The following is a 72089-nucleotide window of genomic DNA, read 5'->3' as shown; positions in this document are numbered from 1 at the left end:
TTGCAATAACCTGCTGGTTGGTCTGCCTACCACAACTCTCTGCTCCACTTCCTCTTCCGTTCAAACACCAAAATTATTTTCCTAAAGTACAGATCCAATCATATCATTCCATTACTAAATAAACTCACTAAACTTTGTAGTGACTTCCTGTCTTCTCCAGGATTAAATATAAAATCCTCTGTTTGACATTTAAAGTCCTTCAAAATCCAGTCCCCTTCTTTCTAGTTTTTCTTATATCCTTTCCAGTTTTCTTGTGTTACTCTTCAATTCACCAATACTGGTCTTCTTTAATGTTCTTTGAACAAGACTCTGGGCATTTTTTCTAACTGTCCCCATGAATAGAATATTTTCCCTCCCCATCTCTGCCTCCTAGCATCTTTGACTTCCTTCAAATCCTAATTAAAATCTTACTTTCTACAGCTAAGGTGGGGAACCTTTTTTCTGCCAATGGCCATTTAGATATTTATAACATCATTCAGGGGCCATCCAAAATTATCAACTTATAGAATTCAAGCAGTGAGAATTTGTTCTACCCAGCTTTCAGCTCATCATCACCTACAGTTGATTATGCAAATGATTTCACTGGCCTTAAAGAGCTCACACACTGGAGGCTCCCCACCCTAGTTCTACTGGAAGCTTTTCCTAATTCTTCTTAATTCTAGTGCTTTCCTTCTATTGAATATTTTCAGTTTCTAATATATATTCAAATATATACACAAAGGAGTTATAGATATATAACTCTGTATATTGTTGCCTTCTCCATTAGATTGCAAGCTACTCAAGTACTTGGACTGCTTTTTGCTTTTCTTTGTATGCATAGTGATTGGCACATAGTTAGTGCTCAATAGTTGAGCTTATTGACTGATTGAGGTCTATCTCATCTTATATATTAAGCTTTTCCTATAAGCCTTTCCTGATTATCTCAGTTATTAATGTGATTTTTCCAAAAATTAATTTGCATTATATGTATCTGTGAATGTATTATATACCACACACACCACTAATAATATGTAAACTTCTTGAAGACAGGTAACATTTTTTTTTTAATTCTAGCCCTAAACACAGCGCCTTGCATATAGTAGATACTTAAGAAAATTTTGTTGAGTTAATAGAATGAAAGTAATTTGAAATATAAAGAATTTAGAATGTTATCCATTAGCTGTGTGACCATGTCACTAAACCTTTCTGAATCAGTTCCCTGAGTCATCGAAGTGATAGAACAGTAGATAGAGCACTGAGCCTGAAATAGAGAGGACCTGCATTTAAATCCAGCTTCAGATATTTCCTAGCTGTGTGACTCTGGACAAGTCATATAACCGCTATCTACCTAAATTTCCTCAGTTGTAGAAGTGGGATAATAATAGTTCCTACCTCCCAAGGTTATGAGAATCAAATGAGATAATTTTTGTAAAGAGTTTAGAGCAGCTCAGAGTAAATAGTAGATATTTAATAAATACTTATTTTCTTCCATAAAATAAGGGAAATTTTACCTCTAATTTTTATAGGGTTGTTTTGCGGTCCAAATTAGATGAAATTTGAAAAACATATGCAAATTTCAAACGGCTGAATTAATATCAATTATTATTCTATTAAGGGAAATCTTCAACTGATTCCTTCTTGCAAATCACATATCCAATTCAGTCATCTCTCAGTGGTAATGTTAGCAATGGATGAAGAAACATGACCTCTCTAGGGCTGTGGAGCAAGTAGCATAATACACATATTGTGTCACTTAAATGTTTTCCCCACAAGTCTTTAGACATTCCTTATCCATGTTAATTTAATTCAATAGATATTTATTGAATACTTTCTATGCAAAGGACTGAGGTAATGGAATGCAATTATAAAATTGTTCTCAGTTATTTCCCTCAAGAAGCCTTTCAAAATCCCAACTATGATACATTGTGTGATCTAAGGAAATTTACTTACTTTCTCAGGATCTCAGGTTCCTTATTTGTAAACTTATGGAGATACACATTAGCTCTATAATTTCTTTGATCTCTAAATATATGTTCTTACCATCTTCCTCCCAACTACTGCAACACAAATCATAAATCAACAGTGATCTTGAGCATAGTTAAATTTTATTACTAGCCCCCAAAAAAATCAATCGGAAGAATCAATCAAAAATCAATCAACAGTCCTGTATAATATATATCAGGCACTAAGGACAGAAAAACAAAAATGGAATAATCCCTCTCTTTAAGAATCTTACAGTCTATCAAGAAAGACAACATATACATTAAAAACATATAAAAAACATATTTTTAAAATACAAGGTTAATTTTAGTTAGTGAGAGCATTAGCAGTCAGGAGGATCAGGAAAAGTTCCTTCTAGTAAATGAAAAGGATTTATTTAAAAATAATAATAATAAAGATAAGAAGACATTTCATGAAATTACAAACCAAATCTATTTTTTCTCAGGTAAGTTTAGCTATTGTAAACCAATTGCTACAATACCAAAAGAATTTAGATAGCAAACATGTATTGTCCTTCCCAAAGGAAGAAACTTGGAAACCCAGGTTAATACTGATTTAGCCTTAAAGAAAAATTAAAAGACATTAAAGAGAAAGAGCCTAGAAAATTATGAACAGTATCACCGTGTAATATAGCTAAAATTCCCTAGAAGGGGAAAATGTATAATGGGGATAATAATAGTATGTAACTTACAGCGTTATTGTGAGACCAAGGGAATTCCTATGTGAAGCTTTATAAACTTTAAAGTGATGTATATTTTTTCAGTTTTCAGTTGTATCTGACCTTATTTGAGATTTTCTTCACAAAGATACAGGAGTAGTTTGCCATTCCTTTCTCCAGCTCACTTTATAGATGAGGAAACTGAGGTAAACAGGGTTAAGTGACTTCCCTAGAGTCACACAGCTAGTAAGTGTCTGAGATCAAATATGAACTAAGGAAAAAGAGTATTCCTGAGTCCAGGCATGGCAGTCTATCCATTGAGATAATTTTTAGCTCTTATTGTCATTCAATAGAAATATTATAATTAATATACTAATTCTTTTTTTTTTCCCTTTCATTCTTGATCAAACATCTCAAAATAAACAATTAGATGAAAAATCTTATATCCACCTTCAAAACCCACCTGAAGAAACTAAGTTTCACAAAGTTGGTTGAGGGTATATAAGATTCTACCTGATTTAAGATTGGATGGTGAATGGAAAGATACTGAACAATTCACATACTTTACTCATCTTTTCAATCATGTAGCACTTTGAATGCTCACTATCCAGATGCTTCTTTTTTAGCTTTAAGAAAGATGAATGTTTTTCTGTCTTAAATCTGAAGAGTGGCCATCCTCTCCCAACTGTGGTGTATATAATTCTTTATGAGGGTCATAATAAATAAATCAAAGTCAAAGGAGCAACTCAGCCACAGCAAACTTGGTATTGCCTTGTAAATCACCACATAGAGTTAAAGATGTGAAGAGAAGATCTTCCTGAAGAGCTAACTGTTGGTGCTCATACCAGCAATTGTGCTTCAAAGCCCTGTTATATGAATCAATTCCTGGAAACTCAGGTACAAAAAGATCTAGGCTTATAAATCAAATCTTTTTATATGGGATTTATTGGCATGATTTGTTAATATGATCTTAGAACTTGTAAAACTATTTTAGGATTTGTACCCCCATTTAAGGATATGGAAATTTGCTTTCTAACTTAAGAAATAAGAAGGTGGTGTGTCTATAACTGCCATTTTGAAAGAATGATTTATAAGTCAAAACTTGGCTGCTGAGGTTTGCTGGCATGTTCCATAAATTAAACCCCAGGTAGACTACCTTGGATAAACAGATATGTATAAATCTGACTTGTGAGTCATCAAAAAAAAAAAAAAAGTACATGAATTTGACTCTAATATGAAGTACTGTTGTTCCATTGGGTCATGACTCCTTTGGGATTTCCTTGGCAAAGCCACTGGAATGATTTGCCATTTTCCTTTCCAGTTTTTTTTTTTTTTTGATGAAGAAACTAAAGCAAATAGGGTTAATTGATTTGCCCAGGGTCACACAGCTAGTAAGTGACTGAGGCCAGATTTGAACTCATGAAGATGAGTCTTTCTGACTTCAAGCCTAGCACCCCAGTCATCATGCCCCAGTAGCTTAGCTTCCCCAATCAGGAGGATTACAAGTTAATAGCATTAACTGCACATAAAATCTTACACATAATCTTAAAACCATTTTATATATTTATATATATATATATAGATATAGATATAGATATATATAGATAGATAGATATATATATATATCCAAACATTGAGAAAATGGTTTAGAGTTAATCTATTCAGATTAGAACTTTTTTTCTTTATAGAAAACAAGAAAACATTCTGGGTTTTCCTTCTGGACAGCACCATCTACCATAGAAGACAAGCAGAATAAAGATTTTGCTTCTAGTGAAAATCCTACATATGCCCTGATGCTACATTTCAGTTATGAAAACATAGTCTACAGGTGTGCAATGTCAGTTATAGTAGAACAAGCCAGTCTGCTGCCACCTGTAATAGCAGGTGTGATTTATCAAACTGAATAGGGAGGCCTGGAAGCTCAAAAAAGTTATTCAGTCAGCCAGAAGAGTAAAAATGAAACATTGTGCCCAAAACTGCCAAACTGAGTAAACCCTTCCCTTTGATCCTGTTCAGCATATGTTATTAATCTTGTGACTTTGCATCTAATCTTAATTTTGCCTAAGTCTTCAACTCACACTGTTGCTCAGTTATGTCCAACTCTTTGTGTCCCAATTTGTAGTTTTCTTGGCAAAACTATTAGAGTGGTTGGTCATTTCCTTCTCCAGCTCATTTTACAGGTGAGGAAATTGAGGTAAACACTTGCCCCTTTTTTTTCTCTCTATATTAAGTGTCATGGCACATTTGAACACAGGTCTTATTGATTCCAGGTTCAGTGGTCTCTCCACTGAACAATCCAACTGCCCTATCATCTCACATATGTTTTGCCTACTGGGTGAACTTTTTATTGGTCAAATGAAAAAACACTCTTTGGCCTAGTAGGAGCATTAGTGGGTCTCTGGAAATTTTTATCTGTGGCTCTATCTTGCCAAGTCTGAATTAACTCTCTGCACAAAATTGCTAACATTCACTACCTATAATCCATGAAGACCAAATGAGTTCCATATCTAAGAGGTTCCGTACAAGCCTTCCTTTTGAATCCATAGAGATTTAATTGAAAGAAATGGTATATTTAGGCTGGATTAAATGTGAGAATACAGAGGATGTGATAATTGTCTTCAAATGTTTATAGGGCTATCTTGTGGGAAAAGGATGATAACTGTTCTACATAGTCCCAGAGAGTAAAATTAATAACTTATACAGTGTTCCAAATTTCTCAGTGCAGTTTAAAATTTTAATAGCTTAGCATTATACTAAGACTTTTGGGATACTCTGTATATGAAGATTGCAGACACATTCTTAAGTTTAACTTAAGAAATAACTTCTTAATTATGAAAGCTCCCTGAAAGTGTTATGGGAATTGTGGGGTTTTATCTTACCAGAAGTCTTCAAGAATAATTGTGGGAGATATTCACTAGAAAAGTTTTTTATTCAAATGCTGATTGGATCCAAAAGGATTTCCAACTCTAAGATTCCAACTCTAAGGATTAAGGGGCTCTGATTTAACTCCATTTCATTCATCAAATATTTAAGTGATCTCGGTGTTCCAGGCAGCATGTTAGGTGTTTTGTGGGATGAAAGATATCAAGAACTAGTGTCTCTTATTTAACTTGATACTTAGAACCAAGTACAGGTGGTGTAGTACATAATGTGTTGGGCCCAGAGTCAAGAAAATCTGATTTCAAATCTTGGGTTGGAGATTTACTGGCTATATGAGTCTCAGGAAGTCACTTAATTTCTATTTGCCTCATCATTGGTAAAAGGGGACATAATAATAGGACCCATTTCCCAGAACTATTTTAAAAATCAAATAAGATTGTAGTGATTCATTAGGAAAGAGCCTGGTGTTGGGAAAGATTGAAGATAAAAGGAAATGGAATAGCAGAGGATAAGATGGCTAGATAATGTCATGGAAACAACAAACATGAATTTGAACAAACTCTGAGAGACAGTGGAGGATAGAAGAACCTAGCATGCTATGGTCCATGAAGTTACAAGGGGTTAGACACAATAAAACGATTGAACAACAATAATAAAAATTTTGCAAACCTTATAAATGCTAGCAACAATTTTTCCTTACTGAATGAATAAATGCAATCAAAGTTCTATTACCAAAGAAAATGTAGTACTACCTAGTACAGAAAGGACCCATGAGGTCTTTTCCATTTCTAAATTCAATGATTCTGTGGCCCATGAGGAGTTAAGAGAATTTTCTGGCTAACCAGTCTTAAAGGCTAATATTTTCAGAGTTCATAATAGAATGAATATAATAAGGTATATAAGTGCATACGTTAGTCCCTAAAATATACATTATATTGAATCAGCAAATCATCTGTAGAAATAGAAATTATAGCATTTGATGAAACAAAATTATTTGACTGGGAACTCTCCTTTATTTTACTCCAAAACATGTAGGAAATAAAGAGAGGAAGGAAACCTAATGCCATTTCCAGATTTTATCAAATTGTCTTTTTTTTTCTTCCAAACAAATGCCCCATGTAGTAAAGTCCTAGAGAGCCTGAATCCCTTTTTGATATGGTGTTTGGAATAATATAAAACAAATCACATGTTCTTTTACTCTGACCTGGAAATTACTTCCAAATGATCACCTTAGGTATTCTTTCTCTCTACTTATTGCTTGATTCCTCTATATAAATTATAACTCAGCATTACCTCAGAAGCAAGTTGAATATTGGCAGATTGCTAGGAGACAGCCTTACCCCAAGATTACAGAAGCTCTCCCTAGGTTGCTTCATTTCAGGGCCTAAGATTGTAAAAAAACAAACAAACAAACAAAAATAATAAAAACCCTACGAGACACAGTCACTTGATTCAACATTCAAAGGGTGTATTTTTTCAGACCCAGAATGAAGTACATTGTAGAATTTCAAAGAAAAAGAGGTACAGAGCTATATTTTGAGAATTATTGTAACCACTTGAACAATTAGAAGAAAATCTGGCTTACAGAATGCTGTGTCCAATTGTGTACTCAGTTCTACACACAAAATATCCAAGGTATCTTAAAGAACCTATGCATGGTGAGGAATGATTGAAAAATAATGGGTTTTTTTTAAAGGAATTAGTATTTTTAAAATGAACCAGACTTAAATTTTTAAGGTTTTACCAAGTCTCAAATGGAGAAAATATGGGAAGAACTACTATTATCTCAGGATGAAGTTGTCTCCTTGTAATCTGCTCATATTCAGAAATAATAATACCCATTCTATCTCACAAGGTTATTGAGAGGCTTGACAAGGTCTATCTGTGTAAAGTACTTCATAGACAAATAAGTACTACATAAATGTCAGTTATACAAACATACTTTATTTTCCTCCAACTACAAATTATTTTTGTTGCTTTGTTGTTCAGTAATCTGTCATTTGTTGTTCAGTTTTAGCTGACTACAAATTATAGACATTTTTAAATGAGTGTCATGATTGAAGCAGGTTTTTTTACCATTTACTCATCATCATTTTTAATATAGAATGTAAGCTCCTTGAGAACATAGTCTGTCTCACAGCACTTAGCATATAAGTAGTAATTACTAAGTGCTTATTGATTGATGAATTGTTTTTCTAGGTTGGTTCTATGCTGGATAATATACTTGGGGCCACATAATGTTCTGCAAATCAAGTCAGATCACCTCAGTATTGGGGAAAGAATCATATAAGCCTCAAGGATTGGCTTCAGAAGAATATTGGATGAAGACAAATATATGCTGAATATTTGCAAAAAGAATATAAATTAGTTTTTACAAGGGGAAGGGTGCTACAGCTAGAGAATATAGGTAAGGTCTCCTTTAGAAGGTGGAATTTAAACTCAGTTGTGAAGGAAACCAGGTATTCTAAAAGTGAGTCTAAAATGTATTCATGCATGCGGAAAGCCAACACAAAGCAAGAGATAGAGTGCCATAAGTGAGGAATAATAGCAATAGGTCATTGCAAGAAGAGCAGTGACATGAAAGAAAACTTGCAGAATAGAAAGTAATCAGATTCTGAAGAACTTTAGATGCCAAAGAGAGTTTATGTTTGTTCTTAGAGATAACAGGGATGCACTGGAGTTGGTATGCTCCTTGAGGTCAGGGACTGCATCATTTTTTCATCTTTGTTATCTGTAACAGTTACAACAATTATTACATATAGAAGACCCTTATATATAGAAGTGTTCCTTGAGCTTAGTTTTTTATTGTTCTCCCAAATTTACTCTTTCTCTCAAGGATATTCTGTTGCCCTATCTCCTCCCCATTAAAGAACTTTATGCAATTCTGGCTTTTTCAGATAATTCCCCATGCTCCATACTTAACAAAACATTTTCCAGTGATCAAAGCTTATTTCTTCTGCATTGGTGAGATATAATATATTCTAAAATTATAGCCAACTTGATAAGCTCATTGGATCCTAACACCACCTAAAGACCACTCTGATCTATCACCACACACACACACACACACACACACACACACACACACACACACACTTTTGTTTTTTAATAAGAGCCTTTTGGGGATAATTTCTTAATCCAGGTACATTTTTAGGGACTGTGGAAAAGCCAACATGAAAATGTTACAATTTCTTAAAGTAGAAAATAGTTTAAATTGTGTAATCTTTGCCTATACTTGCCCCATTGTTGCATAGAGGTACAATAAAATAAATGAATTACTCAACCAGCATTTATTAAGTACCTAATATATACTAGGAACTGTGTAAGGGATTCAGATCAATGGCTAGTGCCACACACAGAAATAAGAAAATGTCCTATGTGAGTAATAGAGAGAAGGCCAATTTAGATGAATCACAGAATGCAGTAAAGGAAATAATATCAAATGAATCTGGAAAGATAAATTAGGACCAAGTTATATAAGCTAAATAGGAAGTAATGGAAAACCTTGAAGTTGATTGAGTAAAAGAATTACATGTTTTACAGGAGAAATACTCTGGCAGTAGAGTGTAGGATGAAATGGAGTGGGAGGCAGGGAGAACAATGAAGTAAAAGGTGTTGCAATAATATAATTGTGGTTTAATGGGGACCTGAATTAAGGTGGTAGCTTTTTTGAGTAGAGAGAAAAAGAAGAATGTGACAGATGTTGTGGAGGTAGGAATGACAAGATTAGCAACTGAGTAAATGTGTTGAGTGAAGAAGAATGAGGAGTTGAGGACAATTCTGAGTTTATAAACTCAGAAAATTGGAAAAAATAATGACTCCTTCAACAAAAAGAGGGAGGTTTAGAAGTAAAATGAGTGAGGAAAAAGGGGAGAGAGGAGAAGATAATGAGTTCTATTCTAGACATATTGAGATTGAGAAATCTACAGGATATCCAGTTTGAAATGTCCAATAAGCAATTAGTTATGTGAAACTGAAGTTCAGCAGAATGATGGATTACAGGTATAAATCTGTGAGTTATCTGCAAACAGAGGACAACCTCATAAAAATAAGAGAAAATAGAAAGAAAAAGAAAAAGCAGAGAGAGAGAAACTAGCCATAATTAAGAGATGATGTTTTATGAGTCAGAAGAACCAGGAGATTTTCTCATGGAGAAGAGGATGATTAACAGATTCAACTGCAGCAGAGATTAGTTAGGGAATGAAAGAATAAACTACATTTGCCAATTAAAAGATCATCAGTAACTTTGGAAAGAATAGTTTCAGTCTAGAAATCAGATCACAAAAGACTAAAGAATTTGAGGAGAAAAATGGGAGACATTGAATCTAAACTGCTTGTATTGAGTTTTTTAAGACTTTGCTTGAGACAGGGAATAGAAATAGAATGTTTAATTAAAGAGACTGTAAAGTCTAATGAAGTTTTTTTTGTTGTTGTTGTTTTTTTTGTTTTAACTATAGAGAGACTTAAGCATATTTGAAGGCAGCAAGAAAGGAACCAGTTGGTAGGAAAAGGTTGGAGAGTAGAGATGAGGGATGAATAAGGGAGCAATCTGCTGGAAAAGATAAGAGAGAATGGGATCAAGTGTGGGATCAAGTGTCTTTGTAAAGAGAAAGGCTTCCTCAGTATAAGAGATTGGCAGAAAGCAAGTTAGTATGGGAGGGGTAATGTCAAGAGGCTCTGAAATAAAGAGATGGAGAGAAAAGGAAACTTATTGAAAAGCTCATTAATTTTCTCAGTAAAAGAAAAGATGAGGTCTTTAGTTGAGAGAGAAGGAATGAGGAAGTATGGGAAGCTTGAAGAAAAGAAAGGTATGGAATAGCTTCTGTGACAAGTGAGTTAGAAAAATATTTTTGGATGAATAAAAGAATCCCTTGCTGCAATGAGAACCCAGCTGAAGTTAGATAATATGAATTTATGGTATACCTAATCAAAACATCTATAATACTTCCTTTAGCTCAGTACAGCCGTAGGTGAATAGGAGTAGATTAGGCAGATAGGAGAGAGAAAGATAACACAAGAACAGGGTTTGGCAAGGGATAAAAACTAATAAGTGATAGGGATGAGGAATTCAAGAGTAGAATGTAGGGTAGAACTGAATTGATTAACACCTAGGTGGTGCCAAGGATTTAGAGTCAAGAAAATCTGAGTTCAAATATGGCCTCAGATATTCACTAACTGTATAACATTAGGTAAGTCACTTAAACTCTGTATACTTCAGCTTCCTCATCTGTAAAATGAGAATAATAATAATAATAACAATACCTATCTTACAGAGTTGTTTAAAGGATAAAATGAAATAATACATACTTGTAAACTTTTTTGCAAATCTTAAAGTGCTATTGTCATCTATCATCATCATCATCATCATCATCATTATTATTATTAACTGTAGTATCTATATTGGAAAGGAAATATCACTCTCATTTCTGAGCACTGCAGTTTAATCACTACCTTGATAAGCTAGATAACATCTGGAGAAAGACAAGTAAGTCACTAAAGTTTCTTAAGTTCAAGATATATGAAAATCATTTGAAAGAACTATGAATGTCTAACTGGGAGAAAACTCAGGAGGGACATGTTTGAGTATTTGAATGTGGAGAAGGGATAAGACTTATTCTGCTTATCCTCCAAGACCAGAGCATGGTAAAAGAGAAGGAGAGAGAAAAGTTGCAGAGAGATAGATTTAGGCTCATCGTCAAGGAAATCTTCCTAATAATTAACTGGCCAAATATAAAATGACAGGATTCAAAACACTATGAGTTTCCCAACCTTGGAAGTTTTCAGGCAGAGACTGAACTAATTCTTGTAGGTTATATTATATCAATAATTCCTTCCTATGTAGTTAGACAACATGGTGGCTGAGATATCTTCTAACTCTCAAATTCTGTGCTTCTGTGAAGACAGAGCCAAGATAACAGCCCAAGAGTGACTGGAGACTGACATGAGGTTCCTAAGAGGTGAGGTATAGGGAGACAAAAATATATGTTAGGTCACAAAGAGGAATGTCAGAATTTGTGGGTAAATAAAATGCTTGTGGGTAATGGTGAAATTCACGGTGTGAAATGATCCAAATTCACTCAGCAAGAGGAAGAAAAAAGAGAAGAAAAAAGTCTGGATAAGCCACAATTTATAATTAGTTCTAAGATAACTGGCAGTTCACTGTATTGGGAAACTTTTTCTTCTTGTCAGGATTTATTAGGCTGGTGACTAGCTTGTCAGAAGGGACAAAAGGGAACATCACTGAATCATTTCAAACTAGACTAGCTAAGGCCCTTGAGGACACAGAATTGAGAATAATCCTACAGTGGCAGGCAGGGACTGAACAAAATAGATGCCCTACTTCCCCTGTGCCTTCAAAGTACATTCTATTTCTTCAGATAGACCTATTTCATTTCCAATTTGATTCAGAAAAATTTACCTTGATTGGCTATCCAAATCTTCCTGGTTCAGACTGGTTGCTCTCACTAGTGTCCTAACCAATAGGAAAGTCTATTTATACATGAAAGAAGATTCATCCCAGGTGAGGGATAGAATGGGAAAATGACTGATAGATGCTTAGGCTCAGATCTTCAGGTCAATTGCTCCAGAGGCTTGGGGCATATAAATCAGTATTAGACTCCCCAGGTGATATGTTGTGGAAGCCAAAGGGATCACCCCTGTTAATGTCAGTGAAATCTTTCATGTCTGCTGAACAGAAACCTTGGTTTATGAGGGACAGAAATTATAGATTGAAAAATGTTCTTTTTGTAAAACTCTGATCATAATGTTCAACGAAATGATAAATGAATAGATTTTTACTGGCAAACTACAATAATTAGGCCATACCTCATTTCTTTATTGGAGGCAGACTTAGGTGTTTAATCATCATTATGTGATCATTTAATTTTCTCAAAGCTTTACTGTTAGCAATATTGCAAATTTACATCATCCTCTTCTTTTATTCTTCAAAAAGAAAAAGTTGGTGATTGAAAAACTGAAGCCACCTAACGCAAATTTAGAGTTTGTAGAGAAAAAGGAATGCATCTTTTTAAGGTAGAAAACTAACCAAAATTCTTCAATCACCAGACCCATGAAGGCCATGGTTATGATAAAACAAAATATGTCAAAATGCAAAAAGCAACCTCAGAGAACTCACTAAATACCATGGCTACTGCTGACCATGGCCTCCTAAACAAGAAGTATAATTTAGAATTAGCCTTTAATCTTCTGTTCTTTTTTGTTTCTTTCTAATTTAATTCAAAAAAATTATTAATCATCTACTGTATGGAATATATTTCATGAAAACACAACAAAGTAATACAGCTTGGTGCAGTAGTGTCAAACTCAAACTATATGTCGAAGTCACTAACCCATACATAAGGATCCCTGACAGCCATGCACTGTTAGAAAAATCATATATTATCTATATATTTTGTATATGTTTTGGTGGATTACATTTATTTTGGTAAATATTTCCCAATCAAATTCTAATCTGGTTAGACACCAGGGAATATTGTGGGCCAAGTCCAGGAGGATGGAATTAAAATCTTTCTTATGATATATATTAGCTGTGTGGTCCTGGGTAAGTCACTAAACTTCTTACTGCCCCAAGACAACCCACTAAGGCTATTTATACTGGCAAAGAAAGATTCCTCACCAAAAGTTCTCTGCTCCATGAAATCATGGATCTGTCTCCCCTGAACTCCCTTCCAAAAAAAAAAAAAAGATTATAAGCATATTATGACAAAATTAAATAACCCCTGCCTTTATGTCCTACTGAAGGAATTTCTATACAGAATATAAAAGTAAATACAAAACAACTTCTCTAGAGAAAGAGAATTGAGAACAGGAAAGACCTTTTAGAGGAAGGGGCATATGGCTTGTGTTTTGAGAGAAAAATAAGGATTCTGAAAAATAGAGATTAGAAAAAAATGAGTTCCAAATAACCAGGACAACTTGTACTAAAGGCAGGGAGACCAAGACAGTTTGTCATGAAAATTATACATTAAAGTTGTTGAAATTCAATGAAAGTTTTTAGTGAGTAACCACAAAGTGAGAACTTTGAAAGAATCCATATTCTCAAAAAGTTTAAATTTCTAATATCCCTGATGTATGGATTTCTCAGAAGTCCTCCCCCCATACTCCATACACTAGCTTCTCCTCTGGTTGATAAAAGGCAGCTCTGTATCTGCAGCTAATGTCCATGGTGATCAGCCCTCCTGCAGGAAGATCAATAAGGATGACTTTAATGGAATTCTTTCCCTAACCTATAATCTCAAAAATCATTGTAGACCACAATGATCACTATAGAGGGGAAAATAAAGAGGTGTTGAATCCCTCAAAGTTTTTCATAGTGAGACTGTTTTATTTCATACTGTCTCAGTATGGTAGTTAACAGTTCAGGATCAGTAGAAGATGAGTCAGGAAAATAAAGCTGAAAAGACCTTTGACTTGGTTTCCAGGTGTTTTTAACCAAGGAAAGAAGGGGAGTTGAAAGGGAAAGAGAATCTAGACTTATTCCAGACTTTTAGTGTCTGGTTTCACAGCAAAGCAAATAAATAAAAGAACCTGTAAACTAGAAATACATATAGATATTGTGTACATGTAGATATAAATATGTATATGCACATATTTCTATAAACACATGTGTACAAGTGTAAATGCATTTATATACTTTTATTCAATGTCTAGGAACTTGATGCAATAGACTTCCAACTCATGCTCCTACAAGAAGTAGATCAGAGTCCACACCTTTGCTCATCCTGATTTCTATAAATCAAAATTATCAAATATGAGCTTGCCTTTACATAGTGTCTTATTGTCTACAAAATATTCTTGCATACTTTGGCTCACTTATTAATATAATAATAATTGAAAGATAAGTAGTAAAAGTATATTGAGCCCATTTTATATATAACAGAGGTTAAGTGCTTTGGCTAAAGTCACACAGCTAATAAGTGGCAGAACTGAGACCCAACTTTAGATTTCAGCTTCAGAACTAATATTTCTATTAGAGGAACAGCACAGTGGCTAGAGTACTATGGTCACAATCAGGAAGGCCTCAGTTCAAATCCAATCGTAATTACTCAATAGCTATGTGAACCTGGGCAGGTCCCTTAATTTCTGTTTGTCTCAGTTTCCTCATCAGTGAAATGAGGATAATACTGACCCATATATCCCAGGGTTGTTGTGATGATAAGATAAAAATAATTATATTTAATACAATATCAATCACAGAGTTAAGTGCTATGTAAATGTTACTTTTATCATTACTATTACTGTTGTTGTTGTTAACATACCATGATGTTGTATATCCTGTTCACCTTATATGATATGCTAAAATTCTTAGAATCAACTTAAGCTATTAAAACTTTTGGAACACCCTGTATTCCCCATATGTGTTATGTTGTGCTAAGGAGAGTATAGAAAATAATCAGAAATGATACCCGGTAAATACTCAAACAAATAGAATTCACAATAAATATGATCTGTCCTGTCTCATCAAAATTCTAGTGCCCATTCCAAACTTTCTATATTTTTTTTCTTCTCTTAATTCGCATTGAAAATATAATCCTTGTAAATATATTGCAAATATAGCATGTAGCAGATGATTAGAAGACTGTTTCAGGATAAGAAAATAACAATAAAAGTTAACATGTTTATTAGAATAAAGAAACATAGAGCTAGAACTGGAGAAAGCACAGAAGTTATCTAGTCTAATTCCTTTATTTTATAGATGAGGAAGGTGGAGCAAAAAGAGGTTTAGTGATTAGGATTTGAAACAGGTTCTTATCTGTTATCTAGTTCTTCAATGAGGGTTATTACTATTGCTGCAGATAAAGTAGGAGTTTCTTGAATGGAAGTTTCTTGCTGCTTTTGCTTCTCCCTCTGTCTCTGAGCATATATCATAGGACCAATAAATATTTATCAATAGAGTTGATTCACAAAGTTAAATGAAAAATTAATAGATAGCTGCTTGATTGCATGTTTTATTTGATGTGATTAGGTTGTGAAGTATACATGGTCATCTCTGTGGCTGACAGAAAAAAAAAAGCAATATTTGTATCTGGTTTCCACTTAGGCAAGCTATATTTTCAGGCATAAATAGATTCATTATTAATTCAGTCAAATTGGTCAAACATACATACTAATATGAGAAAGCTTAATGAGAAAGGCTGCAGATGAAGCTGAACATCAGACTATTGTTAAAGACAAGAAAGATACAAGGAGGAACAAAATAATGTGATGATAATAATGAAAGCCTTAGCTAAGGCAGTAACATCAGTTTGTCCTAAAGTGAAAAATTTAAAGGATGCAGGGAGAACTTCTTCTACCCCTATCTAGTCAACCAGCAACGACCTCCTCCTGAATTTTGTTTTGCCCATGTCCAGATATACCCTCCTCTTGGGAAATGCTCATTCTTCCTTATTTAATTCCTTCTCCTTTTATTGTGTTGTCATTTCAGTCATGTCCAATGCTTTGTGATCCCATAAGAGATTTTTTAGGCAAAGATACAAAAGTGGCTCACCATTTCCCTTTCCCACTTATTTGACGAATGAGGAAACTAAGGTAAATGGAATTAACTGACGTGCTCAGGTTGACTAAAACTAAAAAGTATCAGAGGCTAGATATGAACTCAGGAAGATGAGTTTTCTTAATTCTAAGCCCAGCATTCTGCCCACTGTGCTACCTAGATGCTACCTTTAGCAGCATAAAAACCTCACACAAAACCCACCCAGACCCCAAATTTAATCATTTTGATTGTTATCACTAGAGCTGTGAAGAAACTGAAGTTTAAACACAAGAGTTAAGAGAAAGATAAAAAGATAAACATGAATGGACAATGATAAAGGACTAAACAGGTATAACCTGATTACATTCAAATATGGGGAAATAATACATGAATCCCCTCTGAACCCTATCATCATTAGAGATCATAAGGGATCCAATTATTTTTTTTCCTTTTTTTTTTAATTTTTATTTAATGATTACTTTATATTGACAACATTATCCCTTGCACTCGTTTCTCTTCCGATTTTTTTCCCCTTCCTCCCTCCACCCCCTCCCCTAGATGGCAAGCAGTCCTTTATATGTTGGATATGTTGCAGTATATCCTAGATACAATATATGTTTGCAGAACCGAACAGTTCTCTTGTTGCATAAGGAGAATTGGATTCAGAAGGTATAAATAACCCGGGAAGAAAAACAAAAATGCAGATAGTTCACCTTCGTTTCCCAGTGTTCTTTCTTTGGGTGTAGCTGCTTTTGTCTGTCATTTATCAATTGAAACTCAGTTAGGTCTCTTTGTCAAAGAAATCCACTTCCATCAAAATATGTCCTCATACAATATCGTTGTCGAAGTGTATAATGATCTCCTGGTTCTGCTCATTTCACTTAGCATCAGTTCATGTAAGTCTCTCCAAGCCTCTCTGTATTTATTCTGCTGGTCATTTCTTACAGAACAATAATATTCCATAACATTCATATACCACAATTTACCCAGCCATTCTCCAATTGATGGGCATCCATTCATTTTCCAGTTTCTAGCCACTACAAATAGGGCTGCTACAAACATTTTGGCACATACAGGTCCCTTTCCCTTCTTTAGTATTTCTTTGGATATAAGCCCAATAGAAACACTGCTGGATCAAAGGGTATGCACAATTTGATAATTTTGGGGGCATAATTCCAGATTGCTCTCCAGAATGGTTGGATTCGTTCACAACTCCACCAACAATGCATTAGTGTCCCAGTTTTCATAAGGGATCCAATTAGAAAAGTGCTGGGATTGGTTCTGTTATGACAAAATGATGATAAGAAAAGAATGGAAAGAGAAGTGAAATGGAAATAGTAGTATGGTGGGGAAAGGAAAGAAACATTAGGGAAAAAAATCTTATGCAATAAAGGCACACAAAAAAGACATCTATACACATACATATAAAGTTGGATCCAGAAATATGTCTAAAGGACATTCTAAAGGAAAACAGGAGTTAAAGTGGAGAAGGTAGAGGGATAATTGGGAGGGAAGAAATTAAGGAATAGTTGAGTCCTAAGCAAACAACAAACTCCAAATATGTACAAAAATATTTATAGCTCTTTTGGAGGGAAGGCAAAAATGAGAATCTAAGGAAGAACTGATAAATTGGAGAATAGATTATCAAGTTATGGCATATAAATGTAATGAAATACATTTTTGCTGGAGAAAAGGAAATCAAACACTCTGATATTTCTATGATTAGCCAAGGCAGTATTTCAACAATAAAGGACAGAGCAAGGTCTGTGATCCAGGTGTGCATCCTCCTTATCCGCTGATAATGGGAATGTTTGTATATTCAGAGGACAAATGGAGACCCATGATACTGAGGCAACATACTAAATGAAGTTAATGAAGCCATGCTTCTATATTTAATGGAGAAATTTTCTTTTTAATATGTTTCTCCTTATTATAGTTTAAATTTATGTCAAGAAACCAAAGTATTCCCTAAGGAAGCATGTTCAAGGTTTTGCCTTCATACTTCATTGCTATACAAACCTTATTAACTCCCATCATGGGAATGCAAACACCGTGTCTTGCCTTTCAAGAAGAAAAAAAAAAAGTGTATGCTCTTCCCCAAATTCAGCAACTATTTCATGTAAGACACTTAGCCTGACTTGAACTAAGAGTGGTGTATTAAATACTATTTATAAGAAGAAAAGACTATGCTAATATGCCCATCTGCCCCCTATTGCTTAACAACATTAAAAATTAAGGCAATTGTTTGGCAAACTGAATCCCTGCAATGACTTCTTGGGAAATGCATGTCAGCATTCCAGCTAAGGTTACTATACCATTTTTGCTGCTATGGACTGCTGGTTTGGGTTATCATACACTTAAATTGAGTTACTGTCATTGTTAGATAATGAAATGGAAAAGCCTTTGGCCTTTAGTCATGTCATGTATCTTTTAAAGAATGGGCCCTATGGTCTGATTTATAAAAGTGGTCCTGTTTGCATTATAGAACCAAGCTCTTAGGTGTTTCAAAATGATTTAAATGAACTGTCCAAAGGATTCTCATGAATTTCAAAGACAAATATCAGGTTCCCCCATTATTCTGCTTTCAGTAATCTTTGAAACTTATTGAGTGATAAGATACAAGAAATTTATGGCCCTTTATTTCTCTTATGTAATTCAACACTGTCTTTTTCTGATATGAGTTTATTCAAGGGCCTAGCTTCTTCATAATCCAATAAATTACTTATTTAGATCAAAGAATCATGGTTTCTCCAATCTTTTTTGCCAAGCATGTTATATATGAATTTTCTTACTGTTTGGGGAGGATTATGCATTAGGCTACTTCTTAAATAGAACCCAAGAAATTAACACAGTTGTTTGAAAATCTGTAACCAGATTCTGGTTATCAGTGGAACAATTGTCATAAGAAGATGTATGATACTAAGTTTCTTGGGGATGATTTCTTTTTTTCCTTAATAATAAGGAAAAAGAACTCTCCTTTAGGTATGGAAATCAAATTTTCCTACCTTATATTTAAGATTACTGTGTTAACATAACATAGCATCCTTTCCATACATCAGAAAATCAAGTTGTGATACGTTTTTCATTTTATTCTAGATACATTTATGCTGTTTAAATAAACCTATGTCCTTGAACTACACAGACTTATTATCTACCTATCAATAATAGGACAGCTAGGTAATGCAGTAGATAGAGTGACTGGCCTAGATACAGAAAGTCTCATCTTCCTGAGTCCAAATCTAGCCTCAGACACTTTACTACATGTGTTACCTTGTTTACCTCAGTTTCCTTATTTGTAAAATGATCTGGAGAATTAAATGGCCAGCACTCCAGCCCAGTATCTTTTCCAAGAAAACTCCAAATGGGGTCATGAAGAATCAGATGTGAATAAAACAACTTAGGAACAACAAAATCTTAAAATGTTTATATAAGATAATATTCATTTTTTTCTTCAATAAATGAGTTGAGCCCAGTAGCACAAAAATATTTCATGTGTACCTATAATATTATATATATACATATGTATAAGCATATAATTTTACAAGCATATAAATATGTAAGCAGATATAGGAAAGCAAGAATTGAATTAGGTTTGAAAGATCTGAATTTGGTTTGAATCCCAGCTCTACCACTAATCACTTCTGTATGAAGTCCCTGGATCAATTGAATCTTCATTTGCTCCTCTATAAAATGAAGCAAATTTATGAGTATCAATAAAATAAATTACACAAAACACTTCAAATCCTCTATTTATGTAGATTGAGGTCAAGAATGACTACCATGGAGCACATGGGCTGTTCATTGATTATCTATCCTTCACATAACAAGAATAGCACACTTTTTTTTGGTTCATATATCCCTTTGAGGATATCCTTCACTACAATTCTCCTTTGTAATTACTGCTTTGTAATATGTTGCACGAGACCTCTCCATTATATATATTATGCAATGTAAATAAACCTTTTTGAGTTTTTAGATATTATAATTTTCCATAACTCACAGTCATAGAACACCATCAGAAGAACATTGCTATTAAAAGAAGGTGGAATTATATTTCAGGGTGAAGTTCATGATTATTAATATTAAGCAAAGCATAAACCAGGGAAACAAATATGTGCTAGCCCAAAGAATTTAACCACTGTCCTGGAGAAGCTCCAACTCAGAATTCAATTGGAAGATGAATTCCCTAAGGTCTTTCAGATGTTCCTGTTTTTGTATGACATTGTGTTGCTTGCAACCAGCCCTGGAACACTGTAGAGCTTCTAGGATAAAATATATAATGACTTAAAAGAGTTTTACCTAACTAACTATCCACATTGGGGAAAAAAAAGTGGTTAAATGATGTCAATTGTCCAGACTATTATATGCAATTAGATAAGTACTTCACAGAGCTTGTTCATATGTAGTATGTATATGTGTATATGTGTGTGTATGTATACATATACACATGCATACATATATGTAGATGGGTATGTATTTCAAAAAAGGATATTAGGTGTTATTATTCTATATATAATTCTATATATATAGAATATATATATATATAATTCTAATATTAGAATTAAACAGGAATAAGAGTAGTCTGAATTATCCTTGGGAAAATATATATACATACACATATAATATGCATTTACACAGGAATACATGAATTTCTGTATATGTGTATTGTTCTTGTGTGTATGTTCAAAAACTAATATGTGATTTTACTAGTGTCAAGAACTTATTAGTGAGAACATCATCTATCAATACCTATAGTAAATTGTTTATGACTTAATAGATAAGTCCAAGGAGATAAAGGCATTGATTTAGAAATGGAAGTAACTTAGAGGAAATCTACCATAAACTTATCATTTTAAAGATATAAGAACTGTGACAGAGACGAGTGATGAGTGACCTACCCAAAGCCACAATAGGTAGCAAAATCCAGAAAATATTCAGAAGCATATTAAGGTTAAGTAACTAATAATTATTGTAGGGTTGACTAAACTATAGCAACTATGATTTATTTCATAATTTTCAAGAGGCAGAGGGTTCTTCTCTATGAACTTTTATATGAAAGCACATATTATACCCTGAATATGTTTTCTCTGGATTTTACAACTGCACATATCATACTTCTTCTGGGGGAAAGAACTGATATTTCTTGCTAGAGAATATATTAATGACTAGATTTAATTATAAGAGAGAACTCTATCCCATCTTTACATCAATTTCTGTATTGAAAATTTGTTGGCCATCCCTTCATAGAACCTGAGTTAGCATTCATATATGGGGGTGGGAGGGTGGAGAAAGCTATATCACAGGATCTTTGATCCTTACTCAGAAAAAAAAAAGTCTTCCCCCTGGCAATGATCAAGCAACTTAGGAACAGAACTCAGTGGGAAAATTCACATTTTTATGAACTGACTGTGATGCTCTATATCTATGTAGTTGTAATTGCTTCTCCTTTATTTTGTTCTTCTCTCTAAAACCAACCAACTTAGAAGGTTTGTCTATGTATAACTTCATGGATAATCTTTCATATGTCCCTTTAGCAGACCTCAAATTAAGAGAGAGTTAGAGAAGATGGAAATCTAGTTCTTTTTCATATTCCTCAACTAATTATAATGCTCCATAATCCCAAAGTAGAGATAACAATGAACTCTTTACTTTCCTACCATTCATCACCCTGGAACCACACCAAAAGCATTAGAAATTTACAGTTGCCATAACATGACTCTATTCTGGATGTAAATTTAGAGGTCTATTAGCACCTCCTCCTATCTCCAGCCTTCTGAGGCCTCGGGAAATTATACAGAATATCCATTAATAATTTTTTGCAAAGGGAGAGATCTCCTTTTCTGCTCTCTAATACAGGCTGGTGATTTAACATCATTCCTCATTTACATAGGCCCTTGCCATCAAGCATATTGATATGGGTAAGAAAACCTACAAGTTTCCATTTTTCAACTCCCATTCCCCCAAAAAGCTTTTTCCAAATCATTAAAATGAACAGGCATAATTCAGTGTGATCATGCAGCTATTAAGTGACAGAGGCTGAATCTGAATATATTTTCCTGACTGTGCTAGTGATTCTGTATCTACTATGCTATAATGCTCTATATTTTGTGTGTGTGTGTAGAAGTGCCCTTAGAAAACATTTACTTCAACAGTCATCTTACAGATCTAGAAACCAAGGTAAAGAAATGAAACAATCTGCCAAAAGTCACATAATTAATCTCAGGGAATAGCCTGAAGTATATAAAAGTTGTGTCTTAGTTTTTGTCCAGGTATTCCAAATCAAATTCAACTATGACCTTAATGATTCATTTCATAGAGTTTGGTATTTATTTTCTATGAATCCCCTTAAGAGCTGGATATAGATAGATAGCCACACATATGTACATATATGTATGTATATACATGTGTATATACATATAAAAATCCACATATGTGAGGATAATTTTATTTCTTAGAATTTTTCAACTTCAAGCACAGTGTTTGTTTATATGTGTCTATGTATGTTTGTATCTGAATGACAGGAAAGTATAATGAATAGAGAGTCAGTCTTGAAGTTTAAAAGACTTGGTTTCACTTCCTGCCTCTGGCACATATTATCGCCATGACTAAGATCAAGACAATTAATCTCTCAGTGCTATCAGACAACTTTCTAATTCTCTGTGTTCCTATAGAACTGCAGGCTTTCATTATTAGAAGTTCCACAACTACATAAATGTGAATTCATTGATATAGGAAATTCCCAAGAAACAATTCTTCTACCAATATAAATTAGCAATTCTTATGCAATTTATAATCCTAGAAACTTACCTGGTATACTGACTGGTGAAATGGCTTTCCCAGGATTATGCAGCACATATTAATCCTAGATATTAATTCTAGATTTTCCTGACCCTAAGACCATCAGAGAATATCCATTATACCATGCTTCGGCACAAAACTTGTTTATATGTTACAAACATACACTCTCACACACACACACACACACACACACATACACACACATATAAGCACATAACATGTATAAGATATGTGTATAATTTACATATAACTGGATCAAAACCTCTGCAATATGAACACAATATGTGACCAGTCATTCTTATCTCCAATTTCATGACAAGACAATTTGCATTTTCAATTTAATCTAATTAGCCAAACATGTATTAAAAACGCCAACTCTTCACAGTACCTTGATAAAACCCAAATTAGCAATATTTATATTGAGATAGCATAGACAAATTTTTTTTTCATTTTTAACATTCTCAAACAAAATGACAAGTTTTCAGTTTGTGCTCAGCCAATACTTACTTCAAGAATCTCTGAAATTCTGGTCATTATTTCCTTTCTTAGTCCTAAAACACTCATACTCTCTATTCTGCCTCTCAGGGAAAAATACATTTCACTCTTCAATGTATCTTTTATCTTTCTCTATGTGCCCCAAAACTATAGTGATAAGATACTCAAATGCCTAGAGAGAGTTTTCCTTATTATGTGGTTAGATTGAGTCTGAAAATGCTGCAATCACAAATAGCCTGCTGAAGATGCTTAGACACTTAAATAGACACATGCCCTTTCCTAGCAATGGAAGACAATTTATGGCTTTTTAAATTACTCCAGAAGCCCTTTAGAAAATGGTACTTACCAGAGTAATGTTATACCATGCAATCAAAGAAGTCATATCTTTAAAGATTAACTGGCTGTCCAGTAACTTATAGCCATGAAGGATTATATTCATCAATAAAGGCAGAGAGGATGGTCTCATTGAGACCACACAACTATTAGGCTATTTGCACAATTGACTGGAGAGTTATGTCTGAAGAATTGTTATATCAGTGAATTGGTATTAGCCAATGGGAGTGAAAACAAGTGGTCTTCCACAGGTCAGCCATGAATCCTTTTTTGTTTTATCTTTTCATGAGTTATCCTTGAGGAATATCTGTTTGGGGCAGCTTGGTTTTTGATATATTATGGGAAATATCTGTAGTCAGTTACATATTAAGTAAAGATTGGGGATTTATGAAAATGGTAAAACACAAGATTTTAAGTCTGTAGGGAATCTTTTCTACCCAGGGTCCACAGAGTTGACAGCTAAATATTTAGCTTACGATTGGCAAAAGAATTTATTAAAGCTTGTGACTGAGATGGAAAACAAACTAGTTTTATAACAATGAAAATAAGGCCAATAGAATTCCTCTTGAAACAAAGCTCACTTTCTATAGCCAGCCTGAAAAAGATTAAACATTGAAAACCAACTCCTTCTGACCATTCAATATCATGCAACATTTATTTAGTACTTCTTGTATAGACTGTGCTTACTATATCCATAGCAAGGAGTTCTTTCTCTCTCCCAGCCTCCCCAGTATTATTATGCACTGGACGTACATATATGACATAATATGTTTGGAAAGTAAATCAAGGGAATCAGTGTGGAATGTATTCAGTTAGAGAAGAAATATTTCTTAGAGAAATTTGAAACACAAGAAAGATAAGAATAAATTGAACATGAATTGGCAGAGAGAATATAAAGGGACATTTCAGGAAAGATGAACAGTATGAGGCAGGAACAATCTGGATATGTATAGAACACAGTAAGAATATGGACTTGGCTGGCATGAAAAGACTAAAATTTTCCTTTATCATGAAATAAGATTGGACAGTCACAAGACACTCAGTAGAATGATTTCAATACAGCTTTTAGGATTTTGGGATTGATGTAGTAAATAATAGAAAACTACTGTAAATTCTTAAGCTAAAGAATAAGATAGTGAAAATGAACTATGAGAAAGGCTAACCTAATAGCATAAACTGAGAACAGGGGACGAATAGAGGTAGAAAAACTAGCAAAGGAACTTTTTTATTGTGATATATATAGCCCTTATGAAGCTTGTGGCTCTTAAAAGGTAATTTATAGTGCACCATAACTTTGAGATTAATCAAATTTTTTTTTAGTTTTTCATATGTCAATCTTTTCTCTACCTGTGATTATAAATTCCTTAAGGACAGGGATCAAGTGTTCCACATCTTCTTTATCCTTAACAACAGTTAATACAGTAGAAGGCCTATGATAGGTACTCTGCAATTGTTTCAAAATTTAATTGAGGAACTTGTAGCCAAAATAAATGAAATAAGGTACGCAATTCTCTACTCAAAAATGTTCAAAGGCTGTCTATATCGCTTCCAAGATAAAATGCAAATTTTTACATGCTTCATACTTCCATTTGAAAGCTCCAACTTAGCTTTCCAAACATTTCATGTTACCACTCTGCTTCACCATTCCAATCACCATTAGTTGTTATCCAAAAAACTCAACATTCTATCTTCTACCTTTTTGTACATCCATTTATTTATACAAACTGTCCTCTCCTCATCTCTCTATTCTCGCAATCCTTAACTACATTCAAGGCTCTGGTCAGGTGCCATCTTTGCAGAGAACCCTTCCCTGATCTCTTTTAATTTAAAGAATTTGTTTCTTCTTCCTGCATTTGTTGTTGCTGGTCAGTCCTTTTTTTTAGTCATGTCCATCTCTTCCCGATCTCATTTGAAGTTTTCTTGGCAAAGATACTAGCATTATTTGCCATTTCCTTCTCCATTTTGTGTAATGACCGCGTATTTAAAACCAGCCAGAGTCAGGAATTCAGGTTAAGGGAAAAATCTTCAATCTTTATTGAAGTGAAGAGGTGAATAAGGATTGCGATAGCAATATGGGCAGCTGCGACAGGAAGCCAGCTAACAGAGGGGGATCTGAGCTGAAAGGGACATCGCAATGGCAAATGCAAGCAGTCTCTCCTTCCCCTTCCTTTTCCACTCCCCTACCTCCACCCACCAAAATCGTCATTTCCTATACAACACATCAGGACTTGCACAAAGAGTGGGCGGGGCCATTCTTTCTCCAAGCTTATATATGAATAGAGTATGATCCAATTACTATTTAGCCTCATGTGCTTGGGATCTCAGTGCATCAACTCAAGCCTCAGCCCATTACAATTTTGTATATGAGGAAGCTAAGGCAAACAGGATTAAGTGACTTGATCAAGGTCACATAGCTAGGTCAGAACTGAAATCAGGAAGATGAGTTTTCTTGAATCCCAGTACTCTAATTACTAGGCCATCCAGATGCACTCTCCAATTCCTTCCTCCATTTTCTTTGTGTTTATTTTTCTATGTCCATATTTTATCCTCCTAGTCCTGGGCAAGGGGAGGGGGAGAAATAAGCATTCACAAGATGTATAGAAAAAAGCAATACAAGTACACTCTCTTAAGAACTTTAGAAACAATTGCATGACATGAGAGACACTGGCACAGGACCACCCTGTATGATGTGCCTTCATCAGAGAAGGTGCTGTGCTAAAGCAAAACAGAATTAAATTAGCTCAGAAGAAACGTAAGATGTAAGTTAGAAAATCCACTCCAAATGTTCATAGTGACAATTTGCATCTGAACATTCTGAGACTGGATAGATCTGATCAGTCACAGTCCAACAAACTAACTTGACTCTAACATGCTGATGTCATTTAGGTCCTCTTAGAGAATGAAGGACAATAATCAACAAACCAATAAATATTTAACTAGCTCTTTGGGGTAAATACGTATGCACAGACATTTTAAAATTTAATCTGCATTATTAACATTTATTTATTATTTTCTTAAATCTAAAAAAATTAACAATAAAGACTCAATTTGTAGTGATTTTCAATTCAATTTCAATTTTCACAATGAAAAATTTAACAATGGTCTCTTTTAACACTATAGAAGCTGGCACCAACACATTCCTTCTTGTAGTAAAAATATAAACTTCTTAAGGGCAGGAACTATTTCATTGTTTTCCTTTTATTCATACATTTAATATAGTGGTGCTTATATCTGTTAATCATGTCTTTGAATTTGTGGCTTAAGACATATAGGATTGCATAGTAGAAAAGACCTGTAGAAGTCTTTTAGTTCACATTTCTCCCAATCCAAAAATGCCTTCTATAACATTATTGACCAAAGGTCAGAGTGATACATTTCAAAGAAATCTAGTTCATTTTTAGATAACTCAGGGAATAACACTAGATTTTGATTTAATTAATGTAGAGATCTTGCAGTGAAACTACTTTCTTCCAATATAGCTTTGTATCTTCTCTGATATTTTAGCCATGTATCAGAGGCAAGGCTTGAAGCCACTCTTCCTGGATTTAAAGCCAGCTCTCTGTCTTGCTCTCCTTAGGCTTATGTTTCAGCTCAATTTCTTAGAAAAGTTTCCTTTATGTTCTCCTTAAATGTTTCTCCTTTTAATTTCTACTCACCAATCTTAATTCTGGTCCCAAGGTACTAAATATTGAGGTTTCTGCAGTATTATCAATCATCTCACAGTATTGAAAAACAGAACTTAACAACTGGTTAGAAAGAAAAATCAGTTATAAGAGAAGGTTATTACATGTCAGGCTGGAGTAAAGTATTCCTTCATCCTGTTCTAGTTTCCAACCAATAACCTTACACAGTTGTGTCATGGTCTCTGGATAAGCTTTCTACAGCTTGTTCCTGACATCATTTGCCCAAGGTACAAAACTTCCTAGTTGTGATTTTTATAAGTTTCCTAATCCTTATATCATCATGGTTTATCAAGATTCCCTAGACTGATTCTTTTATGAAGGCAAACTAGTCCATCTTTTGTCTCAATTCTTACCTAACTTTTAATTACTGAATGGGTGTTTACCCAAACAAACTGAGTGCTGGGGAAGATTTTAGCTTAAAAAGACCAGAGTCTCCCCATTGCAAATGGGGTCATCACCAATTGTCTAAAATCTAAGTTTTGTCACTGGATTCTGATGACTTTGAAGGAGAGAAAGAAGTTGATGATTTTGCAAGTGGATGCCTCACTTAAATCCAATTCACTTGCAAATCAAGACATCACCTTCCTAATGTCATTAATCCTTTTTGAGAATGAAGTATGAACACATGGCTGCCTAGATTAGAAAGGACCAACATAGTGTATGATCTGTTGGAGCATTTTTCAAGTCAAGTAGAAAAGGGAGGGGGGTTGGGAACAAATCCAGTTCTCTAATTCATTTTTTGAATAATTCATGATACTTTTCAGCCCACAAACTTTACTATAGTCTCCCCCTTTTAACCAGTCCCTCACTCCTACTTCTTCCCTAGTCCCTTTAGAAGCACTAGATTTGTGCTAATCTAAAAGAACATATTCAATAAACCCCAGCACGAAGCAACTTAACACAAGATTTTCTTCTCTTTTGAATTCCTTTAACCACAAAAATATGATGACTATAAATGACTGGCTTATCTCCATAACCTCTGCATGTCACTGTTTTGAATGTCTACATCTATAGTTCTTAATTCTTCAATGTATCTTCCAGAGGAACTGTTGGGTCAATTAAATATACCACAGAAAGGCAAGATGATCCTTGGGGGAAACATGCAGTTATGTCATTTTAAAGCCATAATTACCTAAAATGAATGGTTATTTTTATAGGAGTTTTGATCATACCCAAACAATATTTACAACTGCAATTCATAGGACCATGTGATTTAGAACTGGAAAGGGCCTTAGAGATCACACATTCATTTCCAGAGCTTTTCATATTATAAGGCTAAGCTATCCATTCAGCAGGGTTTATTTAGGAAAACATACATGACTTATGGTACAGTTCCATAGGTCTTTCAGGAACTCCAAAGGGAGTTATTTGGATGCAGAGATATGTAATAGTGTAAAAGAAATCAACATTGGGGGTCCCATGAGCATAGAAAAAGGAAAATACATTGGCCCTATTTGCATCCCCAGTCAACATTTCAAGCTAACTTCCATTATAAATGGAGTTCCTGGTTTTATTATAACCTCTCCAGGAAAACTAAGGGTTTGTTTTTTTACTCCTATCTCTAATCTATTTCCCTTCCTACATACAAAAAAAAAAAAAATAATAAGCAATTTAATACCCCTTCCCATTTTCAAAAGAAACTAGTCATCTTTTATCTCTCAAGATGATCAGTTTCTCCTGTGTTCACTTGCTTTCCCCCACCCCATTAAAACAGAAATGTTGGGAGACAAGCAATTGAAAATGAGTCAAAGATCCTTTGCTAATTACTGGCAACTAGTTTTTCCCTGGCCTATCAGAGTTTTAATAAAAATACAAAAACTCCTGTTGCATGGTTTTGTGACAGCATTTTTAAGCAATGTGCCTTTTTATTTCTTTGTTTGTTTTCCCAGTGAGACTTTCCATATAAGCCTTGTGGTCATCAGTGTCACCAATTTTATTTAACTAAAAATTTACTGGGAATCCTGTGATAGACATTTAATCAAAGATAAATAGAAGTTAAACAAATAAGGGAGTTTGCCTGAAGTTTCCAAAATTTCCAATTTGAAGAGTTCCTTATTGTCTCTGACAATAGGAAAAAAATAAAGCTTCCTTGGTCTCATATATACAGAGACTTTTGTTTAGTTTCCTTAACTTAAACAGAAAACAAAAACTGCTATAAAACCGTTTTAAAGAGATCAAATTAAATCCTTTGCCTATTGTTTGAAATATTCTGCATAAGAGAGGCACAAATTTCAGATACAGACCCTACACATTTAAACAAATAAAATACTTGCTACTTACATTATGTAAAACAAGGATCATATTACTATATTGTTGTAAAATCTGATGGAGATAAATTTAAAGTGCTACATAAATGTCAGCTACTAATAACTAGTTAGGGGGCAGCTAAGTAGCAGCTAGGTGGCACAGTGGATAAAGCAGCAGCCCTGGAATCAGGAGGACCAGAGTTCAAATCTGATCTCAAACACTTGACATTTCTTAGTTGTGTGATCCTTGGCAAGTCATGTAACCCCAATTGCCTCAGCAAAAAAGGAAAAAAAAAACAACAACAACTAGTTAGATAATACAGTGACTAGAGCATTAAATTTAAAGTCAGGAAGACCTGAGTTCAAATCCTGTGGGAGACCCAGGCTATGTGACCCCATCTCCTCTGTTCCCCGACCCCAGCAAGTCACAACCACTGTCAGCCTCAATTTTCACTCTTTTAAAATAGGGATAATAATAGTACCTACCTCATAGAACCTACCTCCATAGAAATAACCATTCACTTTAAATCATTATGGCTTTAAAATGATGTAACTGCATGTTTTCCCAAAGAGTCACCTTGTCTTTCTATGGAATATTTAATTGATCCAAATTTTTTTCTGGAAGATACATCGAAAAATTAAAAACTCTAGTTGATCTTGTAAGGATCAAGTTGGGTATCTAGGTGGCACAGTAGTTAACAGTGCTGGACCTGGAGTTAGGAAGATTAATTTTTCTGAATTCAAATATAGCCTCAGACACTTACTTAACTCTCTTTACTTTATTCTCATCTATAAAATGAGCTGGAAAAAGAAATGGCAAACTAGTTCTTTGCCAAAAAAATGTTCAAATGGAGTCACGAATTGTTGGACACAACTGAACAACAACTTTCTAACTCAGAGGTCAGCTTTCTAGCTGCTATGCCATGCTACCTGTCATGATAATCTTTGCAGTGGCTGTTGCCTATCTCAAGAATGCTATTCCTCTATACTGTAACCTATTTAACATGTAAAGAACTGCTTGCCATCTTGGGGAGAGGGTGAGGGAGGGAGGGGAAAAATTGGAACAGAAGTGAGTGTAAGCGATAATGTTGTAAAAAATTACCCTGGCATGGGTTCTGTCAATAAAAAGTTATTTAAAAAAAAAAAAAAAAGAAAGAAAAAATATTTTAACATGCATCAAAATTAAATAAATAAGATTTCAAAGGAAACAAGCAACAACAACAACAACAACAACAAAAGAATGCTATTCCTCCTAATCTCCATCTCAAAGAATCTTCCACTTTTTTCAAGAAATAAATAAATAGCTCAATCTCTACCTTCTTTATGAAGACTTGCCAATTTCACTTAACTAGAAAATACTTTCAACTTTTCATTTTTTTCAGGATATATGGAAATGGTCTTCTTCATATCCCAATGTTATTTTCTATAAGCATGGTACTGTTCCTTTTCCTTCATACCAACTATTTGACACCTTGGAAATTCCTAGCACCCTTCTACTACCATCATCCTCACCTTTGTTCCAGTTTTTTTCCAAGATTTAAATGTTAAATAAGTCCTCAACACGCCTGGAGTTGGATGAAGTCTTGGAGTTTGTATGATATAGTAGAGAAACTATTAGGCACCTTTAAAACAAGAGAAAGAAATGGAAATCTGGTTATATTTTTATGCATCATTACTTGCGACTATGAAATAAATATTGCTCAGTGACATATGAATGAAATGGATATGTGTCATGGGTAGGGAAAGGAAATGAATATCCATGATTAAAGTTCCATGCATCAGTGCTTCTGAGTGTGGGATAAATAGCTGTCACTTACGTGGGTGAAGGTTAAATGAGGCCACGTCAGCAGCTAGGCTAAATAAATTGATAACTATGATTAGGGACTTCTCAATCACCAATTAATGAGCAGGGAGAGAGGATAGAAAAATATAGGGAAATAACTATCAGCAATGTGATATAATAAAATAGGTATTGACAGCCATCTAAAAATTACTTGTTGGTATGCCAAGGAGTTTGCACAAACTCCCTAGATCTCCAAACCTGTATGGAATTGCTTATTCATCAGAGTGCAGAGACCCATCTAAGACTGTGGATCTAGAAATGAAACCTGACAGGTAATTGATGACAAGTATAATACACATCAGGATAGGTAACGATCAAGTGATTATATATCCACAATCCTCTCAAAAACAGGCTTTCCAGCTGCTGGGCTGGGGCTTTGGAAGTCTGTAACTAATTTGCAATTCAATACCATGTGATCCCAGTTAAAGAAGCCCACTCCAGCACTGAAATTTCTAGGAGAAAGGCCCAGATGGTCCATGGCCTCCCAGCATATTCTTAATGAGAATTTTAAAAAACAAGATGTTATAGAAAGCCCTTAATAGTGAAAATCAGCAGGTTTTCCCAGGTTCAATTTGCTCAAAAACTTAGTCAGTTCATTAATTAATTCAAGAAAAATTTATTAAACATTAACAGTGGGAAGATCTTAGATTCAGAGACATGGATTCAAGTCAGGCTTCTGACATTAGCAATGGGCACATAACTTAAATTCTCAGTGTCCTAATCAACTTTCCAAAAACATAAATAAGAGAAGAGTTACTGTTCTGCCTTTGTAGAAGAAATTTCCGTCCCAACAATTCCCCACAATGATAAAATCATAAAGCCAAATAAACAGACACTAAAAAAAGATTACTATAGCTCGCAATATTATGTAAGAAATACACTAGAGAATCATGAAGGAAGTATTAGTTAATGAGCAATATTTACTCCAGTCCCAGCCATGTAGAAGGCAGAAAAATTGGTCCCAAGACTTAATAGTTACTTAAGACTTAATAGAGACAGGGGATCAAGCCAAAGATGCAACTTCTTCAGTTAAAGCATAAAAAGCCTAGCAAATTATGAGAAAAGGGTCCCTCAGACTTGACAAGTGAACCACTGATGGGAGAGTCAACATACCCTTCTAATAATATATGTTTCCATAGGGAAATGAGAAGATTTCCATCTACACTGAAGCAGTACAATATGCATGATGCTCCATAATAAATCAAGTTCAAGTTTGCCTTTTTTTTTCTTTAAAATCTATCTAGAAACAGTCACCTATTAGAAATGATGATGAAACAATAATCATTACCCACAGGGGACAGTACATTACTAAGAGCATCCAGCAGATACTCAGACACTAGGCAGAGTAATTCCCAACACCAGATGGGAAGGTTGATATAGTGGGGGGGAAGTCTAGGAAATTCAACTAAAGTCCAAGTCAAAGAGAATCTGGTGATTCAGTCCTGGAATATAATGGTTCCATTTCAGTTTAGAGATACCCTAGAAGCAGATAATTCCTATCTCATGGTGTCAATATCTATGTCTCTATTTCCTGGTCTTCTAGGGATCTACATTTATCTCTCCCTGCAGCTTTTTTTCTTTTAAATCTCTCTTTCACTTTGGAATTCTAATGCACAAATGACCCCAGGAAATTTGCATGGTTCCCCTTGCTACTTAGAAAATTGGAATTCCAAAGTTTCCTGAATAGCCTGGAAATGGCTGATAGCTATAGCTGGAACCATTGAGAAATGAGTCTCTGTGGATCACTTAGCGAAAGAATTATAGTCTCACAATGACCTGACCTTTTATTCAACAAATATTTATAAAAGCACCTTCTATGTACAATGAGCAGCTCTAGAAAAGAGGAAATACAAATATGATGTAAAATCCATGACCCAGTCTTTGGTTACACCAGCATTTAAAAGAATCTTGTCCCCTGGGTTTAGTTTACCTCTGTAATCTTTCTCCACCCATTCATTTACATGAGCAAAAGGGAGAGATTTAGATTTTGAATAACTGGGAAAGCAGAAAGTCCAGAGTAGTCCCATAATTATTAGGCAAAAAAAAACTATTCCGTGATGTATACAGAGTAACCCTTAGAGTAGGGAACATCTTTTACAAAAGAGGCTCTGGATTTGTGATCAAGAAGAATTAAAATCATCCTAAAGAAGTCCAGTCCTAAGAAGGGTATTCACCCCTTCTCTTGACCTCATTGTCTTGTAATAGCCTAACCTAAAAGTAGAACTCCAGGAAAATCTTTAAAACAAAGCTTAGCACAAGTCTGTATCTACTGACTAGTCAAGCTCAAGCATGGCATATTCATTCTTTGGGATTTGGAATGATTCTGTCTAAGAGATACAATTTTAAGAATCACCTCCCATTAGGTAGCCTGAACCACCTCAGGGACCTAGCAAATCATGAGCTTATAAAGTAGCCATCATACATCCATTTGTCAAAATTCCTGCTTGCTGGTTATAGACCTATTTTCAAGAAAGAAACATAAAAACTGAAGCAGGCATTTAGGGACTCAGTCACATCTAAACATGCTTATTATCCTACTGCCATATGCTAAAGCTACAAGTCAATACTAAGGTGTTGGGGAGGGGGAGAGATCAATAAAATTCCTTATTCCCTACTTCCACCTTATACATGTACAGACTTTCATACGTGGAAAAAAAATTATATATATACATGGATATGTAATTTGTGCTTCTCCATGTGTTTCCTATGTATGTCCTCTTTTCTGTTATTCTTATTATGTGTATCAGTGAGAAAGTACAGCCCAGATTTAAGGGGAAAATGTTTTAATTTTTTTTTATTATGGCATTTCATTACATGCCTCAGCTTTGAACTAATTGCATCATCTGTCTTACTATTAAAGATAAACACATTTGGTGAAAGTTCAGGAGCAATAATATGAGGAGAGTCAGACTCAAATAAGAAAAGTAGATAAATCAGTACGAAGTAGGTCTGCAAAGTTAATTGGCAGACAGATTGTGGAGGGTCCTAAATGCCAGACTGTGGAGTCTGGAAATTATTTGGTGGGCAATGAGGTCATTGAAAGTTGATTTTGGTTTTGGTTTTTTAAAGAAAGATAATGGTATGAATAAGTAGCATCCATAATAAAGTGGATTAAAAATGTGTATTTGAAAAATTTATATGACAGCTGCATATAAGACACATTGGTAAGAGGAGACTAGAAGACTACGGCAATACTGCAGATATAATAAGCCTCATTTCTATGTTCTAGCCTCAACTGATGAAAAAAAGTTCCAAAAAGACTGGAAGAGAAATGACACAAAGTAAGTATGGTGAACAAACTTTGAGAGAAAAAAAAAAGAACAAAAATTAACATCAGCATGAAGAAAACCTGCTTCTGATATTCCTTTACATGTGAAGAATGTGATAAAAATAAGAATGCATTTCTAGTCAGGAGCCCATTCATAAAGGGAACAGTAAGGCAGGAGAGGTTATAGGTCTGCTCAATGTAGAGAAGTCAGCAGCAAGAAAAAGTGGTCAGAGAATGAATTTTTGCCCTGGGTCCCACCTCTAACCACCTTCATTAACTAAAACTTGTTAGGTGCAGTAGGTAGAATGAGTCAGAAGGACTCATCTTCCTGAATTCAGATGTGGCCGCAATAGTTAACTGTATGATCCTAGACAAATCACTTACCTCTGTGTGCCTCAGTTTTTTTTTTATCTGTAAATGATCTGGAGAAGGAAATGGAAAGCCATTCCAGTATCTTTGCCAAGAAAACCTCAAATGGCATCATGAAGGGCTAGATACAACTGAAAACAATTGAACACATAGATTGTTTAGGCAGTTTGATGGCTCAATGGATAGTGTTGAACCTGAAGTCAAGAAAATCAAAGTACAAATCCATCCTCAGACACTTACTATTTATGTTACGTTGGATAAGTCACCCAATTTCTGTTTGCCTTAATCCACTGGAAAAGAAAATGGCAAAATGTTATATAACTTCAGGGTTATATAATAGATAACCCCATGGACAGTCTGGTCCATAGGGTTACACAGAGTTAGACAGAACTAAATGATGAACAATAGATGGGTTAAAGATGGCCTAATAGAAGAAATCATGGGCACATATCCCTCAGAGCAATTGTTTTAATATATTTTATTCTCTTGATTTTACTTCGGTGGAAATATATCAAGCAATCTATGTATTCAAGCCATGCTTGAGTAATGATGTCCATTATGCATAACCATATGAAGTTAAATGAAATACAACACAATGAAGAGAAGAAAAAGTATTTTTCCTAAGGGAATAGATAAGGGGTATCTGGGTAGAGGTTGAGCCAAGAGACTAATTAAATAAATACACATTTACCCAATTCCTCTCTATTAACCCTCCTTCTGACCAAAAATGGATTGCTCTTCATCACTATCCCTTAGGATCCCTGGCTTTCTTAAACATTTAATTCAAGTATTGCCTTCTTCATAAGGCCTTTCCTTGTTCCTCAGCCTCCAGGCCAAAAGGTAGCACTTCCCCTCCTCAAAATTTATCTTGCCTATAGTCTGCTTGTACTTGTAGGTATTAACATTGCCCTCTTCCATTAGAATGTAAACTTTTTAAGAACAAAATACAAATATAATTCTCATATTCCCAGTGCCTGACACATAATGATGAGATCCTGAGTAACTAGGTGGGGTAGGGGGACCAGTTCAACCTTATAGTCCCACCTTCTGTGGAGATCTTGGGTAGCCCCATATTGCTGTGTCCAGTCAGAAATTTAAATTACATTTCCCTATAAATTTGTTACATTAACCCCTGAAGTTATATTTCTCTATAAATCTGTCCATGGCCCATGACACCTTTGCTGAATTCCTTTTGGGTTAGAATGCCATGGCATTCTGCCTCATGGTGTCTTTCTCCTCCTCCTTCCCCCTGCCTCATCTTTCCCCATACCCTGCCTCATTCCATGCTTTTCTCCTTTTATAACTAATTATCTCTTTTAGGTTGCTAAACTCCTGCTAGTCAGTAGTGTACTCCCACGTCATTGGAGTATATCTTTTCTCCTGTTAACTCTAAGTTCCCCTAGGGAACTTGTCCTTTCCATTGTTAATTATTATATGTTCTCCCAATTCTATTTCATATTTGCTATTCCTCATGACTATTGTATCTCTTCATTTTTTCTATAATCTCTTCTCCTTATTAAGCCTGTCTTTTGCCAAAGAGAATGGCCATTGTGAATTCTTCACATGACCAAACCCCAACATTTGGTTTCAAGTTGTTCTCTTCAATCTCATAAAATATGGTGCTGAACCCCAAATACATCATTTAGTAAACTAGGTTTTGCTATTCTGAACATATCAACACTACTGTTTTCATTGTTCATTCATTTCAGTTATGTCCAACATTTTGTTACCTAACTTGGGATTTGTTTTTTGGGGGTTTTTTGTAAAGGTACTAGAGTGATTTACCATTTTTTCTCCAACTCATTTTACAAATGAGGAAATTGAGGCAGAGTTACATTATTTGTTTACTTGTTTACACAGCCAGTAAGTTTCTGAGACCCAATTTGAACTCAGGTTTTTCTGACTTCAGGCTAGGCACTTTACTGCACCTCCTAAATACTTGTCAGGTAGGTGGCACATTGCATGGAGTGGTAGATTTGGAGTCAGGTTGACCTGAATTCAAATTCTGTCTCAGATACTTATTAGTTATGTAATCATGGACAGGTCACTTAATGTCAATCTGTGTCAAGTCCATGTCAGAGGTGAGGAGAGGCAACATAAAAAGACAGACGGATCTTGGGATATGAAATTTCATATCAGAAGGGACCTTAGAATATAGAACATGGAATGTCAGAACTGGGAAGAATCTCAAAACATAAGAGGCACAGAAGAGAGAGTACTAGGTGTGGAGTCAAGAAGACTTGAATTCAAACCTGACATCATTTACTGGTCATGTAAACCTCTGTTTGACTTAATTTCTTCAATTGTATGTGGAAATAATAACATCCACCTTGCAGAGTTGCAAGAATCCAATGAGACAATATGTGTTAAGTACTTAACACAGTGCTGGGCACATAGTAGGTACAAAATAAATGCTTATTCCCTTCCCTTCTTCTCAAAGCACTTTAAAAACTTTAAAACATATAAATTCTAATTATTGTTACTGTTGTTATTGTTGGTTCAATAAATGTCAGACTGAGCCATAGAATAACAAAATAAACATTACTAGTAACAAATAACTAAGAGAAAAAAAGTTACCCACTTTCTGAGGATCACAGAGAGCTTGGCAGCTCTCTCAAATAACCTATGGTGTTGGGCAAAGCAGATAAACACTAGGCACAGCCAGTGTCTGGGTCCTCATCCTGAAAAGGATTTCTTAGATAATAGCTAGCAGTACCCCCGGTCTATTAAACAGGTATGAGGTAGTGAGGGTAGAGGAGATATAAAGGACACAAGAATGGGGAAGATGGTAGACTGAATCAATAAGATTTGATAAGTGATAAGAAATATAGAGAAAAAGATAAACATCAAAATGATTCTTGGGTTACAAACAGAATTGTAATTGTAATCAGACAGAACCTCCACTGGTCCCATAAAAAGTAGTGTACCCATCTTTTACTTCTAAAAGGATCCTAGACTCTGGGCTTACTTGTAGCTCATGCCTTGGCCAGCCTTTACCTTAAATAGTGATATCGGTCTCCTTTTCTCAAATTCTCTGGCTCTTATAATCCTAGAAGACATTACAAATGACATAGTTAATGTCCAATAGACTTTAGCAGGCTAAGGATGATGCACCAATATTTTTTTAAAATAGGGATAAAGTGCAGTCTTATGTTTGAGATCCAAAATTCAAAATCAAAAATTAAATAGTAAAGGAAATGGGAAAGAATGGAGATACAATACCTGGGAAAGTTTTAGGGTTTTTAATGGATTATAAACTCATTATGAGAAGTTATCTTTTGAACTGGGTCTTGAAAAAAGCTAAAGATGCCAAGAGGCAGTGATCAGAAGAAAATATATATTCAGACATGAGGCATGGCCTGTCAAAGAACTTAGAGGAAGGAAATGAAGGGCCAAGTTTGAGGAGGAGCAAATACAGTATAACATAGCAGCCAAAAAAAAGTTAATGTGTTCTTAGACTGCACTGAATAATAATAAACTATTCTTTTTTGTTCAGATGGAGGACATTGATAACCTGAAAATCTTTCAGAGAAGAGAAACTATAATGAGAAATGACTTCAAATGAAATGATTCCATGAGAAGATTAGATAACGAACATGGAATTTTAGCCTGAAAGAAAGATTTGGTATAGTGGAAAAAGAATATAAAAGGTCTCTTTCTCTTGAGGTACGAGTAGAAGAAAAAGAAGAAGAGGAAGAGGAGAAGAACAGGGAGGGTAAGAGGAGAAGAAGGAGGAAGAAGAAGAAGAGGAAGAGGAGAAAGACAAAGAGGAGAAGGAGGAGGAGGAGGAGGAAAAGAAGGAAGAGGAAAAGGAGGAGGCAGAAGAAAGGGAAAAGGAAGAGGAGGAAGAGGAGAGGAAGGAGTAGGAGGAAGAGGAGAAAGGGGAGGAAAAAGAGGAAAAGGAAAGGGAGGAAGAGGAGGAGGAGAAGTTAGAAGAGAAGTTGGAGGAGGAGGAGGAGGAGGAATAAGAGGAGGAGAAAAATGAGAAGAAGGAGAAAGAGGAGATGGAGGGGATGTAGAAAGAGAAGGAGAAGGAGAAGAACTATCAAAGAGTGTAATGAGACAATTCAATTAAGTAGTAATAAGCTCACTAGCGGTCTTCAGGAAAAGGTGAAATGACCATTTGTCAAGTCTGCTATAAAGGAGATTCTTATTCAGGTACAAATTAGATTATAAAATCCCTTCAGATTCTGAAATTTTGTGTTTCAACTCCACAGATCCCAACACAGAGTCCTGAGCATAGTAGGAACACAGAAAATGTTTGCTAGATAGGCAAATTCACGCATGATGGCTCCGAAACATAAGGGAACCAGTAGGAGCCTTGACAATCCATTCCTATGTGAAAGCCTATAACGCAAATTGGTTCCATTGATTGAATATAACTCCCAGGAATGGGATGCAGTGTTATCCCCACCTTAGGTACTATGTGACCATTTCTGGCCAAGTGAATTAGGGTTCTAAATTAGTCATTAGCTTACATGAAAATTAATTATAAACAAGTGTAGATTTATATTCATCAGCAACCTTTTCTAACAACTTCCCAACTTTTTCCTTGAATTGGATTGCTCTTTGACTGCTAATCTTGCCAGCAGGGAATAATTAGCAGCTTTGCCATAGAGTTACAAAGTGTGCTGTCTTTGAGCTGATGTTGTGCTTAATGAGCCTATTTTAAAAGTTACAAATCACTATGCTTCCCATCGCTCTCCACTTAGCTTTTCTACATATGGAGTGGTAAGAATCAGGACCTATGTCAATGAGACTAATCAGCTTTGCAGATTGCTACATGCAAAATGCCAATGCTTGTATGGATATCAGAACAGGAAAGAAATTACCTTTTTATTTTTTAGCTTTTTAAAAAACTCTTCAGAGAATATAAGAGGACATGGACATTTCAGTTCAATTTGATTCAAAAACCATTAATTAAGCAATAGGCATGATACTAGGTACAATTATTACAAATGGGGAGAGGACAAGAAAGAAAAAAAGTCTCTTTCTCAATGACCTCACCTTCTACATGAAGATATAGTATATAAACCCAAAAACAAAAAAAAAATAATAATTTGATTGTAGAGAGAACACTCCCAATTTAGATCAAAATCATAAAAGTCTTCCTTTATGAGATAGATCCTTTAAAGAAACTAAGGATTCCAAGAGACAGAGGTCAGAGGGAAACATATCTTTGGAGATATGGCATGGCCAAAGATTGTGAAAGAGGGAAAAAAAGTGCCAAGTTTGGAGAGGAGAAAATAGGCCAGTTTGGAATAACAGCCAAGTAATAAAAGAGAAGTAAAGTCTAGAAAGGCAGTCTTAAAACCAGATAACAAAGGACTTTCATTGGCTAACTCTGGAGTTTGTATCTTACCCTACAATGATTAAAAACCCATTGAAGATTTTTAATCCATTAGAGAATAAATTAAAGAAGGAGAATGTTAAAAATGGAGACACAAATAGGAGGCTATTGCAATGGTCCAAGCAATTATCTTGAGGGTCTGAATTAGTATCAAGGATATGTGAATAGAAAGGAGGAGATAAGCCCAAGAGGCTAACAATTGAAGAGATATGTCAACTGAATAGATATGGGGGGACTCAGGGAAGAAGAGGAAGACTGAAGTTGATTGGAAGGATGATTTCTTGATAAAAATATGTTTGGATGAGTTGATAGGTTGAGAGTGGAAGAGGAAGAATAGTTTAGATATATTGACTTTTAGATGAAGTCTCCTCTATTGTTCCCTCAGTTGCCAGCCTCTTCTATCTCCAATCCCAGACTGTATACAGCAGTTATTTTAATCTTCTAACATACCATCCTTCATGTATGTATTAATCATTATCAGCTCCCTCACTTTTTTAATACTGTTTCTTCTCCCTGAAATCACACACACACACACACACACACACACACACACACACACACACACACTTTCTATATCATTCTACTCTTACATATCCTTCAAAACTCACCTAAAGTTCCAGATATTTCTCTTCCTCCATCTTATAATCATTTTTCCATTCTCTGAATTTCCATAGCCCTTTAACACTAAATATATAGCAAACAATCCAGAACTGAATTAATAACTCTTTTATTATTCTCTTGGTAACTAAGGCATAGAAATCATTTCTTTCCAACTAGATGGCAAATGATTGAGAACTCTATTCTTTTTATTATTCTCCTCTATTCTTTTGCCCTGCTTGCCATTATCTCACCTCCACAGTGCCTAGAAGAGTGTTAGGTACATAATATGTTTACAATAAATACTTTCTGACTATACTGGCTGCTTTTATTGATGTTCATATTCACTTCTATTCCTGCTTTTGCTGCATTAGATCAGAAATTCTTTGAGGTATGTACTGTTTTTCCAATTATTTTATTTTAGCATTATTGAGGGAATTAGTCATAATAGTTTGTAGAGAATAGATTCACAGGTCACTGGATGTCAACAAAAATAAATTGAAAACATAATTTATAATAAGCATGCATGATTAAGCACCAGCATAGGAAGAAAATGTGGCAAAAAAGAAGGTGGTAAAAAATAAACACTGTACTAAAAAGCAAATAAACAATATATTTTTTTAAAGACTCAGGATAGCCAACTTTTGGGTTTCACTTTAAAAAACAGGCAATACAACAACTAAACAGGATATGTAAACACATACCCACCTCCACCACATACACACACACACACACACACACACACACACACACACACACACACACTTTTTTAAAAAATCCATTTATTCATTTATTGACTTAAAGAAAAGAAAGTAGTACTTGTTGAGTTTTCTAGTCCAAGTTTTACCCGATGATCTAATACTCTGTCAATATCAGATTCTCTTATAGTTTTTGTCAGTCTTTCCAGATAGTGTAATGTACTGGGGAAAGTACTGGATTTTGACATGTTTATTCCCTGGCTATAGCATTTCCTATTTCTGTGACTACGGGCAACCTCCATGAATTTTCTTTCTCACCTATATGTAGGGAAATGCTGTAATACAGCATAACCTCTCTTTTTTTAGACCTTTCTTCCTACCTGAAATTTTATTCCTTCTTGTTTTACTCTTTCCTCTTTGGAAATTAATTAATAATAAACAAATAAACTGTCTAAGAAGTATCAGAAATCTCTCTAAACTACATGAAATAGACTTGATACATGAATTAACCTAACCCCAGAGTTCCCTGAGCTGCCTTGAATCATAGATCCAGGAGTATCAGAAAGAACTCAAATTATTCATGTGCCACATCCTAGGAGCAAACCATCATAAATATATATGCTTGTCCTTTTGTCATGGCCTAGAGGCCATAGTGTCTAAGACTCTCTGATGATATCCTTGTTTATATTCCTTTTGTTTTGTTTTTTTCCCAGTCTTTCTCCAAGATGTCCACAGCAGCTACCGTGAAGGGGACATGGGCTGTCCTGGTTGATAGGTGTCAAAAAGCCCAAGTATAAGCAGGCTGGCTGGCTACACTTCTTTCATCATCATTAAGTCCCTCTGTGATGATCCCTTCAGTTACACTGCTTAAACTATGATTTTCCCATAACATAACATCATTGGTATGTTTCATCATTGACTGATCCATTTGATTCTTCTTCAAAGCAACTTCAATCCTAACAGCAGACTCAGACAAAAGACCAAAAAAAATTTGTTCTGAACAAAACACAGAGCATGAATCAAGAATTTTGTTCTTGGTATATATGCATAATAAAGGAACAAAAGTGTGTCCTGCTTGCTTTACCTGCCCTCATTTACACTTCAGACAAAAAGGATCTTATAAAGTGAAATTCACTTTGCTTCACAACCTTCCCCACTCCAGTCCTCACATTTGAGACACAGGATCATAATAACTAATATAACAGAATTCAGAAAGAATTTTCTATCCCAAAGTAAAATACTTGTCTGAGATTGTTGTTGTTTATCTCTTGTTCTCGAAGAGGACCATGACTTCAGGGAAAGGCTGCCATGCCATGTAAGTGAATTGGATTTAAATGAGGAAGGGCTGTGCAAGGTTACCTGCCTTCCTTTCCCTCCAGTGGCAAGATATAGACTAAGGTATTTGGAGAAGACCCTGGATGAAACAGGAGACCTTGGCATGGACTTTGAATCAGCACCAAACAAAAGAAGAGATTTGATCTCAACCTGAGGCATTAGTTTTTTTGTAAGCTTCTTGGCTAGGTGCTGTAATTCATAGCTTTGGTTTTAGGTTGAAAGAACATCAGACTGTTCTAGTTAAAAAGAGGCTTTTTACATTTTGTACATTAATATAAGGGAACAGAGAACAACAGAGAGTTCTGAAAAGCTGAAGCCCAGCAAATAGTAGAAGAGCTCTGTGAAAATGACATCACTAGAAATCCTTACAAGGCATGAATCAATGCAGATTTCCAATGTTACAACCACTAAATGTTGCATGATTTTCAATGAAGATATAATTCTCAAGAGAGAAGTCTTCATTAGTTTATTAAACATCTATAATGTGTTAGGCACTATGATAAGCCCTGGGGATACAAAGAGAAGCAAATATATATATATATATATATATATATATTCCCTGATCTCAAGGAACTCACAGCCTAATAAGAAAGGTGATATGAAAACAATTATTGTGTACAGGATTAATTTGAGGACATCATCAGCTCTGCAGTATTGAACATGATTTTTTCTAACTACTTTTTAGTACTGAATATACAGGTTCCTGATTGGGGCCATCCATACATGTACCCTGACCACAAGGGTTCCTGCTTTGTGCCTCGTTACATGTTCCCTAGTTATATATTTCCTGGTGATTCATTTTCTCTCTGTAAATTCCCTCCTCACTAACCAATGATATAGCAATTTGTATAAAAGAGCCTAAGAGAAACTTTTTAATGTTACTTTATTTGCTATGTAAGTAAATATCATTTGTTTTGAATTAGTATTTCATCTTAGTGGCTAATTAAAGTAAATACATTGGCAGAGGCTTATAAGTTATAGTTTTAAGTGAATGCTGATCCAAAGAGTACCTCTAACCTGGGGGAAATTTTCTAGGAGTCCAGACATGAGAGAAAGTCCCAGGTGCTATGTGGAAAATGGAGATAATAACATAGACACTACCTACCTCACAGGATTACTGTTTAGAAAAATTTCCATAAGCCTTAAATGATTATTTAAATATGTTATTTTTGTTTTCCTAAAAACCACAGGGAAAGCATAAATAGATTTTAAAGAATTAGCTGTTTCTAATCTCAAAATGGTACTTTCCTTTAAGCAAGGAGAAATTTAAATGAAAACTAGGTCAAAAATTGATCATAAACTCACTTTTAAATACATTTTTTATAATTAGTATGTTTTGTCACATTCACTGATAGTAAATTTCTAAGAGATATATGGTGAACCTGACTTCCCCTAAAGAAAATCTGAACACACATACATACCACACATATACAAAGGCATATATATTCATTAAATACATACAGTTTGGTGAGTATATGTGGGTATATAAATATAGTTATAGGTATAGATATAGATGTCTCATTTATATTAGATATACCAGTGAAGGGGGAAGCCAGAGAATAGTTCCCTGTATATGTACCCATTGAGGTGTTGAATTTGGCTGTGGTACTGATCATTTCTTTGCTCCTACAAAGTAGAGGTAAAACCAAAATAAAGAAAGACCTAGTAGAATCCAAGAAACCTCTGGGCCAGAAAATATACTAGTTAGTAGAATGTAAGGAATAAGACTTCTCTTATGAAAATAAAACCCATTCTTCAAAATTTACCCTTCTGCCAGATATTGCTCAGACCCAAGAAAGCTTTGACTGAATGGATTAATTAGGTCAAAGCCCAACTGAAGGTGAAACTGGATAAGGGAGAAAGGACACACATAGGAAACTGTTCTCTTGCTCAGCCCTATCACATATATATATATTTTTCCTATAATGAAAAGAATACACAATATTTTCATATAGTGTATATATACACAAATATACATATGTGTGCACATATACATATAAGTATATGCATTGTATAATGTACATATAATACCTGTGTGCATTTGCATTACATATATCTGTGTATTATATGTATGTGTACAAAGTATTTGTATATTTTGTATATATGCATATAATTATATACCTATATAGAGATATGTATATGTGCTTATAATATGTTTTGTTTATCTATGTGTGTACATATCATTTGTATATACTTGGACACATATATGTAGATATGATATAGATAGATAGATAGCTATAGATATTTTATATATATTATGTATTCCTTTCCTCTCTTTCCTGTTTTGTTAACTATACAAAAGAATATGTAACTCTGGGGCTAGAAAATCTGTATCATGAGTATAGAGCTAGTAAAAGGAAAGATTTGAAAAACAGCTTTCAGAGAAATAGAGTAAGAAACTCAAGAGGCATTTTGCCTTTTTTACCTAACAGTATCTCATATATTGTAGGTGCTTAATGAATATGTTTTGAATAGTAATGAAGCTTACATAAGAATGCTGCATTGCAAAATGAAAAGTCTTTGTAGAAACTTACTTTGTTTTATTTTGAGAACCTGAAAATTGGGTGGCTGACTGTGCTATGAAGTCATGAGGCTGGCAAGAAGAGAGAAGAAAGGGGAGAAGGAAATAATGAGAAATTTGTGGGGAAGGACTTTTATCAGAGGGATCCTCAATCTTAGATTTATAAGTGACTTTGAGGACTTTAAAATCCCATTAGTTTGAACAGTCTCATAATAATAATAATTCTTTTGTCTTTCTCCTTTTAATAAAATTTTCATAGTTTGTAAGCTGGTTTCAGTGTTGTAGGGGCTATTATCCAAACACATCCCCTGGTTTCCCAGGTGGGGTATTCAAAGCCAAAAATGTGACATAAGCCTCCAGGGCAGATCTGGCCTCTTTGTTTTATGGGAAAGTTTTGACATAAGAACTACACATTAGAGTGCTAAACATCACTACTTATACTAAAAACTACTTTAACCATGTGACTATATGATAAGAAACAAGCATTTTCCAACATACATTTCAGGGTCATGATAAAATACAATCATTTAAATTTACAAGGTATTTTCCTTACAACTTTAATGAACTGTAAATATTGCATTTGCACTAGATTAATAATATTTTATTTTCATCAACTTTTCCAAAATTGCACAATATGTTACATATGACTAGTGGTCTAAAAGTTTAATGGCCATAGGTTTTCAAGACTATTTAATGCTTTACAATACATAAGAAATGAGAATGAACGTTTAAATAATTTGATAGCCTCTTACTTGGCAATGGATTGCTCTTGAAGAAATGCAATAGCTCTATAATCACTGCTCAGAATTGCAAGATTCTGTTTCTATGAACAAACGTTACAATAAAAACCATAAAATGAATTGACAAATAAGTCTAAGGTTTTCCCTGCCGGAATTTGTGTTTTTAAATTACTTAGTAACAAAATGTTTAATCTAATTCCTTTTCCATTCACTTGCAAGGAATATATGGTAACCAAAGATTAAAAAGCAATTTTTTTTCCATTTAGTAAAATTATAGTAAAGAAAAGGTAAATCAATTTGAAAAGGAGCTTTGTAGAAGCAACTAATTAAATTATTTTCACCCAGACAAAAATTGTCAGCAGCCAATGTGATCATAATAAGCATGTATCATGTACCCATAATGTGCCAAACACTGTGCTTAATGCTAAGGATACAAAACCAATGGTCAGAATGAACAGAACGTAATAGTGGACAGTGCTTTGGACCTGGAGTCATTATGATCTCAGATCAATTTCCAATTCAGACACTTAGTGGCTAGGTGTCCTCCATTAAACTAATTCATTTGGGCCTCAGTTTCCTTAATACTAACATGAAGTTGTAGTACTTTCCTTCTAGGTTGTTCAAAGACTCAAATGAAATAAAATAACACGTTACATGGTTCCTAAATGGCAATTTCTATTTAAGCCCAACGCAGATATGTAGTGCCCTAATAACATATGCATCTTTATTTAGGTAATTAATTAAGGAATATATGATAAATACATATCTCTTCAGGTAAGCTGCCCTACTGCCCTGTCTATTTTGAAAAATGAAGTAATCACATAAGTACTTGGACTAGTACCACTTCAGAAAGCAAAATAATGGGGGGAGGGGGAAGAGATTAAAATTCTAGCAACTATTATTAATTGCTACTTTGAATGCCGGATTTACATTTGTTTAAATAAATCCAAGGGGCAGAACTGACCATTAAGCGTTTTTATACAAGGATGGAAAATTAATTATGTCCTTTGTCTTAAAAAAATTTTAGTATTCAGAGCATTTGCTTTTTTGCCAAAGATAACAAATTTGATTAAGCTTACATAAATTATACTGTACAAAACAGCATAATTCAACGATTCATGAAATAAAGCTGATCCTCTTCATTTCCTCACTTCTGCATTTGAGCGCAATGTCAAGTATATATTTATATATATATATATATATATATATATATATTTTCCCTCTAGGTCTATTTTTAAAACTGTTTTACATGATCAAGTTCAGTAGCAGATTTTTAAAAATAAATTAGTAAATACTACATTCTAGTCTATCTGATCAAATTAAGGGGATAAAATGAAGGCCAACAGGCTGAAGCTTTGTTGCTACCACTTCAAAGGCTAAAAACATATGACAGCATTCAAGGAATGACCAGAGGCCATTCCAGGATACCCCATCTAAAGTCACTCATTTGACTTCTACCAATCAATCAATATACATTAATACATGCCTACTATGAGGCAGGCATAATGCTAAACATTGGGGATAAAAAAAAGAGGCAAATGATACTCCCTGCTCTCAAGAAGCATACAGTCTAATGGGGCAAGATAACAGACAAAAAAAAAAAAAATATATATATATATATATATATATATATATATATATATATATATATATATATATATATATAATATATATACATATATATATACACATATATATACATATATATACACAAAGAAAGCTAGATAGAGAATAAGTAGAAAATAATAAAGGGAAGGCACTAGAATTAAGAGAGGTAAGGGAAAGTTTCCAATAAAAGATAGGATTTTACTTGAGACTTAAAGGAAGTCAAAGAGGTCATTAGGTTAAGAGGAGTAGGAAAAGCATTCAAGGCAAAGTGACAGAGACAATTCCCTGAGCCAAGAGAAGGAGAGTATTGCTTGTGGAACAGTCAGGAAGCCAGTGTCACTAGATCAAAAATTATGTGTTGCACACATTTATAATCTTTAGGTATTTCTTGCCCTACAGGGACTCTTGACCTTGAGTTCATTGTTTCTGGAACAGGGGAAAAACAACATAAAGAGATGATAGATTACCAGCTAGGTCTTGTTACTCCTTTTACTAAGTATCATTATAGCTATTATTTCCCTTTGTGTTTTCAGTAAGATATCTGGTGAGTCAAAATTGCTCACAAATCCACAGGATTCAAATCAAAGCATCATCTGCTCCAATTCTCTCTCCTCTGGGAACAATCACATTCTACATGAGTAGTATGAGTAGGACCAATTTCTTTCACTCACATACACATATACACATCAGGGAGAGATTAATATCAACCTCCAGAGGTTTAGATGCTGGCTATGGGTAACCTGTCATAGAAGAAAAGGTGATGCATTACTCAAAATTATTGATGACAATTATTGCTCAAACTCACCATTAAGCTATGGGTAACAAAATCTTCCCATTTCCCAAAATTTATCAGGACCTGCACTTGCCTCGGACCTCCAGCTCATGATCAGAAGAAAAAAATGTTTCTGTGCCCTTTAGACTGTCCTTTCTATAGCTGCCAAGACTCCTCCATCCCACTCTCCTCCATCTTAGTTGCCATTAAATCTCCCAGGACAGGTACTGAAGCTACCATATTAAAAGGCAAGTCCTATAGCAATACTTGTTATATGGAAGCCTCAGACTAAAATTTAGTATCAGGATCCTCCTCCCTCCCTAATCTTATCAATCTAGTCCTGGGATTCCCTGGCACCACCAGAGTAGACAATCTGGAGCTCTTTACCAGGAGTACAAATTATTTTAGGTGATATTTTTAATCTGTAGTAACTTGCAATCTCCAGTTGACAAATTCCTTCATAGATTTTGCCAATCCACAGTCTCCTCTTAACCTGTCAGGAATCTGAGATCATGCCATATTTCTATATTCTATGTGGTAGAGATTCAATGGTATCAACACTCATCAACAGATACCACACTTAGTCTTGAAATATTTTATTTATCTCTTTTCAGAATTTCATTCATACCTTTTCTTTCTATCCCCAAATGGAAAAGTCACCAAAATCCACTAATATATTCAAGGGCAATGTGGCCCTGATTTTATATGTTGGTTATTGGAATTCCAGCACAAGAGAAAGGCTTGTGCACTCTCCAAGATTATTATTCGCTGTAATTACAACCTTCTCTTCTATATATGACAAGACCACAATAGAAAGAGCACAGACTCTGAATACTGGATTTGAATCCTCACTTTGTTGATTACTATCTGTGACCTTGCGTAAATGTCTTACATTCCCTAGACCTTGATTTCTTTATCTAATAAACAAGATTGAACTAGATAGCTTCTGAGAACTTTTTCAGCTCAAGAGATATGATCTGTAATCCTATTTTTCCATCATGATTATAGCAACATCACATATATGTTAAGGATATCTGAAGACAACTAAGAATTCCATCTTGAGTTATTGATAATTCAACAATAAGGAAAACTCCCTACTCCAAACCTGACAAGAAAAAAAAAATCTGCACTACATAGAATGGTTGCAAAAATAAAGAAATAAGTCTTAAATGACAGACTATACTCATCTAAGACAGTCAGTGTTTGCTCCCACTCTTCTAGAATTATGAAGACACAGTGGTGAGCTTAATTGCTAGCAAAGTCACATGATGTCAGGCATGAGGTCTTTGTGCTGCCCCATAATTTGAGCAGCCATCCCTATAATCAAGTCAAGACAGTTAGAGTTTATTAAAGCTTATTATGTGCCAGACATTGTGCTAAGCATTAAAAATACAAATACCAGCAGAAAAAAAGAGAATACCTATCCGCAAGGTGCTTACTTTCTAATGAGGATAGCCAATACATAAAAGAAAGTTTAAAATAGGAAGGAAAAATATGGATAAGAAAGACTAGTAAGTCAGGAATGCATTAAGGGAAAGGAATAGAGACATAACTTGTTTGAGAACTTTCCTTAAAATGGAGACTTTGAAAAGAACTAACAAATCACTGCAAAGTCCACAGAGACAAAATTTACTTCCTATGTGAGAAGAACAGGAGTTAGGTACTATCAATTTGAGAAGATCAACAATTGTGTGAACTTCCAGAATGAGAAGATTGCTGTGTTATCATTTTAAAAGTCCAGAGAGTCAAGAGTGGATCCCAGAGAGGAATGAAGACATGGCTGGCCTGTGTTTTCTTAAAATGGAGGTTCAGGAAGGAACTAAAGGAGGAGTTACAAGGGCAGAGTGTATTTACAATGAGAGAAGGACAAGGGTTGAGTGAACTTCCAGGAAGAGAATGCTGTTGGACATAGTGGAGAAAATTTAGAAAATCATAAGTGGAGTCTAGAGAAGAATGAATGGAGATCCTGTGTCTATCCAAAGTTTGAATAATCTCAATTAGCCTCTGAGTAAGTGACTATGGAAACTTAGACACCTAATCAGTTTCCTTATCTGTAAAGTGAAGAGGCTAAACTAGATGACTTCTGTGATCCCTTCCTACTCTAATATTCAGTTATTCTGTGACAATAAGAATTTGGACAGGAGTAACATTGAAATAATCATGATGGCAGAATTTTTATGAGAGTTCTTTGAGCTCTATCATTGACATATGATATTAAAATATATAGAATGGCTTGTGACTTAGGTTTATCATAGCCATACTCTTTTGGTATTTGTGCTGTTTGACCAAGAAGCTAAGTATGCTCTCATCTAGAAAACTTCTCATGTGAACATTTTTTTTTTTTGGTTTCATGGGGGAAAAACATCCAAAGACACCATTGAAAAGAAATCCAGAGTTATCAGATCCATGCTCTACTGCAGTGAGGTTCCATTAAGCAATACTATATTCCACATGGGTAGTATGACTGGGTCACAGACACCAAACAGACAGAAAACTCTAGTTCTTCCTGATTTTATATGTGAGATAAAAGTAACCCTAACTTAGAAAAAGAAGTAGATGTACTCTAAGAGACTACTGAACATAGCTCTTACCTCTGTCCCTCTCACAGCTCAGCTAAACTGAATTCTTTGTTGCACTGAAAGCAGTCATTCCTTTGGAAAAACTTTCATGGTCCCTCAGCTGCTAACTTTACCCTCCAGGGTTACTTACCATTCACCTAGAGTGTATCATTTATGTATCTATTTTATGTATATATACGTCATATATGTATATTATGTATCTATTTTATGTATATATATATATATATATTTATACATCACATATGTATTTATATGATGTTTCCTCCTCTCCCCATTAAAATATAAGCTCTTTGAAGGTAAGAATTATTTTTACCTTTCTTTGTATCCTCTGAGATTAGCATAATACCTGACATATAGTAATCACTTAATCAACAAACATTTAAGGAAGTCTACTATTAGTAGATTTTTTTTTTTTGGCTGAGGCAATTGGGGTTAAGTGACTTGCCCAGGGTCACATAGCCAGGAATATTAAGTATCTGAGGTCATATTTGAACTCAGGTTCTCCTGACTTCAGGACTGGGGCTCTATCCAGTATACCAATTAGTCGCCCCTAGTAGACTTAATAAATGTTTAAAATTAGTAGATTAATAAATAGTTGGTGGATTGAAAATGTAGAAATTTATTTCCATGATATTAAAAAACCATTTATGGAAGTTTTACTTAGATAAGAAATGTGTTTAGGCTAATAATTAAGAGAGAGGAGAGGAAGAAAGAGAAAGACAGAGACAGAGACAGAGAAAGTACTGACATAAACTTATTGATACGCCAATATTTCAATATTTCTAAGATGTCTGATTTTCTTAGTATGAGCATTTTCCTCATTGATGCAGATATCACTTCCTTGAGAGTTACTATATCCCCAAACCTAATCATTTTGTAGCCTTTCTAGATTCTCTACTATCACTGGATCTTTATTCAAAGTTCTTCCAGCTTTGTAGGACCTGCCAGGGCTTAGCCTTCCCTGCTATCTAACCTTCAAGAAGTCAGTTACTTAATAAGACATCAAAAAAGGACTTTAGAAAAAGCTTTTTTTAATATTCTTTTTTTCTTTTTCTTTTAAAATCTCATATAATTATAAGTAAAGTTTTGCAGAAAGATTGCAGCAAATGTTGATGCACTAACAGTAACTGCCTTGTCACCTCTCAATATAAGTATTTAAAAGTGACATGACCAAGCGTCCCACGAAATACTGATAACTAAGGGTGAGAAACAAGACTAAAAAATAAAGATATACACCACATTTAGATTTTACATAATAATTTTTATTATTATATTATTATCTCTAAATGCAATGAGATATACAGGCTAAAAAGATGGCCTCAAAATCAGGAAATTCTGAGTTCACCATATACTTTTTACATATGCTGACAATGTGAAACTGGATGAATCACTTCTCATTGAATCAGGTGGATCTCTAAGGCTATTAGTTGCAGAGAAAATGCCAGTCCATTTTAGTAGAAGTTTCCTCCTCAGAGAGTTTCCTCAGAGAGCTCTATAACCATCCTTATCCCTAATTATTACCCCACCTAGTACTTTCCATTCTGTAAATGCCAATTCTTATCTTCCATTCTTTATTCAATTCAATTCAGCAAATGGTTAATTTTGAACCTACTTGATCCTTTGCTTTCTTGATTACTGGGGCATGTCTGAATTTTTACTATGGAATACATCTGATTAATACTACAGATTACTAAGAAAATTAAGGGCTTGACATTTTGTTGCGCTTCATGAAAAATCAGAACTTATTTTTTTTTAAATTTATGCTCACTGTTTCTTCTTTCCCTCACAGAATAAATAGTACCTTCTAGTGATCTCTTATTTGGTGAAGAGAAGGATTTAATCCTCTGTTTTTTATTTTTGGAGCTATTATTGTGTTGGAGAATATGTAATAAGGAAGGAGTAGAAGGAGGAATCATCCTCCAATTAATACATTATTGTATATTAACACATTATTCATTCATTCATAAGCATGCATGTATGAAGCATGGACTGGATAAGCATCAATAGCCTGTAAATACTAGTTTTTCATCTGTGGTGAGAGAGAGAGAGAGAGACACATACACACACAATCAGAGACAGAGACAGACAGACAAAGAGAAGTAGAGATGGTCCTTTAATAATGTGTGTCCACCACCAGGCAACTCAACCCTTACTTTATGTATGTCTATCATTCTATTCTAAACCTTAAATTGTGTTTTTTACATATGCAGGAGAATCTATCAGAAAAGTGTGCAGGGTCCTCAAAATACTTTCATTATAACCCTGAACTTAACTTTACTGGAAAAGAAGGAAGTAGACACTAGTAATGATCTTTCTGACATACTTTTCTCTCCTCTTTATTTCTATTTTCCCATTTTACATGGATCACTTTCTTTGTTTTCTGTTCAAATGCCTTATCTATTTTCCTTTCCTGTTCCATCGAAGCCTTTTACCAAAGTCCTGTTTATGGTGTATATTACATGACAAGAAGATGACTCTAACTCTAGAAGACTATGCCAATGAAGCACAAGTTCTGGCAACCAAAATAGAAATGTTTGAGTGTGGGTCTGTGAAGAGTCTCCCTAAATTAAAGAACTTAATTGTCAAAAGGTTTACTAGCAACTGATTTTTTTTAACCACAATATTTCATGGAAATCATCTGTTAAGGCATGGAAAGTTCCAATTATTGTCTATAGAAAAGGCACCTAAACTGATTTTAAAAAACACACACACACACATTTTTTGAAGTATCCTTTTAGTCCTTAGAGTCTTGGAAGTCAAATGTTTTTTGTTTTTGGTTTTGGTTTTGTGTGTGTGTGTGTGTGTGTGTGTGTGTGTGTGTGTGTGTCCAGCAATCCATCTGAGTATGCTCAGTAGTTTGGTCAGTTTTTATTTCTAAAAGAAAACAGTTCCAATACTGAATTTAACCAAATTTCTTCTATATTCTCAGTTCTAAGAGGTTTATCAAGATAATTAAGAGATCTTGCTCCCAAAAAGCAATCTGGCTTCTATTCCTTAGATTAGTGTAGACAACTAGGTTATACAGAGTTTAAATCTTGCCTCAGATACTATCTGTATGTCTTTGGATAAGTCACTTACCTGCTGCTTGTCTCCATTTCCTTATCTGTAAAATAGAGAAAGTACTTGTTCCTGTTGTTGTTGTTGATGACCATAACATCAGGGAGGTGGTAACAAGGCATGCAAGTAAATTGGATTTGAGTGAGGGAGATGTATAAAGGGTCACCTGCCTCACTTTCCCCTCCAGAGACATCTAGATCCAATGGCAAGATATAGATAATACCAGCATCTATTTCACAGAGTTGTAGGAATAAAATGTTAATATTTGTAAAGTATTTTGTAAGCCTTTGTAAACTATTTCTATTATTATTATTCTACTTGCTCATGTCCATTCACATCACTCTACTGTGCTACCTTACCTAGAGTAAGACTACTCTAGAAGACAGATCATAGTTTTCATTTCAAACAGGGTTTCTCTCTCTGGGGTTAGCTGTATTCCCATAAGCACTACTAGGAGGGAATGATCTTAAAACAAAAATAAGGAACCTTTTCATTCTTTAAATAGAAATCTTAAGAACTAGATAAAACTTTTTTCTTAAATGGAATGTCTAATTACTCTGGCCCTGAGATAGTCAGTAGAAAATATGAATAATTCAAATAACAAACTTTGATTTAAAATCAATGTTAAAGAAGGAAATTTTCCCTATTCTAAATGACCTTGAAGTTGGATAGATACCAATTATAAAATTTTAGTTCATATAAAGAAGCACCTATTTGAAGACAAGCATATGCTATAAAACAATATACATTAATACTTGATGACTTTGGTACAAAAATGGAACCAAGGAAGAATGGCCAAAAATATGTTGAAAAACCTGGTTCAAAAAAAAAGGAGCATGGAAATGAATTAAAAGATCTGTAATCTATAAAGAAGTCTCCCCCCTATGTATCATGGACACTTTATTCAAGAAAAGAGTCTAACATCCAGCCATTCTGAAGAGCAATTTGGAACTATGCTCAAAAAGTTATCAAACTGTGCATACCCTTTGATCCAGCAGTGTTTCTACTGGGCTTATACCCCAAAGAGATACTAAAGAAAGGAAAGGGACCTGTATGTGCCAAAATGTTTGTGGCAGCCCTGTTTGTAGTGGCTAGAAGCTGGAAAATGAAAGGATGCCCATCAATTGGAGAATGGTTGAGTAAATTGTGGTATATGAATGATATGGAATATTATTGTTCTGTAAGGAATGACCAGCAGGATGAATACAGAGAGGACTGGCGAGACTTACATGAACTGATGCTAAGTGAAACGAGCAGAACCAGGAGATCATTATATACCTCAACAACGATACTGTTTGAGGATATATTCTGATGAAAGTGGATCTCTTCGATAAAGAGAGTTAATTCAGATTAAAGATGGACAGAAGCAGCTACACCCAAAGAAAGAACACTGGGAAATGAATATAAACTACTTGCATTTTTGTTTTTCTTCCCGGGTTATTTCTACCTTCTGAATTCAATTCTCCCTATGCAACAAGAAAACTGTTCAGTTCTGCACACATATATTGTATCTAGGATATACTGTAACCTATTCAATATGTAAAGGACTGCTTGCAATCTAGGGGAGGGGATGGAGGGAGGGAGGGGGAAAATCGGAACAGAAGTGAATGCAAGGGATAATGCTGTAAAAAAAAAATTACCCTGGCATGGGTTCTATCAATAAAAAGTTATTTAAAAAAAAAAAAAGAAAGAAAGAAAGAAAGAAAAAAAAAGAAAAAAAAGAAAAGAAAAGAAAAAGAAACGAGTCTAGAAGATCTGGACCTGATCATCGCTAAATGAAATTATTTAAAAGAAGAAAACAAAGAAAGAAAGAAAAAATGAAAGACAATTTTTTTTTTATATTCTAAAAAGAAGGAAACAAACAAACAAAAAAAACCCTCTGCTTAATGATGTGTTATTTCCAAATTAGCTGTGTAGACTCAGAAACTTGTTAAAGTAAAGGTTAAAATCAATACCAAATTAGACAAAAGAATATATGAAAAATATATGATTTTGTTAGTGCTATAAAATCCATATATGTATGTATGTATAAATGACCTTCTATTGTCAACTTTCTCAAATGACTTCACCTCAGTCACTTCCAGGATTCGTCGTATTTAATTTCAGCATCACCTATAACCAGACTATTTCTATGCTCTAAGGATATGAAATTCCTCTATTTAATCACAACCTACTTCCATTTCTCCCTTTTCCTCACTCCTCTTGAACTTATTCTTCATCCTCATTATTACTTTCTTTCCTTCCACCCCTCCTTCGTTTTTTTATTACTCCATTTACATGGTCTATAATCAAAGTAGTGTATTATCTGTTTTCTGAACATGCCATTCCCTTTCTCTCTGGGTAACAAGAGTTTCTCCCTCCCAAAATTACTTTGAATTTACTATTTGTGTTCATAGAATGATACATCATAAGATCATAAATTAAAAAAAAACACTTGAAATTGTACAGCTTACCTGTCAAATTACATATGAGATAACTGAATACCAGGTAAGATAAATGATTAGTGTTAAATCACACAGAGGCTGGGTAGATTCTAAGCTAGATCCTCTAGTCCAGTATTCCTTTCAGTGTATCCCAAATTTGCCATTTTGGATCCTTAAAGGTTGAAAAAGTTATACATTAATTTTTGAATTTCCAAGTGTTTATGGCAATGTCTTCTTTCATATAGCGAGTAATTCATATTTGTTGAATTGAGTTTTGTTGAATTAACCAAAGATTAAGAACTATTTCTTTTATTTCTTTATTTATTTTATATTTGTAATTGGGTTTAAATGACTTGCCTAGGGTCACACAGCTAGGAAGTGTTAAGTGTCTGAGGCCAGATTTGAACTCAGATCCTCTTGACTTTAAGGCTGGGGCAAGAGCTATTTCTTAATAGACAAGTAGTCAAAGTATACAGGCAGTTTTCAAAAGAAGAAAAACAAATTTATAGTGTACACCTGAAAAAGTTCATAATTGCTAATAAACACAAAAATTAAGTTAAAGCTACTGTGGGACATTAACTTAAACCTGTCAAGGTGGCAAAGATAAGAAAACCTTGACTGAGCAAAAGAAACAAACGCCTGCCCAAGTGGCAAGTAGATTCTCTGCCTATAAAAACCATCAAATCAATATTTCACATGTACAACTCATGGCTCAGAACCAAAGGCTTAATTAATGTTGAAGATTTCTCTCAGTTCATTGCTGCTGTTTTTCATCCTGTCTAAACTCTCTCAAATCAGTCTTTAGCTCGTTTCCCCATTTAGCATTTGCCCTTGTAAATATTATGTGATGGCTTTCTCAACCAGGCTTTTCTCTAAGAAGAATACATTACTACTCCACAAAAAAGTGAAGAACCCTAAAAATACCAAACATAGGATAAACTTTGTCACCAATAGAAATTCAAAGTACAAGAGTACTTAACATACATAAGATCATATAAATATATAAGATCGATATGTATTGATAGACATAAGATCAATAAATAGTCAAAATGATGTTCCTTCCCTTTTCTCTCTGTAGTACTTACTACCTACATTTACTTTAGGCAAATCGCTTAACTACTGGACCTTAACTTCAGTATCTACATAATGAGAAAGCTATAATAAATGGTCTTTAATGTTCTTTACAACTCTCTATGTATGATCCTATTATTTGTAAACCTTATTTAAGAAGATTAATACTATAGTGATATGCAGGGTGACATCAACACCTCAGAGGTGCAAGACACCAGAAGCCAAAAGACCAATGAAGACAGTGTTGTAATATATTTAACTATAGCATGAGGCAATAAGGGCCTGACCTAGGATGGTAGAATTTAGAATGGAAAGAAAGGAATATATGCAAAATATTATGAAAGAAGAAGAGGTTATATCACTCCAAAATTTCAAGCCTACATATCTGTAAGCCTGTGAGTCTGTGAGACTTCCATTTTTTTTTTCTAATGGAAATAGGGAAATCAAGATACTTCCAGTTTTAAACCAACTATGAGGAATAGTTTTGTTTTTTATCATGTTGAGTTTCAGATGATATTAGATCTTCTGAGTGGAAATGTTCATAAATGGTAAATAAAATATTGTGCCATAACTTGGGAGATATCAAGTCCAGATACATTTAGTTGTGATACTCATAGAGATGATAGTCATTAAATTCACTAGCATTGTCGCATGGAATTCTGAAGGAGAGACTTTAAGAAAGAGAAGAGACAATGAGTAAAGGAACAAAATTCTAAAAACTATTTTCTTAGCTTAGACAATGTTATCCATATTTCCTTCCAAAATCTTGCAAATCTTAGGCAGTGACAATCTAGGAAAACAGAAATGATCTAAAAGAAGTATCATTAATTCCCTTTGAAATATGTAACCTGTATAATTTTCAGCATGGCTTCTTTTGCTATAAAATGAAAGGACTGGACTACATAATTTCTAATTTCCCTTTCCAATCTGACATGTTATGACAAAATTATTTTCATGGCCTAATCTCAAATTCTGTGATTCTCGTATCTGCTCTTGGCAAAAATAACAAAATCTGTAAGAGGAACATTTTGGAATTTGCCAAACAGCTTAGTTTATCTCAGCAGTTTTCCCGTTTCAGGGGAGTGCAACAGTTTCACTGGATGCCACCAACAGGTGTGTAATTAAGTCTGATCCTTTTTTCTAGCATAGTCCCTTTACATTGATGGGTCTACAATTAAAACAACTCCCTCCCTTGAGGAGAATACATCAGTGTTATACTTTTCATCTTTAATTACACTGGTTGAAGATGAGTAAATGCACCAGAGATCCCAATTGGAAGGGAGCAAACTCATTAGGTAGTTGATAATCTGCTATCCAGCCTGCATTCAGATTACTGTCTCCACACAATGAAGATGGCCTTCGACATTTCTGCTGCAGTAGTCCAGTGATTAACTCAACCAGCCACTGGCTGACTTTGTGTTAGGAACATGATTGAGTATTATTAAAGAACTGGACCTTTATAGGAAGCAGAGTCAGTATCAAAGCCTTGATTAATTTACTACCTCAGTGATTCTGAGCAAAAGAACAAACTTTGCTTGTTAGCACTGGTTTTTAGAAGAAAAGAGGGAACTCTTGAGCTTCCATAATCGCATAGCCTAGTTCATTCTAATAATTAACAGAAAAAAAGGTCAACCAAACTATTTCAGGGTATAAATTACAGATTTCTGAATAAAGGGGAATTCATGCAATTAGTATACCTATATTTAAGTGGCTTTTTAATTAAATCTGAAGAATAGTTTCCAAATGGATGCCTTGTATTTTTTTTGAAAAAAAGATTTTCTGAATTGGTAACTTTACCAATGTAAAGAACTCTATTGATTCAGACTGGCAACTAAAATGGAATCTATAATATTAGAGAGATTCTGGGGAGAGTTAAATGATCTGCCCAAAATCAAACTAGTATCAGTTACTGGAAGGACATGAATTCAGGTCTTCCTGATTCAAAGGAAGGCACTCTAATCACTTCTCAATAATTAGCATAAATGCTGGAAAATAATTAAGGAAAAGTCCAAGCAGAAATAATTTGAATTAACCATTGATTATTAATAGACATCAACTATTTACTGCTTCCAAAAGAGAGAAAAGAAAGTCAGTGCACCAAGATTTCTAGGATTCTCAACCATCTAGATAAGACAACAATCTTATGGTGGCAAAGATAAAAAGATTCATGAGTTATAAAAATTTTAAAAATTATTATAGCTATAAAACTTGTTATTTATAGCTATAAAATAAAAAATTATTAGGGATAGGGACTAGAGCTATGATTTCATTGATATACAGGTCATCCTCCTAATACAGGTCATCACCTTCTTTACAATTAACAGCCTTAGAGAGTTAAATTGTAGAAGTCCAAAATGGTCTAATCTGCAAGAAAAACTACTGAGGCACAGCTCTGAACCAAGAGTATTTTATTAAAAGGTCTATGATTCCCCTCTAATGAAATAGACTTCAGATTTTCCTCAAGATCTGAGATACTCCCTAGTCCCTAGGACATTATTTTATAGGCTTGATACCCAGGCACTTGGGAAAGGCAAAATAAAACATAAAACCTCATTGGTTGATAAACCTTGCTCTTGATTTTTCAGGAGGGCCAGAAATGATACTTTAGCATAGGTGGTCAAAAAATGGCAAAGGCAAGGATCATCTCTGCTAAGTAGTCAAAAAAGGGGCAAAGTAGTAGTCATATCCAGGCACTAAGTGATCATTAAATGGTCACCTGTTCGTGTTGAACAAGAGAGGGTGGTCTGCAGGTACAAAACAAGTTTTTCATATTACAACATATTACAACAAAGTTCCTTACCCGTGCTAGGTCTGGACATGGAATTTGAGTAAGTCTTTGGCAATATTTTGTGGTTGTATAAGTGAGCTTCATAACTAGTAAACAAATGATGAATATAAAGGCTTACTATAAAAACCTATCTTATCTGATTATCCCTATATGATTCATGTAAAATATGTATTAGCATATGCTAATTCTTCTACTAGATGTTAGATGACTGACTAAATACTATAAATGTGTATATCAGAACAACTTTTAAATAGTAATAACTTTTTATTTTTCAAAATACATGCAAAGATAGTTTTCAGCATTTGCCCTTGTAAAAACTTGTGTTCCAAATTTTTCTCCCTCCTTCCCCACTTCCCCCTTCCCTAGACATCAAGTTATCCAATATAATTAAACATAAATATCACTTAGCAATTGCATGTAATCATTACTCCTTATGGAGTAACACTGAACTGATGAATACTGATTGGAATGGAATAGGGGTCCAAATGGATCATTTCTTACAGCCTAAAGCACCAAAAAGTTAAGTGACTTGTTCAGAATCACATAACCAATGTGTCCACAGCATGACTTGAACTTAGGTACTTTGAATTTGAGGCCGAATGTGTCTACTCACTATAACATGCTGCTTCTCTCATATTTACAAAATTAATTTTTATTTAAAATTAATTAAACAAAATTAAACAAAAAAAATTATTTAAAATTAAATAAACATTTTATTTTCCTTGTTCATCTTCAAACCTTTGCATTGACTGATACTCAAGTTTTCCCTTTCTACTTTCTTCTTGTGAAACTCAATTTAAGCCCCACCTTGTGATGGAGATTCCTACTGTCCTTACCTGCTAGTGTAACCTTTAAGGCTAATTTTCTATCTACCCTGTCTATATCTGAATTTTCTACCTCCTCACTTCTACTGACTGGTAATCTAGCTTCCTTAAGACTAAGATCAAAAATCATTTTCTAAAGAGGCTATTCCCATTCTGAAGAGGTATTTCATATTAGTAATGCTTTCTCTCTGAGATTAATTCCTATTTACTCTACTTTGTATATATCTTGTATGTACATAGTTGTTTGCATATTTTCTCTCCTGTTGAGAATGTGAGCACCTCAAAGTCTGGAAACATATTTTTTACATTCTTTGAATCCCCAGTGCTTATCATGTACTGAATGCATTAAAAATATTTGTTGATGGCAGGCCTTCAAAGTCCTCATTACTGGACAGTACAGTGAGGGCTGTCCACACCTCCCCACTTCCACTTTGGTCAGATCAACTGTACCCCCAAATACCTGTGAAAATTTCCTGCTGGCAAGGTTCCAGTATTTGAGAGTGATGATGGTTTTCGTGTGTTTGAAAGCAATGTCATGAAAGCACACTGAGAGTAACGAAGATCTTGGAGCTTCTACTCCAGAGGCAGCTGCTCAAGTGATCTAGTAGATGAGTTTTGCCAACACTGACACTGTGTCTCCGGTTAGTACCTGGATGTTCCCCACCCTTGTCATCATGCACCACAACAAGCAGGCCACAGAGAACCATAAGAAGAGATGAGTTGAGTAATGAGGCTCCTGGGCACTCACCTGAAAACTCAGACCTTTCTGGTGGAGGAGTGTGTGACTCCGGCTGTATAACTATGTACTAGAGCCATCTCTAGTAGGGTCTTTCCCAACATCAACAGCTGGTCCCTCACCTGCATTCACTAGTCCCCATTCTGAGATGTTCTGGAAGAGGTAAAGCTCTGTGAGAAAGTAGCACAGTTTGATGCTAAAAGGTTTGCTGAGAGTCAACCCTAAGAAGAAGACCCCCTGAAAAGAGAAGAGATAATGAGAAGAGAAGCAGAAGACCTGGGCAGAGTGGAAAGAAGAGAAGAAGGTGTCCCTAGCCCCCAGCCCTGAGGAAGAGATAGATGATTGAGAGCAGGTGCTGGCTGCATCGCCCAAGACCAAGAATCCCTTTGCCCACCTGACCAAGAGCACCTTAACATTGGATGAATTTAAGCAAAAGTACTCCAGTGAGGAACCTCTTCTCCTTGCTATAAGTCAACTTGTCTGTTAGTCAATTAAGTAGCTCAATTCATTTTTAGATTCTAATTGTTTGGAAGTTTTCCCCTTCCATCAAATCAAAATCTGTCTTTTGGGTTTTCTCATTATTACTGCTAGCTCTGGATTTCTAGTTTCTCCAATTGATTATCCTTTAGCAGGGGATTAGGACCCTCATAATTGTTCTCTTTTTTGAGTTCACTCAGTTTTGTTAATGTCTTTTTTTAAAATATGATTTTCAGAACTGAAAACAATATTTAAGTGTGCTCTGAGTACAGGAGAGTATGGCTAGACTTTCACCTTCTTCTTTCCAGACACTGAATTTTCTTAATGTGGCCTAAAATCATGACAGCTATTCCGGCTTCCATATTATATTGATGTCTCATACTGAGTTCATAGTTAATTAAATTCCTCTTATTTTTTTAATCTCTCAAATACCTAGCCTTTCCTCATCCATACTACACTTAATGTCACAGGACTTCACATTTATCTTTAGTAAATTTATTCTTCTTGATTCAGCCCATTTTTCTAACCTGTTAAAATACTTTATGATTTTGATAGTCATCCAAGTTATTGTTCCCACTTTTGTATTATCTGAAAATTGCATAAGTATGCTATATATGCTGTTATTCAATGAATTGATAAAATTGTTAAATAGAACAATCCAAGATTTCTGATTCATTCTAAGTTGAAATTAATCTATTATTGGCTATTCTAGTCAACCAAATTCACCTAAATAATACTACCATCTAGCACATACAACTCTCTTTCTTGTTCACAAGGATATCATGATGCCTTGTTAAGTGCTCAATGAACTCAAGGTTAGAGATTAATACTTTTCTATATTTAATAAGACCAATTTATTAAAATAATTTAAGTCGATGTCACTAAAAAGATTTTTTAAAAGATGATGTTTGCTTATATTATTATTAAAGTACCTGAGTACAATTTGTTAATTCCATCCTTCTATCTAAAATTATCTTAAATCCTATTGCAAAACTTTAAAATTATTAACACCCTTCCTTCTAATTTCTAAAGCTCTTCATAGAGTATATAGTGATTTCAGAGGAGCATGGTTTCAACAGTTCTTTTGAAATTTTGTCTTCATTATCTTATAATCTGAATTTCCATGCAAGAAATACAACATTGGTGAGGCATATTTTAAGGCAATTGTCATTTTGTCTATGGAAACATAAGCCTCCATCAACAGAAGCCCAGGAATACCTGGGAATAAGATCTCCTATATATTTACTTCAGCCACCTTCCCTGCCAAGGAGCCTTTGGACAGCCATCATGAGGAAGGCAAACTCTTGAGACAACAGGATTCTCTATTCACTATAGAATTTTGGGATGAGGTTGACTTTACACATTCTTTTATTGTCTAAATTCTGCCAAATAAGCAATCTCCCTCCTCTGTTGCCAGCACACCATTCCAATGACAGCAGTAGGAACAAGGTTACTATCCTACAGATTTCATGAGGGAAATGAATACAATTGCATTTATTTCATAGACCCTTCATATGCTTTAATATTAATAGGAACCCAGTTCATAACTGACTTAAAACCTTCAACTGCGGGTATGTTCTCCTTAAGTAACAAATTAAACTTGTTCTCTTTATCTACCTTGAATCTTCACCCACTATCCAGTTCATGTTATGAATCTTTCATCGTAAAACATAGGTATTGCTTCTTGCCAGTTCACAAACATTATGATGAATTTCTAGTTTTTACTCTTCTTCTATATGATGTTGCCTCACATCACTGGCTCCAATAAAGAGAACTGGCATATTACATTATACTTTTTACTTTCATCTATCCTTTCCTCTTCCATTTCCTAAGTAAAGGAAGCCTCATGTAGCACCACTGACTCTACCCTGATATGATGATGGAAAGACCCAAGATAAGATTTCAACTTAAGTCCAACATGTAAGGTACATTTCTAGTCATCTGGTTTCTGTGCTATAGATGCAAACCACAAAATGTACCTTCTTCAATACATTTACCTTAATTCTGCTCCATCCCCTACTCTTCTCTGGGCTCAATCCAACCCACTTTGCTCCTCTCCCAGACAATTTCACTCTGCTGTTTGGAAAAGTTAATCCATTCTTGCTAACTTCACTTACATCCTAAAATTTTGCAACCAATACTCTTTCTGCCTCCTCAATTCAATTAGCTTTTCCCCTGAATATACTATCCTTTTAAAGACTTTCACTGGAGAATTATACTGCTTATATTATTAACTCATAGAGCCAGAATAGGAGTTGACCTTTTCCTTTCTCTCCACTTAGCACAGTGCCTGGCATGTCATGGGCACTTAATAAATATTTATTAGATTGAATTGAGTGAGTTTAGAGGGAAATACATTGACTTCTCTTTTAAATATAATGAGTATAAGATGTCTATATCCAATCTGAAATGTCAAATAAATATTGGTAATGCAGGACTGGGGCTCAGAAGAGAAACTAAAGCTGGATATATAGAGCTGGTCAGCTGTATAGAAATAATAGTTGAGCCTATCAGAAGTGATAAGGTCAACACGTGAAAAAATGGAGAGAGAAAAGAGAAGATGGTCCAATATAGAATTTGAGGTATAATTGAGAAGTAGTTAAAAAAAGAACAAATAGACAGTAGTGTCACAAAAACTTAGAAAGGACAGAATATCCAGAAGCAGAGGGTAATCAACAGAGTTAAAAGTTTAAGAGAGGGCAAAGAGATAACTGTTGAGATAAGGTCTTGACATTTGGCAGTTAAGAGACCACTGATAATTATCATAATCAGGTAGTAAAAGACTTTAAAAGAGAGGAAAAGGAGGTTGATATCTTACCCTAAAAGCAATAAGGAATTAGTGGATTTTATTGAGTAGGACAGTAACACGGCCAGATCTGCCTGTAAAGAAAATCCCTTTGGCAGTGATGGAGGATGAATTTGAAAAAAGAAATACTTGAGACAAAACAGTCAATTTGGAGATGATTGCCACAGTCCAAAAGAAAGATAATAAGAATTTAAGACTAAGATTGTGACTCTATAAGTAACAGGAGGGGCATAGATGAGAGAAATGGTACAGAGACAGAAATGGCAAACGTTACTAATTGGTTCCATGTATCCTAGATATATGTAGTTATAAATATTTACATGAATCCACATCAGTGACTAGTCTTCTAGCTAAATATGGTTGGTTGGTTGTTCTTCATTCTCAAAGAGTACTAAAATGACATCACTGTGTTAGAGTTGAATTACAATGTGCATGACCATGGCTGATCAGACAAATATAAGCTTGGAATGCTCTGCCACAAGGCAGACACAAATAGTTCCAATGAACATTTGGGGTGTACTCTCTAACTTTGTGCATCTCATATTTCTCCTAAGTTCTTTTTTTAATGGTTTAAATGTATTTATTTATTTAATATTTTCCCCCAGTTACATTCAAATTTTTTTTTACATTTGTTTTCAATATTATTTAATTCTAGGTTTTATCCCTTATTCCCGTACACAACTAAGAAACCACATGTGAAGTTATGCAAAATGTTTCCATAAAAGTCAAGTTATGAAAGAAAGCATAGATCTTCCACCCAAATGAAAACAAAAGCCTTATAGAAAAATAAAATTAAAAATAGAGAGATAGAGGAAGAAATAGAGAATTCTTTGATCTATATTCAGAGTCTATCAGTTCTTTCTCTGGGTATGGATAGTGTTTTTCATCATAAACCCTTTGGAGTAGTTGTGGATGATTGTACTACTGAAAACAAAAAAGTCATTTACAGCTGATCATCCCAGAACATTGCTATTACTTTGTATACAGTATATTTCACTCTGTTCGTGGAGGACTTTGCAAGATTTTTTGTTTGTTTGTTTTGAGAGCATTCTGCTTATCAATTCCCGGAGAACAATAATATTCTATCAGGGAAATTTACTTTGAAATTTTTTTACAATTACTATTATTAATTGTATTTCTCCATTTATTTTATCTCTACTTTCACTCTGTTCCTCTTCAAAAGTGTTTTGCTACTGACCACTCCCTTCCCCAACATGTGCTCTCTTTTATCACCCTTCCCCTCTTCTCTAGTCCATTCCCCTCCTATTTTCCTACAGGCTAAGAGAGATTTCTATATTGGGTATGCGTGTTATTTCCTATTGAATAAATTCTGATGAGAGTTCACTCATTCCCTTTCTCCTCCTCTTCTTCCCTTCCACTGTAAAAGTTTTTTCTTGTCTTTTTTATTATGGCAAATAATATGTACCATTTCACTTTTCCCTTTCCTTTTCTCCCAGTACATTCCTCTCTCACCCTTTAATTTCATTATTTTAAAAAAGATATTATCCCTTAATATTCAATTCACACCCATGCCCCCTGTCAATTTATACTCCTTTTAACTGTCATTATAATGAGAACATTCTGATTAGTTACAAGTATCATCCCTCATGTAGGATTGTAAACAGATAAACCTTATTAAGTCCCTTATGATATCACTTTCCTAATTATGGTCCTTATGCTTCTCCACAGAGTCATGTATTTGAAAATCAAAATTTCAATTCAGCTCTAGTCTTTTCATCACAATACTTAAAAATCCTCTATTTCATTAAATAACCATCTTTTCTTCTGAAGAATTATTGTTATGGGCCAGAACTTGAAACAAGGTGCTAAGTCAATTATCTACTTCAGCATGGCACTTAACATTTCTCTAGTTCAGTACATGTACTTAGTACTTACTAAGAGTACTACAAGATTCACACCTTTAAGAGAGCATATATAAGCTAGGAGCCTCAATCAGGATTCAGTTAGGGAGATTCAGAAGCCAGAAAAGGCAATCGGGCAGAACTAAGGAAGACAGAGAAGTGGTGGCAGGCTGTCCTGTGGAGAAGACTGAAAGCAAGATCTGGAAGGCCTCCAGAAAAACTAACTGAGCCCCAAGTGAGGGAGACAAGACTTTGAAGGAGACAATAAAGAATTTGGACTTTAATCCCTGGCTGCATTTGGGGTGATTACTGAACTGAAATGAAGGCTGCTCCCAGAAGCCCCCCAAGAAACCTGCTCCCAGAGAATATTACATTTTAGAAAAGAATATTACAAATTATACTCAGTTTTTCTGGATAGGTGATTCTTGATTGTAATCCTAGCTCCATTGTTCTCTGGAATATCATATCCCAAATCCTCCAGGGCTTTAAAGTAGAAACTGCTAAATCTTGTCTTATCCTGACTGTGACTTCACTGTACTTTAATTTTCTCTTTCTAGACACTTGAAGTACTTTCTCCTTGACCTGGGAGTCCTGGAATGTGGCTATGATATTCCTGGGAGTTTTTATTTGGGGATCTCTTTTAGGAGGTGATGGGTAGATTCTTTAGATTTCTATTTTGCCCTTTGGTTCTCAATTCTAAAATTCTTAAGAGAGACTTTGAGGTTATCTTTGTATCATTTTTTCTGACCACCTTATGAACACTTACAAAGTGCAAGTTCTCCATAAAAGTCTTTTTGGCAAGAGTATGTGTTGCAATCGAACAATGTGGCCAGTCCAACAAAATCGTGCTCTCTGTAGTAGAGTTGGAATAGTTGACAGTTTAGTTCAAGAAAGGACTTTAGTGTTCTGGTGTCTTATCAATGTGGACATTCCTGGAAAATACACTGCCAAGGTAAGCAAACTTAGCCACAACATTCAAAACTTCACCATTTGTTGTAACTGATAGTTCCACACGTGGATGGTGTGGTGCTGGCTAATAGAGGATCTATGTTTCTTGGTGTTCATTGTTAAGCCAAAGTTAGCACAAGCAACAAAGAATTAATCCATAATTTGTTGCATCTCAGCTTCAAAGGCTGCATTGAGTGTACAATCATCTGCAAACAAAAAATCATGCAGCAGCACTCCCTCTTTAGTTATGGCTTGTAGCCTTTTTAAATTGAAGAATTTACCATCAGTGTGGTAGCTGACCTTGATTCTATAAAAACATCATGCTAAAAAGCATGGGAGCAAGCACACAGTCTTGTTTCATTCCATTGGTGACTGGGAAAGCTTGTCCAGAACCCAGGCAGGCATATCATCATGAAATTGATATACTATACTAATGAACTTCTCCAGACAACTGAATTTTGACATAATTTTTCATAAGCCCTTATGATTGACAGTATCAAAGGCTTTACTCAGATCTACAAATGTTGTATAGATCTGTTTTTTTCCTGGAGTTGTTCCTCAGCTCCTTCTGAAGACACACTATCTTTCGCTCAGGCAGATGACCTTTTTCCAGGTATAGGGCCAATAATGATAAAAAGAAACCTTCCTGTGATTGTCACAAAACAACTTATTCCCTTTATCACAGAACATCTTTTGCCTTTATCTTTATAATATGGACAATGGAAGAGGCATCCTTGAACTCCTGGAACATTAATTCCTCTTGCCATATAATTTGGAAAATTTTAATCAATTTTGCATGGAACCTCCACCTCAAGTGGAGTAGAATCAGCATCCCTGCACATAGCTAATTCTTCTATCCAACCTATTTTTCCTACAATGATTTTTAGGTCAAACTCTTTCAGATAATTGTAGATCTCATTGAGAAATCTCTATAATAATAAACTATCTACATTAATTTTCATCGCAGTAGATTCGATTCATCTATCTAGACTTAATAGGATAGGTTTTTAGATCTTGACTCTGAAATATATTAGCTCTAATTCTAGCTTTGTGTTATCTACAAATCTGATAAGTATGACATCAAAGTCATTGATTAAGAAAACTTTGGACAGCATCTAACCAGTTGGAGATTCTTGAGGGGTTTTACTAAATATCCTCTTCCAAATTGATATCAGCCCATTAATCACTACTCTTTGGATGCTAGGAATTCACCTATGTATTTTATTATCATTTCTACCCTCTCCACCTGAATTTCAAAGATGTCATCTACTGATGGTACTGATGATTCTAGAAACATAGCTACACAGTGCAATCTAAAGAGTCTTCTTTGACTATTCATTTTCATGATATAACCATCACATCGCTGCCAATGCTTACACAGTGCTCTATACACAATGTGTACTTAATAATCACCTTTTCACTTGAATTAAAAGTAAATAACTGCTCATTTCAATCAAAATATCAGTCACCCATTTTTAGACTATAACTGATAGGATTTTTTCACTTTTTAGCAACTTTTTCTGGCTTTGGGAAGATAGCACCAGCCCTATTTTAATAAATGTCCACAAGTAAAATCTTTGACCTATTAGTTTTTATCTTCTTTGTAGAAGATTAATCAATTTTTAAAGGAACAATGGGTAATGATAGATTTCTCTTTTATTCATAAAGTTTCTATAAAGATTGAAGTTGTGATATTTGGGATATCAAAAATGTCTTTCAAGACAATCTTGGAACAAGCCTTTCTACCTACTCCTTTTCTTATTTAGAGTATAGAAAAAGCTGGTAGAAAACAAGATTAGGTCTTACTAAGATAGAAAAAAAAATTAAAAATTTTAAAATATGGTCTGAATGACAGATTGAGGATGCAGTCTAAGGACTAGCCTAGTTAAATATTGAAAGGCTCAGCACTAGCAGATTGATAACTAAATGATTAATTATTTTGACTGATGGATTGGTGATTATATAGAAATATGTATGTATATGTATATGTATATATGTGTGTATATGTGTGTTTGTTTTTGTATATGCACGTGTGTATGTATGTATATGATAATTTTCAGTCTTCCTATGTTATGAAAACATCTTCATTCCTGTATGGTGCTTTCTCTACATCACTATACTACTTGTATAGTGACAGTGACGGAATGATTAAAAAAAAAATTCACAGCTTTTAGACAGTAATTAATATTATTTTAACTGTTGACCTACATATAAAGTCTTTATAAGTTATTAGTAAATTGCTATTTTCCTGAAGTTCACCACATCAATATAAAAATTCTTGCTGAAGGAGGCAGCTAAGTGACATAGTGGATACATTACCAGTCCTGAAATCAGGAAGATATGAGTTCAAACTTGATCTCAAACCATCTACCAGCTGTATAACCCTGATTGAGTCACTTAACCCCAATTTCCTCATTAAAAAATTCTTGCTACAAACAAAATTGTATTTTAAAAAGAGATTAATAAGGAAATTGATGCTAAATGGAAGAAAAGAATTAGGAACAACTAGACATGATGATCACTGAAGAAATTTTGCTCCTTTATTCCCCTCCAGTAAACTATTTAAACAGATATTAAATAGCTGGCTTTTGCCATGTAAATCATTTCCAAATTATTTCTCTGTGTTCAGTAAGATTATCAACTAGTTAGAGAAAAGTACAATGTTAAAACCAAATTAAAAGATGAAGCAAACATAAAAAGAAGGCAGGATAGGCATTTATCTTAGTTCCAACCAGGCTAATTCAAATAAACTGCTGAAGTTGAAGAATGACACAAATGAACAAAGGTAAAGAATTGGACTTTGATAATCAAAGACAATTACTCTGAGTTTCTAGCTCTTACAGAAATTCAATTGATATAAAAAGCCACCAAAATGATGGAGCCTAAAAGTCACCCACCCCATAGAAAGGGTAGAAGAAACAAAGAAAAAGAAAGAAGGAAGGAAGGAAGGAAGAAAGGAAGGAAGGAAGGAAGGAAGGAAGGAAGGAAGGAAGGAAGGAAGGAAGGAAGGAAGGAAGGAAGGAAGGAAGAAAGGAAGGAAGGAAGAAGGAAGGAAGGAGGAAGGAAGGAATTGAGGGAAAGAGGGAGGGAGGAAGGGAAGGAAGGAAGGTAAGAAAAGAGGGAAGAAAGAAGGGAAGGAGGGAGGGAGGGAGGAAGAACAGTTTATTAACAATTCATATTCCATCAGAAATTAACTTGTCAGAAAAAAATTCCTATAAGACAAGCTAACAGGCAACAAGATAATAAAGAAGAGGTCAGTCTTGAAAGAATTACTGCCTCACAGTGGGTATGAGATGGGAAAGGTACCAAGACAGAATAAGACACCAAAGAAAGGGAAGGTGGGAGAATAGATTTACTTGGGGCTACTGCAAAATCATGCTTAGGATGCATGCAAATGTTACTATACCAATGCCTGCCTTAAGTAAATGATTACTTATTTAGGCTGAAAAAATATTAAAATAGATCTCCTTTAAAACAAGTGTAACTTTCCAAAATGAACTATCTTCCTTTATAAGGTTTTCCTGGGCATGTAGCTAGAACAATGGAGAAAGTGCCAGACCTAGAGGTAAGAAGATTTCTTTTTCTGAGTTCAAATCCAGTCTTAAGACAGTTATTTTCTGTGTGAACCTGGGCAAATCATTTAAACCTATTTGTCTCAGTTTTCTCATCTATAAAATTATCTGGAGAAGGAATTAGCAAACCACTCTAATATCTTTTCCAAGAAAACCCCAAATAGGGTTACAGAGAGTCAGACCTGACAGAAAAATGACTAAACAACAAATAACATAATAGTAAGTACATATTGGTATTTGTAATTGCTTTCTTAGTTTAGACTTCATGTTTTCTACTACT

At 34.6% G+C, this 72089-nt stretch overlaps 1 pseudogene; it reads left to right on the top strand.

Moving 5' to 3' along the window:
- Window positions 1-53715: 53715 nt before the first annotated feature.
- On the top strand, window positions 53716-62631 carry LOC127561504 (elongation factor 1-gamma-like; annotated as a pseudogene).
- Window positions 62632-72089: the final 9458 nt, after the last annotated feature.

This window comes from Antechinus flavipes, chromosome 4 (assembly GCF_016432865.1).
Source record: "Antechinus flavipes isolate AdamAnt ecotype Samford, QLD, Australia chromosome 4, AdamAnt_v2, whole genome shotgun sequence".
Classification (NCBI taxonomy): domain Eukaryota; kingdom Metazoa; phylum Chordata; class Mammalia; order Dasyuromorphia; family Dasyuridae; genus Antechinus; species Antechinus flavipes.
Note: the sequence above shows the minus strand (reverse complement) of the source record. Positions and strands in the feature narration are given on the sequence as shown.